The sequence below is a fragment of the Pseudochaenichthys georgianus genome, chromosome 3 (assembly GCF_902827115.2).
Source record: "Pseudochaenichthys georgianus chromosome 3, fPseGeo1.2, whole genome shotgun sequence".
In the NCBI taxonomy this organism is placed as follows: Eukaryota; Metazoa; Chordata; class Actinopteri; order Perciformes; family Channichthyidae; genus Pseudochaenichthys; species Pseudochaenichthys georgianus.
Genome location: NC_047505.1, coordinates 45315587 through 45381416, shown reverse-complemented (window position 1 = coordinate 45381416; position 65830 = coordinate 45315587). Strand labels below are relative to the sequence as shown.

General features: G+C 39.8%; 3 protein-coding genes across 7 annotated transcripts; 1 reads left to right on the top strand and 2 right to left on the bottom strand.

Annotated features, from left to right (window-relative positions):
* The first annotated feature begins 20837 nt into the window (after window positions 1-20837).
* Window positions 20838-28927, top strand: LOC117443422 (putative gonadotropin-releasing hormone II receptor). The gene is given in 5 exon segments (XM_034079408.2): window positions 20838-21125; window positions 22851-23562; window positions 26965-27169; window positions 28160-28588; window positions 28591-28927. Coding segments are annotated over 4 exon segments (1254 nt in total). The 5' UTR covers window positions 20838-21125; window positions 22851-23013; the 3' UTR covers window positions 28662-28927.
* Window positions 28928-29527: 600 nt separating this feature from the next.
* Window positions 29528-38198, bottom strand: wdr93 (WD repeat domain 93). Of its 5 annotated transcripts, XM_034079381.1 has the most exons (18): window positions 38109-38129; window positions 37584-37704; window positions 37182-37275; window positions 36196-36397; window positions 35871-35935; window positions 35636-35714; window positions 35449-35534; window positions 34829-34913; window positions 33970-34096; window positions 33761-33831; window positions 33495-33581; window positions 33264-33395; window positions 32312-32513; window positions 32140-32200; window positions 31858-32014; window positions 31440-31596; window positions 31145-31284; window positions 29528-30544 (listed from the first exon to the last, which is right to left on the bottom strand). In XM_034079381.1, exons 3-17 carry the CDS (start codon window positions 37251-37253, stop codon window positions 31176-31178), a joined length of 1692 nt encoding a protein of 563 aa, XP_033935272.1. In that variant the 5' UTR covers window positions 37254-37275; window positions 37584-37704; window positions 38109-38129; the 3' UTR covers window positions 29528-30544; window positions 31145-31175. The 5 variants fall into 5 exon arrangements, with proteins under 5 accessions (XP_033935272.1, XP_033935288.1, XP_033935280.1 ...); XM_034079397.2 differs by lacking the exon at window positions 37584-37704 and having other exon boundaries at window positions 38109-38198; XM_034079389.2 differs by lacking the exon at window positions 38109-38129 and having other exon boundaries at window positions 37584-37789.
* A 1408-nt stretch (window positions 38199-39606) lies between these two features.
* Window positions 39607-65276, bottom strand: LOC117440274 (RNA polymerase II elongation factor ELL2-like). The gene is made up of 12 exons (XM_034076580.2): window positions 65069-65276; window positions 64524-64571; window positions 53068-53195; window positions 51893-52056; window positions 49095-49333; window positions 47159-47283; window positions 46633-46741; window positions 45906-46386; window positions 43511-43562; window positions 42936-43107; window positions 42787-42831; window positions 39607-42547 (listed from the first exon to the last, which is right to left on the bottom strand). Exons 1-12 carry the CDS (start codon window positions 65204-65206, stop codon window positions 42437-42439), a joined length of 1812 nt encoding a protein of 603 aa, XP_033932471.1. The 5' UTR covers window positions 65207-65276; the 3' UTR covers window positions 39607-42436.
* Between the last annotated feature and the right edge of the window lie 554 nt (window positions 65277-65830).

The following is a 65830-nucleotide window of genomic DNA, read 5'->3' as shown; positions in this document are numbered from 1 at the left end:
CAGATTTCCATAACACTTCCACTGCCCGTTCTGTGTCTCTGGTTTGTTCTCTCCAACCAAACACTGCAAGGTGAAAAGCCATCTAGACATGGAGCCACTTCCACCGTGCAGTTTTCCATGAAGGTAAAGTTAGCTTACATTCTCTTGTGAAATGCAAAAGGAGTTGCAATGTGTCTGCATTAAAAGCAGCCTGAATGTTATGATCAGTTCCATTTGAGCAATACATCAAAACAAGTCCTATGATTTGTTTGTGGTGACCAGTAAGGAACTGGTCACCACAAACAAATCATAGGACTTGTTTTGATGTATTGCTCAAAGAGAGTGCGCAGAACAATGGATAAACAGAGGTTATATAAGAAAAGGAGTGGGAAAGAGAGAAATCTGGATTCACACAGTCATATTGTTATTAGACACCTGGCCTTCAAAGGGAGATAGCATAACGGTTCTCAGAGCAGGGAAGTTCGTGTGTGTCTGTGTGAGTCTCTTAGTAGCCAAAGCATCTCTTTGGCCTTGAAGGAGAGGAAGAAGAGATATATAATAATGGTAAGAATATATCAGGAAATAAGAAGCATTTGGTTTAAACATATGAAAGATATAATAAGGATAATAATAAGGATGATAATAATAAAAATGTCCACTACATTCTCCCCTTTTGATCATACTTGATCAATAGAAAAAACAAATGATAGGATAGACTGATATAACACATCAATGAATACACTCCATCGCTGGTTTAAGTAAACACATCACAATTATATCATAGAAAACTGGCTGTTTTTGTGGAGAACAGACTCCAATATAATGTAAGCATAAAAGAGGAGATACACACATGATTATATTGATAAATCGGAATCAGACTCTTCTGATTCTAGCTGATCTATCTCACTGTGGCGCAAAGGATTGTCTTGTAATGGAATAGTAGTATACTGAACGAAAGCTGAGGACACCATGCTAGAAACGCATTTCTTCAGTATTGGGATAATCAAACAGGTTGTTAAGATGCAGCACGGTGTCAGTGATGTTCTTGGTGGCGTCGGGAATGTAAGTGCAACAGGAGTCACCGATCACATGACACAGGCCACCCTTTGAGGCGAACAAAAGGTCAAGAGCGAATTGGTGCTGCATGAGCATGTTCCTAGAGGCTATTATGAATGGGGTCAATGCCTGGAAGCCTTGCGTCGTCTCGTAAGTCAGATTCTCTAGCCGGACGTGTAAGGTATCCCAGATCCAGATGTTTGGTATTCATAATTTACACTTTTAAATAATATGATCACAAAATAATAGTACTACAATTCTATGTTCTTATGTTTAAGGGTATACCATTCACAGATGTGGATTCAATTGCCGACCGGAATATCATTTCCACTGTTGCTACTGCCAATCCATGCTGGCTCGCAAATCAGACTTTGTAAAGCACCTCGCTTTATGCAAGGCAAAGCACTCTGCCATAACCCCCATCATCCCAGATCCAGCAATGCCCATAATGCCCGTCATCCCAGATCCATCATCCCAGATCCATCGACGCCCGTCATCCCAGATCCAGCAATCCCCATCATCCCAGATCCATCGACGCCCGTCATCCCAGATCCAGCAATCCCCATCATCCCAGATCCATCGACGCCCGTCATCCCAGATCCAGCAATCCCCATCATCCCAGATCCATCGACGCCCGTCATCCCAGATCCAGCAATCCTCATCATCCCAGGGCGAAAGATGCAAAGGGTCCATGTAGAGCCTGTACTCAAGAAAAAATTTCCCATATGCCATGTTCTCATGAATACATTTTTTTTGAAAAGGCACATGGAAAGAAAGCACTCTGCCAAACAAAAGGACATAACCGCAAGTTCACACCTACCGAGTGAATGCATAGATCCTGAACATGGTATGCTGTCCACAAAGCCTTCCATGGAACAAGTACTCTTCTGCATGTTCAGAATAAAGTGTGGGGAGAAAATCAGCATGTGTCTTGCGAAAATAATGAGTGCCAGGTGAACCTGGAGTTGGCATGGAGGAGTGGAATTAAAGCCTATCAATGTACACATTTAAAATCCATAACCTACGGTTCATCCTATGCCTCCCCTATTGAGCTTGATGAAGAAATTCTAACGGAAATGGTGAACAACAAATGGTTTGGTGAAGATAAAAAGAGCCTCTGCCTCGTGCGGCAAAACCTTGCCAAATGTAACCACGTCCCTTTATCTGTGTACTCGAAAATTGGAACCCCGAAGACAACAAAATATGTATCCATATATGAGCCTACGGTTTCATATTACAGTCGATTGGGAAGAGTCATGGTGTCGTACGACACAAAGAAGAATTTGTGGCACTGTCCTTGTGCCAGGACTAAGATATCATGCCCACACAAATACATTGCAAAATGGCACTTATTTCAGACACACCGTGAACTATTCAGGAAAGTCAGAAGCACAGAGGAGGTGGAATGCCTGAGTGCAGCAGCAGCAACAGAGGACGAACACAGTCACGATGAGGCTGATCTGGGCGATGTTCCATATCCACCAAAAGATGTCCAAAAATTGAAAGGCATGACCCAATATATTCTGAGTCACAAAAAGTTACCTGCTGTCCTGCCAGAACATTTGCGGCTTCCATCAGTGGAAGTGCAATATCCTACTTGGAAGAACAGACAAAGCATGGTTGCCAACTTTCCGGTAAGTCTATATGAAATAACAAAATATGTATGCGGTCACAAAATTGTAGATTTACATAATGACAAGATGTTGTTTCATAAATGTTAGGAGGATATCAACATGAAAGACTTCTTAGTCTTTCCGGCATGGACCAATGCAAATGGGCCAGGACACTTTGTACTCTGTGTAAGGACATTTTACTGTAACTACATACAGTACAGTGTCTATAATAATACTGGTAATTAGGTAGTGTTAGTAACAGGTAAACAAAACAAAGACCAACCATAAATGTCAGTCATTTTTCATTGTTGGTCACAACTTTTGCATCATTTTAAATGTAATGTTTTTGAACATGTTCATGAACTTACACATACTACTGAATTATTTCCCTTTTATTATTACAACTATTTCATAATTTGACTCCTTTAAATGTCAATGCTTACCTGTTAATTCATGTGTATTTCAACAGTCAACTACAACTCTACTCCCTGTCCTAATGACTTGTAAACTATTGTGCACCTCTTTACTCATTACCATATTATAGATTATGAAGCCACTCCTGAGAGAGCTGTTCATGTTAGACTCGCAGTACACCATGCACGAGTCTGGGTTTGGTGATGCTGAGTGCAGAGCAATGTTTAGGTCAACAGATAAGACATACTGTTCGCCACGTTCATATGGCACATTACATTTTGGCTACGTTCCTATAGCCTGTACTGGTATGTTTTGGTTCCTATTGTCTAATGTCTCAGTGGTTGTCACATATATCTGTTTGAAATTATTTGTATTGCTTTTCTCTGATGTGTGAGCTTTTCTCTGATTTTAAGGAAATAATTGTTATCTTTTTAAATATCTGTTCATGCCGGTACTGCAAGGCAATTTAGACAAAGACATGTGGCAGCTACTGTAGACTTATTTGCCAAAGAACTTTAACATTATGAATTCCAAAATGTCTTTTTGTTAATTTTTTAATGTTTGTCTTGTAGAAATCTTGCTCAGCAGATTAATCCTGGGAGCTGGACTGAGAAGACTGGGCATGATATTGCGGTGAATAATCAATGCACAAAAAATATTAATAATAAATGCATAGCTACTGCAAAGATACATTACTATTGCCTGTACTCTGCACATCATGTACAAATCATCATGTGACGGAGAAGACTTGGGGTTTATCTATCAGTCATGTATTTAATGTTATCTTTTTTTGATGTTGATTTTAGGGCTTGCCACGCCAGATGTCTGGAAATGACTGCGGGATTTGTATGCTTATGGTAGGGTATCAGTTGGCACGTTTGCAGGCTTCTGTAAACATTGTAAATATAATGCTTTGTTTTCCATCTTCTCTGTTCCAGTACACTCTGTCCATTGTCACAAGCGCCGGGTTTCAATTCCAGGAGGTTAGTTTAGGATTTGTATTTACTAAAGAAGTAAATGCCTACTTAAAGTGTTGCTTATGTTGCATCATACTGTTCATGTTGAAGAAAAATGATTTATGGTGGACATCGTGAATCAAAAATGTCTTTGTCACTTTCTAATTTCATTCAGAGGGACATGCCTTTGATTCGGAAGTGGTGGTGTCTTCTTCTCATGGAGCATTTTGAAATACAAGGGTATGAAAGCCCTTAACAATATGTGTGTTTTGATTTAAGTAACACTTTATTTTGAGGGTCACTTGTAGATGATCTATTATATTAGGTTAACCATGTACAGATCAGTAGACCATCAGTAACAAGAGCCGTAAGACTCTGGATGGCAATATCTGTTGAGATTATTAATGCATATCAATTGTGCACCAATGCCTTAGCCTTTCCCTATGCAATACTTTAGATGACGTCTTGTTCTTATTGTTTCAAAGGTTTGCCTTCTGGACTCTGGAGGCCAGAAGCTTGCTGGAGGGAACCCTTCAGCCAATATTCAGAGTGCCACGACAGGTTATCTCCCTCGAGAGGGAACAGCAGACCCCGCCTCACCCCCAGTGAAGAAACAGCAGACCCCGCAATAAAAATAAATAAAAATGTATTCTGAACTGAAATGCCTCTCGGTCAAACTGCTTGTTTATCTTTTGCAGGCTGGTGCATGAACACACTAACAGTTGTTTTTCAGTAATCTAGCACCTCTTCGAAGACACCTTTGATTTATTAATAATGAAACGAGAATTATGATACTGTAGAAGGAACAGTGTTTAACAGTGTTGTTTTCTTTTGAATAATAATGAAACGAGAATTATAAACATACCCAAAACTAAATGAACAGTGTTGTTTAATATACATATAAAAGACTATATTTTTGAAATTCTCAACTAAATTAACAGAATATATATATATAAACATTCATGTGAACGTGCGTTGACCGTCACGTGCTTCGTCACCGTCACGCAGGACCTGTGTGCGGTCGTGACGCGGGACCTGTGTGTGCGGTTCTGTACTGCTGTCTCCGACGCTGCAGCTTCATACTATTGTTTACGAGGGAGAGGAAGACAGCTGACGATCGTCAGTCATAATTCAATGGGGTATGTAATTTATTTCAGAAAACACTTTTTGTTATATTCCATGGAATGCTCTTAACGTCCCGATAGCAATGAATATATTAAATGCTTTGACAATAAATACATACAAAAATTAATCTCTGGAAGCCGTAGCGCTGTAAAAAGCACGACCAATCATCTGAGCCGGCCCGGCTAAAATAACTGGATGGCCTACCTGCCTGTCAGCCTTCCATCTGGGCACAAACTTATATCGTGCCCTCATTGGTCATGTGTGCGTTCGTGTGTGTTGGAGGAGGGACTCTGTAAGAAAGTTTGAAGGAAGAGGCATATTTTTGGTTGTGTACTTTCAAATTCTAGCGCACTCGAGCTGGTTTCTCCATTCTTACCTTTAACTCTTTTTAGGGTGCAGATATATGTTTTATTTATTTCAAAGTGGGCCCATTTAATAATATTTGTTTCCCCTTCAAATGTGCAGAGGACTCCCCAAGTGCTGTGTTTAATTTATTTTAAAGTAGGCCTGTGTATTATTTTTAATTCTCCTTATAAAAGTTCTTTGTTTCTTATTAGAGGTTAACAGTTTTATATCATGTAATAAATAGCCTAATAAATGCAAAAAAACTGTGTCTATACCTGTGTACTCTCATGTTCCGAATAACCCAGCTTCCCCCAAATTTCTTTTTGGTGACTATCTACGCCGGGATCCTGAGTGGTGGCTGATCATGTTGCTGCGGTCCTGAGTCCTGCATCCTGAGTCCTGGATCCTGAGTCCTAGATCTGAGCCCTAGATCCTGAGTCGTGGCTGTGCCTGTTGCTGTGGTCCTGGATCCTGAGTCCTGGATCCTGAGTCCTGCATTCTGAGTCCTGGATCCTGAGTCCTGGATCCTGAGTCCTGGATTTCGAGTCGGCTGAACCTGTCACTGTGGTCCTGCCTGACTCTCATCATACTACTTCCCTGATGGCTCCCACAGGATTGTTGATATCCTCGTGGATTCATCTTCCTATTATGCATTTCCAAACATTTGGTCTACCTATGTTGTAAATGTATTATCTTTTCGATGTACACACGGCATCTATTGCATGTCTGTCCGTCCTGGGAGAGGGATCCCTCCTCTGTTGCTCTCCCTGAGGTTTCTCCCATGTTCCCCATGTGGGTTTTCTCTGGAAGTTTTTCCTTGTACGATGTGAGGGTCTAAGGACAGAGGGTGTCGTATTGTCATACTGATGTCCTGTACAAACTGTGAAGTCCACTGAGACAAATGTAACATTTGTGATATTGGGCTATATAAATAAACATTGATTGATTTATTGATTGATTGATGTCAGTTTCACGAAAAAAGCTAAAACACTACCAGTTCTTCAACACAGATGGACAATGAGCTTAATAATTTAATCATTGCTGTTAGAGCTATAAGATGATGTATTATTACATCAGTTAATACAGGATATATATTGAAATGTATTCAATGTAGAGTTCCTATATTTACATTTCATTTGACACATATAGGATTATAATTTGTTGTTGTATTCTCCCATATCTTCGCATCTATATAATTAAAGAGCAATGTGTCATCTGCAATGGATTAATGTGATCTGAACAACTGTTACTGCATGACATAGAAGCTCTGAGTAGCCATATGGTGACCCTGAACCAAGTGGCCCACTGCTGCTAGGATTGGGGTTGTTGCCTTTTTCAAATCCGGCGTCTTTAAAGTTGTCAAGGCACACTAACTGCATGGTAACTGTGACTTTAGAGCAGTCCTTCTCAAACTTTTTTCAGTAATGTACCCCCTTTGAAACATTTTCTCAGCCAAGTACCTCCTGACAGCCCCCGAACATTTTTGATCGAAAAACCCTATACAAATAATTCCAATATAGTGATGTTCCCTCAGTGTGTGATTTATTTACTCCTTCATGCATGCATTACAACAAAATAAGAATATTTTCAAAAAAAATAACATAACGAAAAAAAATTTAAACATGAGTTTTTCAATTGAAGTTTAACAAACCAATGAACAAAATGATATATTATGCAAAACTATACAATACACACATTTGACATGTTTATATGAGGTGGTTCTAGGAATATTTTATGTAAAATTGTGTTTTCTATTTAACTTATTGTACTAAGATTATTTTTGTAATCATGCATGGTATTTTGTTACCCCTCCGCGCATTTGAGAATCACTGCTTTAGAGCAGTGATTCTCAAATGGGGGTACGCGGACCCCTGGGGGTACGTTGGGGTACTGCAGGGGGTATGTGAGATTACATTTTTTTTTTTAAAGGTTAATTAAAAAAATAATCTAAGTAAAATAAGTTAAATAGAAAACACAATTGTATATAAAACATTCCTAGAACCACCAAGGGGGTCGTCATATAAACATCTCAAAACCCACCTGTCAAACTGGCATTTTCTTTATAATCTGTACCCTGTGTCCTTTTGTAGTCAATTTCCTGTTGTTTGTCTTGTCTTACCCCGGCTGATACTTCACTAAATCCACTGTTTTAATTTGTAAGGTAAAATTGTAAATGTAAATTGTAAATCTGTAACCCTAACGTGTCCTTGGGTGTTATGAAAGGTGCCCCCCAAAATACATGTATTATTATTATTATGTCAAATGTGTGTAGTATTGTATTTTATAGTTTTTCACAATAACATATTACTTAAATTGAAAAACTCCTTGGAAAAATCTGTTTTATAAAAGTGTTGTTGTTTTTTTTCATGCATAAAATGAAAATAATCTTAGTTTGTTGTAATGCATACCACAGAGGAGTTAATACATTACACACTGAGGGAATATCACTATATTGTAATTATTTATATAGGCTTTTTCGATCAAAAATGTTCGGCATCGGTCAGGGGGTACTTGGCTGAGAAAATGTTCCAAAGGGGGTACATTACTGAAAAAAGTTTGAGAAGCACTGCTTGAGGACACTGATCATGTTGCTTTCAATGCATTTTAAGTTTAAAATATTTCAGACTGAAGTATTCACAACAAGATTATCTATTATTTATGAATATATATTTTGCTGGAATATTTTATAGGAAAAGTCAGATGTAAATAAACCATGCATTTCATGTTGTCTATTTTCATAGAAATCTATTTATATGCAAATCTGTGTTTGTCAAATGATAGGGGCTCACTAGCAAAACAGGAATTTCTATTTTATGGATTGCCAAACCAAGCATAGACATTTGAAAACGTGCATCCTCATCCACCTGCACATAGTGTGTAACATAACCTAAACATCTTAAATGCAATATTGTAAGATTACATTTTCTCCTAAATATATGTAAACTTGATTGATCACATCCGCAATAAACCATATAACATATATCACCCAATTAATGTTAGTGTTTGCAGTGTGGAAAGAAACATTATGTTGAATCTTAGTCTTTGCACACAAAATAATGGCAATCTCTAATCCAGGGGTCTGCAATACATCGATCACGAGCTACAGTTTTTAGCTCGCCGCTCGCCGCGCGCGGTTCACAGACTGTGTAGAAAAAATCCGACAACAATAAATGCACCTGAATCAGTCCGTGTCGCTGCGGCTCAGACACACATGGATTTATGTTTAAATCCATGTCAGGTTTTTGCTGGATGTAATCAAGTCTTGGATTGCAGACTATGAATGTCCTCTTGCTATTTCCAGTTGATAAATACTTGTGTAAAGTTTGTGAAGGCAGGAGGAAAGCTTCCGCGATCACCGTCTCCTCTGTTCCTCCAAACCCCGCCCCTTCCCTAAACATAATGAGTGACAGGCTGATAGTGACCCGATAGAAACTTTATTATTCACTTAAAGGGAAATGGAAACACTTTTCAAACTGCTTTCCATGCGACAATATTACCATTAGGAAATGTATTTATCTAGTCTATTTCCAATGTAAACGATCGAGATACGCGAATTTACTTTTTGAAATACGTGCCTAATGACCATGGGCGCTTCCATTGCTCCGGGACTTTTCCAGTGACGTCACTGATTGGGTGCGGCTTCCTGGGCCAAAGCTCAATAACAAACAACATGGCGTGCAATGCACCAGTAGTTTACATTACAAGAAAACGGTCGTCGTCAGGAGTTTATTGTATTGCCCCAGGCTGCACAAATGGATTTTATACAAAGAAGGAAGAAGTACATTTCCATAGGCTGCCACTAAAGGATGAGAAGCTGCTCAAAGTCCAGTCTGGATGCCTGGTTCAATACAAAACATTGGATTTGAAGCCAGGATCTGTTCCCACAATATTCGATTTCTCAACGTATGCAGTCGGGAACACAGACCGTCCCAGCACGTCGGCCGCGCAAGACAATGACAGTGTCAACAAACGTGAAGTTCGAGCCACCAAACGAGTTGCTTCAGCTGCCGAGAGAGAGGTAAATATTGCAGCACTACCAGATTACTAGCTCACACATGTATTTACTGACACAGTGTGACCTTATTAATTAACGCAATCGCGTCCAAACTAAATGGTAGCTATTATTATGACGCACAATAGAGAATTGGGGGTGTTCTATAGCTCAACTAATTAAACTGGCATACACACGCTCATCTGTCGAAAACAGCCCTAAAAAGGCTAGTATTGCTATTGATGGATGGTATTGCAGGACCCAGAGCGCACGGAGCACAGAGCGGACAGCAGATAACGGAATTGCAGTTGTATTGCTTATAGATTATCAGAACATTTCAAAGGGGACACAGCCCCATTGGATATTAACCTATGGATTAACTACATCATCGTTTTTATCGTTGTAATGCCATTGAAGACCAGACAATGAGGAAGGTAAGCCGTTAGCCTGGCGTATGTTAGTACCTAGCGCCACTTGTTTTGATGTACGTTTTTGTGGATAACCTTGCGAGTTTGTATCTTTCAGTGTTGAGGTGGGCACCGTTAGATTCTGTGTCTCCTTGCGATCATAAACGATGTGTTGGATGTGGGGCTAGGATAAGTAATAAGGGAGCTATCGGTGCAGTAATAGGTTAGCATTTTCGCTCGGGGCTAATTCAGAGGCTCACTGTTAGCATTGTGTTTTTTTAATTTTTTTATTCCGGATCGTATGCCACTCTATTCGACCGAATCGGTTCATAAGCATAGGCCATGGGATGCCTGGTAACTGTAGATGCTTCCACATCAATGTCATCTCCCGACGAATAGTCAAATTCATCGTTCAAAACGTCGATCTCATTGCAAAATTCCTCCATCGCTGCCATATCTGCTACGTTGTGTTGACTTCAGGTGGAGCGAAAACACAGCCAGTGACGTCACCATTTGGGACTCCCCTAATGGCGGCGGCCTGGTCCCGGAATTCCCCACCCGGCCGGCGGATAATTAATTTTCTTTTGGCGAGTAATATCATATACAATAAATATTACGATCAATATCCATTGTAAAATGAATAAACTACCGGAATATTATAACTGTAATTGGTGTTTCCTTTCCCCTTTAATCACTGATTGAGATGATAAAGCTAACTTAATCTCCTACAATCATGGGATTTATGTAGTAGTATACAGAGAATAAGTGTGCACCCACATGCACTATTTTTGTTTTTATATGCTGTTGTAAATACTCCTGTTGTCTGCTGAGTTCAGACTCAAGTCATGTGTGTGATGCCACATTCAGGACATTCAGTGTCCTTTTTTATTAACAGAAGACCATTGCTAGAAGCTGCAGCTAGACGGAAGAAGTATTCGTTTTTTGTTTTTGAGGATGGAACAATTTCACACACAGACATAGGGAAGCTAGACCTATACAATTGATTTATTATGGTTTATAATTTCATGTCAAGACGAAGAAAAAGAAGAAGATGAAAAAGATGGCTGAACTGTTCAGTGTCAATCCTGTGGAGATGGAGGTTATAAATCTCCAAAATCATGTTCAGATTAAGTCTCTGCAAAACTCACAACATTTCTGGAGCCTTGTAGACCCAGAAAACTATAAGACCATCACCAAGCAGCACTGAACATGTCTGCTTTATTTGGCTCTACATCCCTTTGTGAAGCAGCTCTTTCTGACATGAATGTCATGAAATCTAAATACAGAACAAGACCGACTGATGAACATTTAGGTTAGGTTATTAGAGTGAACCTAAGTGGTACACTCCAGCATACACCTCTGGACTCCATGCAGTGCCAGTCCTCTCTCTCACTAACTGTAAAAAAGAGTCAATGCCACTTATTTTACACATGTGCCATAAGATGTTTGTAAGGTGATGTATTTACCACGTGGGCCATAATAATATGTGAGAAATTGTCGTTTTCTTGGACCTTGATGTGAATTTAACATTTTTGATAAGCTTTGGGTATTGCAATTTCACACGTGTACAAAAGTAGCTTAATTCAACTGATGAGGGCTATGTGAATAAATGTAAGCGATGTGATGCAAGTAGCTCTTGGCCACTTTAATTTTTTCAAAGTAGTTCTCAGATGAAGAAAGGTTGGAGACCCCTGTTCTAATCTCCTCTCGAATATCAGTTTTTATTTGAGAAGCTATATTAACTGATATAAATGTATGAATTATACATTGGAGGTCTTTGGTAGCCATGTGGTGCAGATCTATTTAACCTATTTCCCTCAGTTTTAGAGTTTTAAAAAATCAACAACCAAAGAAAAAATGAATTTATGTTGCAATGATTGACACACTCTTGCCTCTAAACTCTAAATTATTAACCAGCATCAACAGGTGGGACAAACAGCCAAAACTTATAGTGAAGACAACCAAAAAACAAGACATTTTCAAGTCTTCTTTGCACATAGACAGCCTGGATTCTTTTGAAATGCTGCCTTTCTATTTCAATGTGCCAAACAAAAAAACAAAAATGACGAGTCTGCCTGTAACATAACTCTTGAATTGTCGGTTTGTCGTGTGGAGAACAAAAATAATAGCACAAGCTGTGTACCCTGTGATGATTGAGTGATGAAGTCCCTAAAACACACAGGATGCATGTATGCCCCTGCTGGCCGAGAATCGATGCTTGTCACAGCTTTCTCCCTTGTGTCAAACTCTCTACTGAGAGAAACATAGAATAAATGTTCCTTTTGGGCTAATGGTCCAATCTTTTTCTTTCATATAATAGGAAAGTGCCTGCATTTCAAGCTGAGGGGTCCCTGATGAAGGCGTTAGCTCCAGTGGAGATGGTGGAAGTAACAGCTTGGGCTGACTGTGCAGCAGGGAGTGACACTGCACTTAAATGCACGTGTTATTTTACTGATTGTGAAATTAGGCCAATCAAGCTGTTTCATGCGGGCAAAAGGGGACACAATCAGTCTTTTATTCTTGATGAGGACATTCTGTTGTTTTCTTGAGGCTTTCCAAATGCTTTTTCAGTGTTAGGGTGGATGATTCAGATGTAATAAACAAGTTTACTGCTCACATATTTAGGATACAGTGTCAAAATCCACTTGGAGGAACTTGCTTTGGGTCTTTTAATCTTACAGTATGTCAGGCGAACACACAATCTATTTTCCAAATGCATAACACAATTCATGATGTATGAGAAGATTTTTTCAGACTGTATGTATTGATGACTGTGGGGGAAACTTCTGAAGCAATTGGAGTCAGGACTCAAAGAGAGACACGATGGAGAGCTGGAGCTTTGATGGCAAACACTGACGGTTTATCCGGAGCTTCGGCCGGAGAATTCACAAGACATGTCACGGGCCACAATCTGACCACACGGTTGAGATGTCACAATCAATTCTGAAGAACTCTACCCCAGACCCATGTATTTAGCTAGTTCAGAGAGAATGATCAACATTGTGCATAACAAGATAGAATCCTAACACCTCTATCAGCTGACGCCAACATGCAGGAACAGGGAGACAAAACACTGAGAGCACAGCAGCCAAGGTTGCAGGTTCCTGTGCTCAGTCAGGACAGTATGAACTGATAAACTGGGTCAAAGTTATGGGCCTTGGGAAATATTTCCCCAACAATGACAATTTTGAGATACTTGTACCATTTCCTGGTACTTCTTAGAAGCAAATATATTATTTTTAATATGACATGTGCATTGCATTTTATTTAACAACTTAAGATTCTTTAAAGATTCAGATTGATATTACAAAATATACTCAACAAATATCACATTGTGTATTATAATACCTTTAAATAAGCTTCATGGATCCCTTGGTAAAAATCACAAGCTACTGTCCTTATTAAAACTTATAAAATGCAATAATATAATATATATGTTTCTGATAAAGGCTTTGTGAAGAATAGTACTTTGTACGTTTGATGCTACTTTCATTTCAAGTTAACTTTCTGCTTCTGTTTGGTGTGAAGCTGAATGTTTCAATTTCTTATCCATCACTTTTAGAAACATGTTTTTAAAGTCTAACTGCACAGTCAGCATTTTTTTGTGAAAATATTGACTATCCATTACTTTTAACTTATCATTTGAACTGCTTATTTGTCCCATTTAGCTCTTTAAATCCTTACCTTTCAGCAACCTGATTCCATTCCTAGACCTACTACTTTATCTGAAATAGTAGTAACAATAGTTTTTAGCAAATATTAATTTCTAGTTTTATTCAAATCATTTCAGCTAGAAATACATTTTCTGTATTTTCACTGACATAAAAAAACAACATCTCTTGAGACTGAAAGCTTTTTCCAATTTAGACTGAACTGCCATTGCGTAAATACAGCAGCCAGATAGACGTGATTATTTTGTTTGTATCACTGTAGAGTGCCTTTCAGCACCTGGAAAAGCACTTTACAAATAATAATATACTATTATTATTAAATGTGTCCAATTCGGTCCAATTCAGTCACACATAAACTGAAAATGTAACATTTCCTTCATACCAAAACAAGTGTGACTTTGCCTCTATGTTTTGTAGAATATCAAGTTAGAAGGAGCTGCTCAATTAGGTTATGTTTGTATAAAGACATATGAGCACAAGCTGCTCCTCTGAAGCATATAACATCGATAGCTATAAAGGAAAAGATGCAAGGAAGTCACGACGAATGAGATAGGTTGGACATGAAGGACATTATACAAACACAATAAGGTTCATTTATATGTATTTTGATTCTATACAAAATGTTAGCTTGCCAGTATATTGTTGTTGTAAGTTATATAATAGTGTTAACATTTACATAAGAAACTAAAATAAATGATTAACATGATCCAATTTTGAAATGCACACATTAAGTTGATCGATAACCATTTAATATCACTTCATTGAATGAATATTTGCCTTTCATTCATTAAACTTTGATTGATAAATAGATAAATTGCTCTTGTAAATCACAAATGAGTATGAATTGAGTGTGTTGAGTTGTATTGTGTTACGCGACTTCCCTTCAAGGGCTTGTAATTGAGCCGGAAGATCAGGGTGACAAATAACAACATGTTTTGCGTCAGCATGTTCCCTTCCTGGGCACAGTAAGATCTGTACTCTTACAATGAAACCTCTGTCCCTTTCAACCAGAGTGATTAAATTACGTAGAGAGCTTCCTTTCAACATACATCTCCAGGCAGAGTCCATATTTCCTCCCGCATGCAGGTATTACTCTAATTCAGGGAATATTACCTCTATATTGATAAAAAGATGGCAAATGAAGCCATCTCAGTCAATCAAATCAAATCCTGCAACAAATACAAGAACATCATGAAAGGGCAATACACCGATACCAATTCCTTATGCTTCAGGAAATGTCAGTGTTTCTTGAATGGTGTTTTCTCTACATTTCAAAGGGCACAGTACTCAAGATCAGTACTCTTACGATCAAACATCTGTCCCTTTCAACCAGAGTGATTACATTATGGAGAGAGCTTCCTTTCAACGTACATCTCCAGGCAGAGTCCATATTTCCTCAGGTATTACTCTAATTCAGGGAATATTGCCTCTATATTGAGAAAAATTTCAACAAAATAAAAAACAAGCCAATATTGAATAGCACATTTCATAAGGAAACTTAAGGGTTCACATAGAAAGATTATTAGATGTCAAAGTGAATATTGCGAGGACATAAAAAGATAATAATTTGTAAAACTATCAAATGAATTAAGCCAACAAGGACTCAAAGAGATCACATCACAATTCGTCCTCCTTAAAGAGGACATATTATGCAAATGTTCAGGCCCATATTTGTATTTTGTTCCTCTACTGTGACGTGATTTCATGCAAAAAAATATGTTTTTTTTTAATTATTTCACGAATAAAATGTTGGGAACTAGCTGACAACCAGGGAAAGCATTCACTGTAAACGACGCATTTTTACCCACAAAGCTTTAAATCTAAGGAGAAACAACCAGGCAGAGAAAATGCGATGGAATTGAGATAATAGCATAATCACAGTGTACATCGCAGTTATTAATCATGTGAAATGTGATTCATACCACAATAAGATCCGGGAGGGTCACTGATTACAATATATATATATATAATATATACAATTGCTATAATGAGGCATGTGCTGTGTTAATGCCAACATCATATATGCATAAACGAGGCCTCAGGGAAAATAAGGAATTACTCATCCAGATACAATTATATTAAAGTGCTTGCCTATTATACTGATACAATTATAAGACATGCACGCACGCACACGCGCACACACACGCACGCATGCACACACACACACACACACACACACACACACACACACACACACACACACACACACACACACACACACACACACACACACACACACACACACACACACACACACACACACTGGTTAATGTTCAAAGGATCTTCCATGGCAAACTTAAGCAAAAGCACTATCTGTAGGTGTAACATACTCTAGCTATTATATTCAATGTATGACAACATTGAATATACACACACACACACACACACACACACACACACACACACACACACACACACACACACACACACACACACACTGAGCCCAGTATACTTTGATTAGATTATATTGTATTGTCATCGAGCGTACAGGTGCTGCAGAGTGCTTAGATGAGCCTTGACGTCTTTGACAGTACATTTCAGCTTTTCTCTTTGGGGTTTTAAATCCCAAGGTGTAGAACAAAGCAGGATAACAACAGCTTTGTTCCAGCAGCCATCACTCATACAAACAGGTCGCAGCAATTTATTTAATTATTTATTCATATTTATTCTATCGGTTTTAGTTTTTATTGGAGCCTGGAGTTTGTACTTGTAAAGTAACCTGACCTAACCTAAAATGTATTCAATCTCTGTGACCATTTGATCATACAAAGTAGATGGCTCTCAGGGGGAAAACCTCTGACATACATTTGTAAAGATATGTCATTTTTTGTGCTTTAAGATTCTAACCTTCTTAAATGTTTATCACTAAATATATTACCTAAAGACAGTGATCTCTAGCTGTGCCATCACGTCTACCCTTCCTCCTGTACTCTACTACTCGGACCAGATTGAGATGTGATTTAAACGTCTTAAAATGAAGAAGCTAAGAAATAATTTTGTGCCAACCATGTCCTGATAGCTTGTTGGAATTGACCAAAAAAACATTAAAAAAGTCTTAGAAAAGGACAGACTGCTTTGACCATATTCAAATGAACTCTCTTACTCAAAAATATTTGAATAATACAAATAAAATCTATGGATACCCAATGAGCCTATACTCTTTACATACATTAACATAAATACATACATTTACAAGCTTTTATTCACTAGGTAATTCAAAAAAAATACGGCATAGGTCGACACATAACATATATGTTGAGCTAACTTTATAGCAGGTATAGTTAGACTTTTGTTGTAAAACGTAAGTTCTAATATTACACTAGATAGTAAATTAGAATGCTTTTCACCCATAAACAATTGAATTAAATTATTCTTTCTTCTAAACCATCAACGTGTATCTTAGACCCGATTCCAACTAAGCTGTTGAAGGAAGATTTCCCATTAATTAACACTTCTTTATTAAATATTATGAATGTCTTTATTATCAGGCTATGTTCCACAATCATTCAAAGTAGCAGTGATAAAACCGCTTCTTAAAAAGCACAACCTCGATCCAGAGGTTTTAGCCAATTATAGACCTATTTTTAATATTCCGGTCCTCTCAAAAAGTCTTGAGAAAGCGGTCGCAAAACAGCTGTGTGATTACTTAAAAAACAATGATTTATTTGAGGATTTTGAGTCTGGCTTTAGAACACATCATAGCACAGAGACAGCTCTGGTTAAAGTCACAAATGACCTTCTAATAGTCTCAGACAAAGGACTTGTCTCTATTCTTGTCTTGCTCGATCTCCGTGACATCCTATTGCAAAGACTAGAGCACTTAGTTAGCATAAAGGGAACTGCTTTAGGCTGGTTTAGGTCCTATATATCTGAACGCTCTCAGCTTGTGTGTGTCAACGATGAATCTTCCAGGCAAAACAAGGTTAGCCATGGAGCAGAGGTTGCGCTAGATTTTTTCGCTGTCCAGGATCGTAACATTTCCGTCAAAATCCAGAATTACCCGTCGGCCTTTAAGGCCCTGACACACCAGGCCGAAATCGGTAGTTTTCGTTAGTCGGACGACGAAGCGTGCCCTGTCGCCCAAACTCAATTTGGTGTGTCCCGCACCGTCGGCCGTGACACACCTTATTTGGCCTTTCATGGCCGTGCGTCGGCCACAGGCAGTCGGACAAAGAAATCCCTCTGATTGGCTGTTCAGCTAGCGAATCAGTGCATGAGAAGCGAAACGGTTGCTTGAGAATGTCTTCCACAAGCAACACTCCAATGGCTGATAGCTCCAGTACCGCACGAAACATGCTTTCGATGGACGAGAGTGAAAATGGAACGCACACGCTATTTGTTGTTTGTTTAGATCACGCAGTCTGCTCTTCTTCTCTGTCTTCCGGTTGTTGCCTCTTTTGAATGACGAATACACACTACCGCCGCCTGCTGGTAAGGAGAGTTATTGCCACTCACGCATGCGCAGTTCGTACATGCTCAGCTGAAGTCTTTGCGGTGTGTTCCAGTGCGACACATGGCCAAGACGCAGGAGAACACGGCACCGCAACAGTCGGCGTCGGCGAGTTCTCTGGTAACTGCTTGGTGTGTCAGGGCCTTTACACAACTCTGACGAGGGGGGGAGGGGGAGAGCATGCTCGTAAACTGTCAACAGGGGGGGGGGGTGCGCAGTGTTATGCATGCCCACTGCACCTCGCGGGAGCGCGCACAGCATAAAGCCAAAACTCACGGACATTTTAATGATTTGTACGGTAAAGTTAGGTTTGGAAACGGTATCATTTCCTTTTTGGAGGGCATGCATAACACGGCATAACACCGGAGCCTCGCTGCGGAGTAGCTTTGACGCTGTTCCGAGTTTGTTCTAATCGATCAAAATAACGGACTGTTTCAGATTTTTCCGTCATTGTTAAAAGAAATCCGTCACGTCATAGACGGAAAATATTCGGCCTCTGCCATGGGGTGCCACAGGGCTCAGTGCTTGGACCTATTTTGTTCACATTATGCTTCCGTTAGGCAATATTATAAGGAATCACTCTGTATATTTTGATTGTTATGCGGATGATACTCAACTACACTGAACAAAAATATAAACGCAACACTTTTGTTTTTGCTCCCATTTTTCATGAGATGAACTCAAAGATCTAAAAAAAAAATTATATACACAAAATAACCATTTCTCTCAAATATTGTTCACAAATCTGAAAAAATCTGTGATAGTGAGCACTTCTCCTTTGCCGAGATAATCCATCCCACCTCACGGGTGTGGCATATCAAGATGCTGATTAGACAGCATGATTATTGCACAGGTGTGCCTTAGGATGGCCACAATAAAAGGCCACTCTGAAACGTGCATTTTTGCTTTATTGGGGGGGTCTAGGAATATTTGAGAGAAATGGTTATTTTGTGTAAATGTTTTAGATCTTTGAGTTCATCTCATAGAAAATGGGAGCAAAAACAAAAGTGTTGCATTTATATTTTTGTTCAGTGTATATTTATCCATCAAGCCTGATGAAACCAATCATCTAAATAAAATTCAAGACTGCCTCAAGGACTTAAAAACGTGGATGACCTTAAACTTTTTTATGGCCAAAATTGAAGTTATTGTACCCGGCCCAAAGAATCTACGAAAAAAATGATCTAAAGATATATTGGATGGCATTAATTTGGCCTCCAGTGAGACTGGAGATAAGGAATCTTGGTGTTATATTTGATCAGGATTCATCCTTTAACACCCACATCAAATTAATCTCAAGGACCGCCTACTTCCATCTACGTAACATTGCAAAAATCAGGCATATCTTGCCTCAAAATGATGCAGAGAAACTAGTCCATGCATTTGTTACTTCAAGGCTGGATTATTGTAAACCTACTGTCCTACTAGGGCATTGCTTTCCAAGAATGCAGGGTTGTTGGTTGTTCCTAGAGTCTCTAAAAGTACAATGGGAGCCAGAGCCTTTTCTTATCAAGCTCCACTTTTGTGCAATCAGCTTCCAGTTTGTGTTCGGGCGGCAGACACCCTATCCGTTTTTAAGAGTATGCTTAAGACCTTCCTTTTTGATAAAGCTTGTAGTTAGGGCTGATTAGATTCAGCCCCTAGTTTTTCTGCTATAGGCTTAGACTTTCGGGGTACACCTTACTTCTTCCTTCTCTCTGTCTGTACCTGTGTAGTCTTATGTTCCGAATAACCCAGCTTGTCCCAAATTTATTTTTGGTGTCTATCTACGCCGGGATCCTGAGTCGTGGCTGATCCTGTTGCTGCGGTCCTGTCCTAGATCCTGAGCACTGGATCCTGCATCCTGGATCCTGAGTCCTGGATCTGAGTCCTGGACTTCGAGTCGTGGCTGAACCTGTCACTGTGGTTCTGCCTGACTCTCATCATATATTTCCCTGATGGCTCCCACAGGATTGTTGACATCCTCGTGGATTCATCTTCCTATTATACACACATGCATTTCCAAACATTTGGTCTACCTATGTTGTAAATGCATTATCTTTTCAATTTACACACGGCATCTATTGCACGTCTGTCTGTCCTGGGAGAGGGATCCCTCCTCTGTTGCTCTCCCTCAAGTTTCTCCCATTTTCCTTGTACGATGTGAGGGTCTAAGGACAGAGGGTGTCGTATTGTCATACTGATATTCTGTACAAACTGTGAAGTCCACTGAGACAAATGTGATATTTGTGATATTGGGCTATAAATAAACATTGATTGATTGATGGATTGATAAGAAAGTTCTAACGCTTGTTTTATAAACTCATAGAAGAACTGAAGGGAGCATTTCCAAAAATGCCAAACTATTGCAGAAAATACACTCAGAGTCATGCCTTCAAACAGGAAGCTTGAAACTCTAATGAGGACAACCATGTAAAAAGTTTGTCACCTTGCTTTCCCCATGACCAACTTCGCAGGTTTCTAAGTGCTGCACTAATCTCCAGCTCAAATGTGATGGCGACATAAAAGGGACCCATACTCTCTATAATCTTCACATTTGTTTTTCACAGACATGTATCTCATGGTCAAAGGGAATATTGTTTTCCAAGCAACAGAGGCAGGCTGGGTCCCATCCCATGAATCATGTATTGTGCAATATACGGCTCTACTGGAGAATTTCACACAACATGCACATTTTAAATTGTGATTTTGTGATTGATATCTTTTGACAGGACATTTCTTATGACTTATGTCTTTCTGGCATTTATTTGAAAAACGTGATCTGTGTTTTTCAGTTTCATCAATCACAGTTTATTGCGCCTATTTGTTATCATTTCTAGGAAGTTTTTACAATGTATGCAGCGGAGGTCAGACCCCTCCCCGCGGTTCCGGTTGCACGGCTCTGATTGGTATGCTCGGAGGATAAAGGTGGAGCAGCTGGAAATGCGCACCGAACGCACGGAGAGCAGAGGAGCTGGGCAGCAGAGGAGGAGTCGGTGGACCACCCGATGCCTTGCTAAACTTACAGCAGCAGCCACAAAAACGGGCTCCAACACCGAAGAGTCTACCGTCCTGCTGTGAGATTTGAGTAGCTGGGGTTCCAGATGTGCTCACAGATTTCTCTCCGCTCCAGATGAACGTAAGTTTGTCTTTTCGCATGTTAATATTCAGATGCTGCTGCAGATGATGTTTTAATGTTTGGTCTGGGCTACACATGCATTCAGTGTCACCAATGAACGAAATAATAATGCATGCCTTTAAAATGCGTAACCTTCTTAGACCTTAATTGATATTTCTTAACTTTTTTTGCGGACACCAACATAATCATTGAACTGAGAACTGTAACTCTTCTCTGTGAAAATAATTAGTGTACATCCACTAAAATGCGATTTATGAAGCAACATATAGGCTATGGATATTCATTTGTATGTGGCTTTGATAATTCATGTTGCTGTTAGAAGTTGTCCACATAATTATGCGTAACATCCGAATATCTGAGTGCATTAATCCTATTTAAATAATAATTTGGGATTGATTATAAACAGTAAATGTTGGTTTTCGACAATGTATTAACGTTTGCTTATCTGTAACTCGATTTTAGGAGAGAGAGAGAGAGAGAGAGAGAGAGAGAGAGAGAGAGAGAGAGAGAGAGAGAGAGAGAGAGAGAGAGAGAGAAAATGGCCCGTGCATTGCTTATCAGATGTTATGTGTACATCGGCAATAGTTACACAATGTGTCATCCAACATGCCATTCCTTGTAAATGATTTCAGCTCATCTTTCATCAAATTTCACATCAGGAGAAAATAGTAAACATGTGAGTCACGTAGTTGTACACAATCAAAGCAAACCTGACATAACTGTGTTTTTTTCTTATGAATGAACAGTCTTCAAAAAGACCTTAGGGTTTTATTCGAAACATCTCCCACCCACTTGCCCATGGTGTGGTTTTAGTATTCACAGCACGTCAGTGGCGCAGCTCTGTTTGGCTGTACAGGTGTTGGCACCGTCATCATAACTGATAACACGGAGGCTGCCACACATTTATTAAATGCACCGGGACACCAAGGCCCGGGGGACTGACTTCATTTGCATTTAAACTCGGAAAACAAACTGAGACAAACACAGATTATTTTCGTGTTGCAGTTTAAGAACGTTTAGTTTGGGCTCAGACAACAAAGAGCTGAGTCCCCCACGGTTTTAGTTTTCTAAACTTGTTGATTTCAACATTAACTAAAGTTAAAACAGCAAGCTTTAAATCTAACACAACACGTTGGAAATTATTTTCACTTTACTTAAAACACCCCCAACCGGACTAGAGTAATTTATGATCTCATTGTAATGCATTGTAAATAGATGGTAATTTGTTACAAATGAGAATTATAATACGCTACGATCCTTGAAAACAATAAAGTCAGTCAGTGACAACCATTATGTTAAATTATACTTTAAATCATTATAACATTTGTTTTGATTGTTGTATAAAGCATTCCTAATATAAATGAGTGCTTATAACTATAAATATAACATTTCTGAGCAGATTTTAACTCATTATACGTTTATTTATAATGCATTATTGACATAAGTGTGTGTTGTCTTCTCTGTTCCTATGTTATTATGATGAGTGAAGTAATTCAGAAAAGCACAAGCCATTTGTAAATTCTATTTGCATATTAGCACGATAATATGCACTATAGGAAGTCAAGGAGTTGTGAAGACGTTTATATTGGATAAATGGACTGTATTCATCATTTAGATTCTACTTCACTGATTTGCAATGTGGCAAACAGATACTTCCATATAAGCTATATTACTTCCTCTTGATGAGTTGTACTATTCATTCATTGCATTTTTCTTTGCCTGCAGGTCGGTTTTCAGCACAGATTTCTTTGGATAACCTTCGCCCACTTCAAGGCCCATGACTCACACATCTTGTTGTTTGCCTCTTTCTTTTCACCTCACTCTCGTTACCAGCACTGATCTTCATGGTTGTTAAGCAGAATGTGGCTTCCTTTGTGTGCCTCAGAAAATGAACGCCCCTCTGTGTGACTCTGTATCGACCATGTTTCATCTGACAACAGACAACCAACTGAACTCTAGCTGCAATGGCTCCCTGCCCTCTTCTAACTGGACAGCGGGGGACAATGCTTTGCAGCTGCCCACCTTCACAACAGCAGCTAAAGTCAGAGTGGTAATCACCTGCATTCTCTGTGGCATATCCGCCTTTTGCAACCTGGCCTTGCTGTGGGCAGTGCACAGCGACGGGAAGCGCAAATCCCACGTCAGGGTGTTGATAATCAATCTGACGGTGGCCGATCTGCTGGTGACCTTCATCGTGATGCCGCTGGACGCAGTGTGGAACATCACAGTCCAGTGGCTGGCTGGAGACTTTGCCTGCAGGCTGCTGATGTTTCTTAAGCTGCAGGCGATGTACTCCTGCGCCTTCGTCACCGTGGTGATCAGTCTGGATAGGCAGTCTGCCATCCTCAACCCTCTGGCTATCAGTAAAGCCGGGAAGAGGAACAGAGTCATGCTGATGGTGGCGTGGGGCATGAGTGTCGTGCTGTCTGTCCCTCAGGTAAGGCCAGCTGAGGCCAGGGGTCTGCACTGTTCTTTAAAAGAGGCTGTAAACATGTTCTCATTAAAGCTTGGGTAGGAAACATTGGATAAGCCAGGAAAAGTAAGATAGATTTGAAAAGATTCAGCCAAAACATCCAATTAAACTCCTTCCCAATTAAAGTAGCTAGCAGCACTTGCTTAATACGTCTCTAAAACTCGCGAGGAGTGGACAACATTGTGTGTTTTTTTCGATTTAATTTAGCAGGCACTTTTATCCAGAGCAATTTACAATAAGTGTAAAAAACCATGTAGGTACAAACAGCAGGAAACAGGCAGGAACCTTTGCTTTCAAATAAGCCAGTGTAAGTGCTGGTGCATTAGCTTCAGAGGAGCAAACCTTTTGAGTGCTACATTTCGATTTTCTCCTTCTTAATGGCCAAGGTGCGTGAGCAACAGGTCGGTTTTCAGTCTACACTGACGTATCAACGTAGACAACTTACACACTATTATCACTATCAACGTAGACAACTTACACACTATTATCACTTTCAACGTAGACAACTTACACACTATTATCACTATCAACGTAGACAACTTACACACTATTATCACTATCAATGTAGATAACTTACACACTATTATCACTATCAACGTAGACAACTTACACACTATTATCACTATCAATGTAGATAACTTACACACTATTATCACTATCAACGTAGACAACTTACACACTATTATCACTATCAACGTAGACAACTTACACACTATTATCACTATCAACGTAGACAATTTACACACTATTATCACTATCAATGTAGATAACTTACACACTATTATCACTATCAACGTAGACAACTTACACACTATTATCACTATCAACGTAGACAACTTACACACTATTATCACTGTCAACGTAGATAACTTACACACTATTATCACTATCAACGTAGACAATTTACACACTATTATCACTATCAACGTAGACAATTTACACACTATTATCACTATCAATGTAGATAACTTACACACTATTATCACTATCAACGTAGACAACTTACACACTATTATCACTATCAACGTAGATAACTTACACACTATTATCACTATCAATGTAGATAACTTACACACTATTATCACTATCAACGTAGACAACTTACACACTATTATCACTATCAACGTAGACAACTTACACACTATTATCACTATCAACGTAGATAACTTACACACTATTATCACTATCAACGTAGATAAAAATGTGTAGATTTTTCAAATTGCAAAACTGGACGGAAAATGAGCCCATTAGCAGGAAGAGTTCGTCGCCAACATTTTTGTCATGAAAATCATAAATAAAGATCTGCAGACTGTAGCTGCCTTAAGTGCATTTATTTAATTAATTAATTTAAAAGCACATCCACACGTGGATTTTCCAGCTAATGCTCTTCTTCAGTTGCGCAAATGAAGTGTAGAATAAATGTAAAATGTAAATGGAGCTGCAGAGTGCAAATTTGTGTTTTAATTTGTTGTCTTCTGCTGGTCCAGCTACTGCAGTCTTTTGTCAACATGGACATGTAATGCAATGTGGGAGGTTGAGCAGGCGAGAGGACCATACGAATCTTAAGAGGTTAAGGAGCTCTTTATTTGCATAAAGAAATGTGAAAACAGTCCTGCCCAGGAAGTCAATACTTGTCTTTTGACCATAAATGCCCATCTGTCCGTTATTTAATCTGTTTACTATTCAGATAGATAGAGTATCATAGAGACCAAAATCCAGTGACGTGCACAGGTACGGGCTAATGTTGCCCGGGCAACAGCCCGTTTGCCATTTTTGTCCGACCTGCCCCTCTGGAGCATATGGAGAGAGCGAGAGTTTTGTTTTGTTTTCTATTGTGACCGAATCAACATGATAAGCCCACAATTAGTATTGTAGCGTCTCACTGCGATAAAAACAAAACTTGTCAGAGCTTTCATCTGCCTCCAGTCACGTGACTTTGTTTACAATCTGACAGCTGGAAGCAAAGGCAAGCCCTCCGAGTCCGGCCTCATATGGCTATGGTGATCACACCAAATGGCGTTAGAGTATAGGGGACAAACGAGGGGACGTTACTTCCTCTTGACACCGTCGGTTATTTAAAAAAAAAAAACAATTAGGCCTAAATATAGCCTATTTGTTGTTATTGTGCTTCGGTCTTTCTGTGTCTTTTCACCTGCTCTGTGAACTCCCTCAACCGGGCCGCTCACTCTCTTTTCTTGATTGCCCTCTCTCAGAGAACACTTCACTGTCCCGCTTCATTGTAGGATTTCTGCCATGTCTCTACTTTAATTTGACCATCTCTGTTATTAGGTTATGGAATTCTAAATACATAAGTAATGAAATACCTTACCGTTACTACGCTCATAAAGAATTATAAGAATAATGCGTATTGAACTGGTTTCATTAATTCGTGATTTTATTTAAGGTAATTAGGCTAGTTAGAAGCCCTATTTGATCTATGTCTGCCGAGCAGTTACAATGGTCAAACTACATTAAAACAGAAGTGTCCCCATTTTTCTTTAATAGTTACTAACATTAGATCTTTTAATGAGATGTGAACCGCAAAAAATGTGCCTGAATAACGAATTTAGCAGTTGGACATGAAAGTCAACTGATTGTCACTTGCAATGACAGTGTTGTGCTTTTATTACATTACATTACATTTGTTAGACACTTTTATCCAACGTGACATTCAGTACTGTGGACAATCCCCACAGGAGCAATTTGGGGTGAAGTGTCACCAGGGAAACAACGACATGCTGACTGCAGTGGGACTTTTGTATTGTAGCCTTTATTTAACCAGGTGAAAATCCCATTGAGATCAACGATCTCTTTTTCAAGGGAGACCTGCAGCAGACTTGAACTTCCTATCCCCAGATTAGAAGTCCAGCACACTACCCACTGAGCCACAGCCACCCCATTTTATATCATGAACCTTTTACATTAAAAACAAGGGGGGAGGCCCTTTTTCCAGTTTAGAGCAATAGCCCATCCAAATGTCTGTGCACGTCCCTGCCAAAATCCAACAACCAATTTATTCCGGTAACAGGTATTGAATAACCAAAAGCATACTTTAATGGTTTGTTATCTAATAGTGATTTTGGTAACTTTTTCCATCATTACAAGAAGCAGTTTATTCCCTTTGAGGTAAAGGGTGTAAAGCCAACAGACACCTGACAATCCTAATGGATCATAGGAACAAATATCTCACATAAAATACAAACTATCTACATGTCTAAATAGCACTATAGCCAGAACACACATCTTGAGACATTTCGTGTCCTGAGACAGCCTTTATGGGGAATGGCAAGTTATTGCTGAATCTTTTGTAGTAGCCATGGATGTTTTCTCCAATCCTTTCTAATCGTGGTTCCTTTCCCTGCTCAGATGTTCCTTTTTCACAACGTGACCATCGTCCATCCAGAGGACTTCACTCAGTGCACTACACGTGGGAGTTTCGGCACTCACTGGCATGAAACGGCCTACAACATGTTCACCTTCTCCTGCCTGTTCCTGCTGCCTCTGGTCATCATGATCACGTGCTACACCAGGATCTTCTGTGAGATCTCCAAAAGACTGAAAAGGGACAACGGTGAGGTCAAATAGAGGCTCTGTGGATCTGTTTACTTCAGGGATTAGCTTTTTAATAACAACATATCTGTAGCTGCAGTTTGTTTGACCCTTTTAGTAAAAGTGCATTGATGGAAGCTGGGTTGTTGGTTGGGTGATTTAGTTATTATCTCTTCTCTGTCCTGGGCCCTGTTCTTCAAATGTATCTTAACTAATCCAGGCTAACAGGATGATACCAGGCTGAGCTAATCCTGTTTACTCTCAACCACTTGGTTGCATCCTTGATGAAGTTACCTTGGATAACAGTGTGCTCTTATTTAGAAATGATGACCAAATGAAGGAAGAGTTAAGGAAAATCTTAAACCTGTTAACAAATGAAACCTTACTTATATGAGTTCTGAAGGTAATCATTACATATTAGTGTACACATGATAAATATCTATCTAAATATAGATATAAATCTATCTATAAATACAACATGTTCTCCAATAGACTTTTTAACAGTTTGACTATTTGAGTTGAGTTGATGCCTTTCTGTTTTGCTTAGGTTAATTTTATTATGAAATTGTAATTGGGATTATTACAGATCGTGTTTAATTAACCTCCATGTCCTCGTCTAAAATCCTCTCCAGACAGCCTTTCTTAATGACTCAAAAAAAGCAAGTAATGTATTTGAAAATAATGATGTGTGGGGTTTATAGACAATTGTCCAGGTACTTTGGATTTAAGAGTTACAGATTAATCTAAAACCAGTTTAAGAAGACCAAAAAAAACAGACCCATCGACAAATAGTCATCAGTCTAATCAGGATAACTCTTTCACACGAAGGACGTGGCACTGGTCCCAGCTTTCATTCAATAAAGTTATTGAGTCAATTCTCACCAATGAGTACAAATTGTGTATTTTTAGGATTCAAGAAGGATGTTCCCTGCTCTTAATGCCAGTCCCTCGGTTCACCACTTTGCTCCTGAGTGACTAATGTGAAATAATGTGTTTCCTGTTCTTCTCTCAGTTCCCTCCAATGAAGTGCGCTTGCGGTGTTCAAAGAATAACATCCCCAGAGCGCGGATGAGGACTCTAAAGTTAAGTATAGTGATCGTCTCGTCTTTCATTATCTGCTGGACTCCATACTACCTGCTGGGCCTGTGGTACTGGTTCTTCCCCAACGACCTGGAGGGGAAGGTCTCCCACTCCCTGACCCACATCCTGTTCATCTTCGGGCTCTTCAACGCCTGCCTGGATCCTCTCATCTACGGCCTGTTCACCATTCACTTCCGAAAGGGGCTGCGGAGGTTTTACTGCAAAGCCAGCGCAGCGTCTAACCAGGAGAACCCCACAGTCCTGTCTTTCACCTGCGCCGCCAACTCTCTGCCGCTGAAGAGAGACGGGAGCCCCGTGAGCCAGGAGAGGTTCATGCTGTGTGATGACGACCACACTAAAGCAGATACAGAGCAGAGCGAGATCCAAACCAGTCCAGCCCCGAGAGCATCAAATTAGGGGAATTTACCGTATGAGGCTCTCTGACAATTTCATAACACTTCTATTTATTTAAATGTATTTTGTGTTTGACCGTCTGATGTGTGGGGTTCCTGTATTTCTTGATGTGACATTTTGATTTACTTTACCAATCGTCAAATACTTCTGTATAAATCACAAAATTCCCAACTGCAATGGTCGGAAAGCACAGTAGTTTGATTTTCTTGCAGAAGGTAAGCTTCAATCACATCAGAATGACATCACAAGCTTCGTTACAAAGTATGTTTATTGCTCTGTTCATTGTAACGTGTGGTTATTTTTTTATTAAAATGTATTCACTAAGATTTGAAGTGTTTGAATCTGTTGCTGTTGAAAGCATTTTTCAGAGGGTAAATGAAGACAAGCTGTGTGGGGAGAGATAAACGAATCTCATCTTAAATTATAAGCACGCAAATCCCTGTTGCACGGCAATGCCATTCAGACACATCCTCATGTCTCCAGTGATGTGTAGCCCGACGAGCCCTGAGGGGATGCTACCGCTAATCAGTGCTTAGTCATAGCGTCCAGATGAAAAGGCCATGTATACCCTCTGAGTGTGACAAATTGACATTGGAAGAGTTAACAGATAATTTCATATCTTCCTCGCTATGCTCTTTGGAATCAAACATACAGTTGTTTATGTTAATAACGAAGAATGGTTGGGAAAGAAGGTTCTGGTGCAGACAGTGACGGATCGGCATATATCATGTCATGATAGTGTACAAAAAAAATATATATATTAAATTTTCTTTAAAATAATATTTATTAAGGAAAATATAATACTCAAAAGTGAACTCTGAATAACTGGGAATTGCATCATCTTTCATGTCTTAGGAAGTATTTAATGATAAACAGTTTGTAATCTGGGACAGGGTTTATTTAAGCCTTCCAGGCTTTATGTGGAAGATTTTCTAGGTCACGTTCTGCTATGTCCGCAAGCAATTAGAATTTTAAATGGTGATAAGAAAACATGCATTCTTTAAATTGATGCCTATATACTTCATATTTGACTCTACCTGAATGTGAAATTGAGCTCATGCATACATACAAATTGTTTGCCACCAGGATCCGAAAAGTAATCCATATTTAAAACATGACCTTAGACATCAAAAATTGTAATTGCAACTACACAGCTGGTTTTAACAAATTCATTTAATTGTTTCAACATTTAATAATCTTTAAGAAATAAAACAAGTTCAACAGTTTGACATTTAGCTTCAGAGGAAGACAATTTTCTAATATCTCTGTTATTGTTATCAATTCTGTTTTGTTTTACTTTTGTACTAATGAGAGCAAATGCCTAAAGAGGCCATCGCTGCAGTTGATTGGACGTTTCTAGGGAAGGCAAAATAGAGGGGATTGGGAGCTGGGAATAACAACAGCAGGTTTGTTTTTTATTTCTTTGCATAACAGTAAATGTTGATAAAGCATCAATGTCACAAGGAAATGACTAAAAGCACCAACAGCAAAAAGACAGCAATGACAGTTCAGTCCCTGTTTCGTTAAGAGGCTATTGCTGCATTGTTATACTGTCTAATTGTTTTTCCCCTGGTACAAATGTGGATATCTTGAATAGAGCTCCTGCACTTTTATTACGCCATCAATGATATTTGGGCCCTTTGCCGTCACCCTCAGCACATTATTCTATTTAATGTATAATGAGGCTTTTGAGCACATATTCAAATCTGTTTTCCGCAGCAGTTCCTTTTCACACAGAGTCCGATCTGATGCTGAAGATGCAGTACCAACGATGCAACAATGGAGAGTGTGTTTGTATGCAAACGATAAGGGGGATGTCGTCCGAAGAATCTCTCTGTCAAATGAACACCACCTGTCCATTGTAGCTCAAGGATTCAAATGATTGATCTGCTGCCAATCTGAACTAATAAAGAGAGAACATCATGAATAATTCAACAGCTGCATATTGCTGATTGGTTTCAGACGAACAATATCTGATTTGTTTTGATCTTCTGATCCCTCTCACATATGTTCATCCAATTAGCTGTTACTCTATGGTACTCAATGCAAATAGACAACATTTAGCTCGTTGTTTGCTAACATATTTCCAGTGACTGTTATGGGACAGACTATAACATTCCAAATGCACTTCAATATTTCTTGCACCCTGTTTTGTTTTTTGTGTACTGTCATTAAATAAAACCTATGAGACATTCAAGGACCCAAAGGGCATAATCACTCCAAATACACTCATCCTATTGCATAAAATGTCAGAGAAGGCCTTCCAGCACCACAGATGTAACAACTAATTCAACATAATAAAACAATGTCAATGTCCTTTTTGTACAGTTAAACTGATTAAGGGTCATTGCCTCAAATATGTTTGGTAGTTCTAGCATAAAACCGGAGATTAGGTTATATTGGAAATATCATTTGGACCTGTGAGATAAAGGTCTCTAATGAACATTCGTGCAGGGTGCATTCAGAAGGAGCTCTCCAATGGAATACAAAGAAACACTAGTACCTCGGAGCAAAACAAGATGTGCTGCTGCCCCTCAGCTGGCTGCCGCTCGGCTGTGTCTCTGTTGCTCCAGCTCGGCTGTGTCCTGCAGCTGCTTCCATGTGTGGGCGATAGCCTTGTTCCTTTCATCCGCAGACAGCACTCTTCACATGAAAACATAGGGGACACATGATAAGACACTACTTTAACAGTACACTTTGGATAGTTAGTGCACTGGTGTTTGGATTTGTGGGAATATATTTTCCAAAAACGATTGGACACCACATAGATTATGGTTGCTAGACACAAAGAAAGCCACCTTTGCCGGAGGTAGATATTGTAGGCTTCCTCCAGTGTGTTTTGTCTCTGGGAGTCTGGATGTGAAATGATATACTGCTCCATGATGCCATGCTCTCCAAAAGTGAAGCTGAACAGCTGGCTCTGTCTCCCTGCGCTGCAGCTGGACTCCTGCTCCCCTGTGGAAGACATGAAGGCCTTTAGTGACAGCAGTTCAGATTTCATTTGGGACAGTAGCTCAGTCTGTGGAAGAATTGGAGGGTTCCTTGGTCCTAATTGAACAAAGTACAGATTGTTGACTTTTAGCAGACCTCACCATGCGGCCCTTCAACCCGTTTGTGCATGTGTGTATTTTGTTCCTTAATGTAAAATAACAACAAAAACAATGAACATGTTTTTTCCTCTGGGGATTCATAAAGAACATTTGACTCTTGGTTTACCTTGTATGACCAGAGTCTGCTGTTTAGTGTTCAGAGCATAAACAGGACTGCAGGGAGTGGAAATCTGAAAGGTCTTAGGAGGATTTAAGAAGCACACTTTGGTTTTGTTGAGGACATCTTGGAGGAACATTTTTCCATTTCTTTGCACCACAAGCATCTGGTCGAAGCAAAAAAACAAGACAGGAGAATCCAGAGAATCAAATATTGTTATACTTTTGGTACTATAGGAATTCCCTCTGCATTTGAGCTTAACTTTTGTATGAGTAACTTTATTGTTTCTACCATACTCTGCAGGAACGGCACTGGTGCAATGACAGTTGGGATGTCTCCGCTGTCTTTGGGCCTGTAGCGACAGAGGACGTTATGAGTGAGGTAATGTTTTGATTGATTGCATTTGATCTGACAGAGAAAATAAATACATGATATGGAAATGTGTAACAAACATATAGGATACCTTTCATTGAGCTGCGCTGTGCAGGATTGAGCCCCTCGTCCTGAAGTGACTGCGTGAACCGTTCCACTTTTACACAACACTGAAAGACAGACTGTTGCAGCAGTTTGGGAATCATCAGCAGACTCATGCTGGAAATCCACAAACTGCATCCTGGAGAAAGCACTGTCTGTCGCGGACACCGGGACAACAGACAAAGGAGACCCTGAGGGGGGGGGGGGGGAAAGAAAATGAGAATGAAACAAGCCATAGCTTTATTGCAAACCTAGGAGGCAAAAAGTGTCTCCGTGTCTGTTGCTGCATCATTCCACAAACTCATTATTGCTTTTCAGTGAAGTTTCTTCTGGGGAAATCCTAAAATAACTAAGATAACTGATACGAGGAGCTGGATAGCATACACTGATTCATGTTAAGGTAGACATATTAAAATAAAACTACATGTGGATACTATAGGAACAAATATGTTTTTTTTACATGACATTTTCATTAAAGGTAGGGTAGGTAAGAATGGAGAAACCAACTCGAGTACGCTAGAATTTGAAAGTACGCAGCCCAATAAAATCTGCCCCTTCCTTCAGACTTCCTTTCAGAGCCCCTCCTCCAACACACACGAACGCGCACATGACCAATGAGGGCACGAGACAAGTTTGTGCACAGATGGAAGGCTGACAGGCAGGCAGGCCATCCAGTTATTTTAGCCGGGCCGGCTCAGATGATTGGTCGTGCTTTTTACAGCACCACGACTTCCACAGATGAAATTTTGTATGTATTTATTGTCAAAGCACTTAAGATATTCATTGCTATCGGGATGTTAAGAGCATTCCATGGAATATAACTAAAAGTGTTTCGGATGTGAATTACCTACCCCACCTTTAAGGAGAAACCAAATAAACACAAATGCTCTAATTGAATGGCTTGGATATTTTTGGAATACTTCTCCATAAGGTTTGCTCACCAGACTGCCTGTCCCACACACACACTAAAGCGTCGTCGAGCCCAAGAGCAATGAAACGTGTGCATCGACTAACAGCCGAGCAGAGGATTTCCTTTGCGTTTGGCCACAACACATCTAGCATGGGTTCCACATCTGCCCCAAAAACAGAAAGGTCAACACCAGAAATCTATGCCTAGTAACAACACCCAACATGTTTTAACAATGTGAGCACCCAGCAGATACATATCCTACCCGTTTTGTTCTTTGGTGACTTTCGTAGCAAATAATGAAAAAGATTATGGCTGCCACTCCACCACACACAGACAGAAACAGGCAATGCTGCGGAGAAAAGGTCAGAGATTAAAGACGACGTTAATAGAAGCACAGTCTGCCACTGCAGATGTGACAAGGCCTTGATTGAATGAAAATAAGGGATACATCAACAACAGGGATTCATTAGCTGGCAACTGCAATTGTCAAATGTGTTTTTAGTGGACGCTCCCACGTCCATTACAAACCTGGCTGATCCTTTGCATGACTGTCACCAGCAAACTGACCACAAGGCAGGAGAAAGTGATGGGTGCAACGTCTGAAAAACGATTTCATGTATGAGACATGAATAATGTATGCGAAGACTTCAATCAAAGAACATGCAAGTACATCTCAAACAGAGCTATGATATTTCTTCGCGGTGACATGCTGGTCGTAACTGTAAGCTTTATCGAACCTTTCGTTTATTTTTCCTGTTTCTTTATCAAAAGGCTGTTCATCCCATTGACTGCTGCCCATGTCTTCGTCCAGAGCCAGACAGTATGTCAAAAAGTCGTTCTCGAGTGGACCATCCAGTTCTGTCCCTGCAAAACATCAGAAACATGCCGGGATATTGATTCTTATCTTCAATGTATGTGCTTATTATTTAACTGCAATTTGTCACCTACAGTCTATGCTTGTAACAGCAAAGAAAACAAATAACTTTCACTTTAGTCATTTAGAAAGTTATATAAATACTAGGGCTGCACGATATTGCAAAAAACTGACATTGCGATTTTTCCTCCCTGCGATATATATTGCGATATGAACACATACAGGAATTGAAGAAAATACCGTTTTTTTGTCCGCAAACCATCTTTTCTTGAACTTTAATGCTATAATTGGTATTTTATTTAACCGGATGAAGGATTTTAGTCACGGACGTCTGTATCTTAAGTTACCAGAGCAACAAGCTGAGCTAGCTCGGTTAGCAGCGCCGAGCTGCCCTGGAGAAACACATGAAACTACTTTATTCAGTGTTTTTACCTTTAATCACCGGGTCCGTTTGTTTTGGAGATTTGGTTGTGATTGGTGGTTTGCTGTTCATGCAGAGCCTGCATGTCACTCACTGAAGTACCCCTGCCCTGACATGAGAGCCGTGCGAGTTTTCCTTTTGTAGCAAGCAGCAAAAGAATTGTAACATGACGTGTTTGAGTTCATTTGCCTACTTAATATCGCGTCCTAAGAAAAACACCATGCATCTATTCTACACCATGACTTCCACTTCCACACACCACACTATAGTTAATACATGGTTGCTCTAGATACAATTATACCTGCAGGAGTCTTGGGTGGCTGGATTTTAATCACCGCTGCAAGTGGAGACCATTTCACTTCCACATCTGCCGATGAGTCAGGGTCCTGAGGAGGATTCAATAACATTCAAACTGCTTGAAATGTCCTCTGTACTTGAAACTCAATGGCATATATGAGTATCAGGCTCCAGATAAACCGGCATACATTCTCATTAAAACTAGAAATCCCTGTGGGAACATCCTTCCCAGCCATATTGCTAATAACAGAGAGCACAGGAGCATGTATTGTTATGTAGTATTGTTTCAGTAGCCACTCTGGAGTGCAACACGCTCCAAGGGTAGCACTGTTTTTAGAAAGCATTGAGTCCAAGTACTTTTCTGTTCTTAATGCCATTATATGCCTTTATCTGTGAACATATTCTACCATTTTCTCATTTTTAAGATACAACTGCATGCCCTCCGTTTTCTTTCTGTATATTTTAAAACTACTTACTGAAAAAAAAAAACTGAATAAATTCGAACTTATGTCAGATTCAACTGGTTGCTAACAATGAAATGTCATTGTATGTCGAATGGCTCATATGATGCCTAATACGCAACCATGTTATATCCACCCTATCATTCAGATTTCAGTACATTACCTGATTTTGAGATGGTTCCACCTCCAACTCTTTGAGCCAAGCGTCTGAGGGGAAGTGATAGACCTCGAGCCAAACTTCACTGTTACCTTATAGAGAAGAGAAAATCATGGAATAAATACTTGAAAGAGAAGCTTTTAATTAAAATCATTAATTAATGAAAGGAGCTCTACAGGAATGGCGTACTTACAGCTGATTGACGCCGCTCCATAATGTCCCCCTTCAGACAGTTCAAATGTCAAGCAAATGCTCCTTTTGTTGATATTTTCCTGATATTGAAAGGAATTAATTATTTAAAACAAAATGTTACACTCCTAACCGTAACACACACAAACAGAAACAGTTTGACATTATGTAAGTGTCCCCATCAACAACACATACAAACCAAAAAAGGTGGAGGACAGTCAAAGTATATCTGTACGTACCATGGTGTTAATGACGCTGAGGAGGTGAATGCTTTCACAGTGATATGCAAAGACTCTAGCAACACCTGCAGTGAACAATGAAAGGAACTTATGGCAGAATGACAAAACATATTTAACACTTTCTGAAAATCTCTTTGGCCTTTCTTGTTGTAACCTTTATTTTCTTTAATTCCATGTGTTTTTGTCTCAGCGCAGTTCAGTAATAATTCATGACTTCAGGATCACGCAGAGTATTTCCAGTGTACAAATAAATGTCAATCTGTCAATCCCAGACTATCTGTTCATGTGTTATGCAGGAGAAGGATGAGAGAGGCACTATACTGACCCATATCGTCAACTGTGGCAAGCAGATGGGCTTTCTCAGCCATTGTGGTGATTTGAATAGAAGTCATTTCCAGCCCGTCCTGCAGCCACTCTGCAGCACAGAGCAGAGAAGAAGCACACCACACAGAGATACCCCGGGAGTGACCCAGGCCGAGGAGCCTGCCGTCTGCAGAGCACGCCACGCAGAGGGTGCTTTCTGGGAGCTGACAGATAAGTCACAACAGAGAAAAGGTCATTCCTTTGAAAAACACTGATCTGATCTTTTCATTCAATAACCTATTTTTTTACGGTCTGTTTAATAGATTTTAGAGTAGAATTGGGAGGGATGAAAACCCTCTTTAATGGTCACACATGCAGAGCACACAGTGACATTTGTTCTCTGCATTTAACCAGGAGTCTAGTACTAGGAGCAGTGGGCAGTTATTGTACGGCAGGGCCCAGGAGGTGAACTTGGACCTCTCCAAGTAGCAGTCCACACTCCATATTTAGGTCTGGTCGGGGACTTGAACCGGCGACCCTACGGCTCACAGTCCAAGCCCCCTACTGACTGAGCCACTGCCGGACACTGTTTTTAAGGACAGGTAGTGTGCTAAAAGTGTGAACATAACGGCACCACTCTGAGCTAACCAAGGAGGCGGGATAAAGCAAGGAAAAGGATAAAGACAATTATGATAGAACAGACATATACGAGGAAGAATAAAATGCTTTACATGTTTCAATAAATAAATGTTCTATATAGGAAGTGAGAGACAGTGATCAGAGAAATAGGTGAACATGAAGAAGACCTCATCACATCCTCTTAAGCACACGAGTCGTTATTAGAATATATGAAAGGTCTTAATGTGCCTGTAGAGCCCTTTGGACGCATTGGAATAATGGTCAAAATAACACACAGTTTAGAAAGAGTTGTGCAGATGGTTTGTCAATTATGTGACAAGAATAATTTCCCAATAATAATCCAATAACTTTAAACCCCCCAATCTTTACCTCTGTTGCACGGGACATTTCCAACGTAGGTGTTTTCTTCATGGATGTTTCCGTGCTGCAAGCTGCTGTCATGTTTGAGTCAACGGTGCTTTTCCTGGAATACGTGGACATCCATCAGAAAATGTTAATGTTAGAATTAACATTTTATTGTTTGTAAACTTCAAGTTACATTACAGTGAGGAGTAAACAAATAGAAACCCGTAAAGTAGGCCTACATCAAAACTGTACATAACTGTATAAAAAGTACTTGACTAAATGTGCTTAGTTACAACCATTGTAAATATCAGTGGTGGAAAAAGTACTCATAATTTTTACTTTTAAGCAGGTTTAATACAGAGTTGAAATTCTCAGTTACACGTGAAACACAAGTATTCAAATATTGTTAAAGTACAAAAGTATTACCATTAAATATAATTAAAGGAAGTGGTGTACTTTAAGAAAGAATAGAAGATGCAGCATCTGCACAAAAAAATGGTACAACTGAAAGAGGGGTTTTGTCCTTCTCCCTCTGCGTGGGCCATACCTACAAAATAAAGTAAGTACCTTAAAATTGTACTTAAGTACAGTACTTGAGTAAATGTACTCAGTTACTTTACACGACTGGTTACAAGTCTCTCAAAAACGTTCCAACTCTGGTAAAAATAGGCCTAAAACAAGTTAACAAGAAGAGGCGTATACTTTGCATTACAATACAAAAACGTTTCCTGGACTGTTTGGGCCTAGTTAAGAAGCAGGCATGTTAGCTTGTTAGACAAACTACAACAACAACGCGTTCGCAAAAGGTAGAGCTAATGCTATACAACTATAACCACAACACACACAAAGTAGCTCGTTGCTTAGCTCAGCTGTGATTTAAACTATCAAATAAAAATATATATAACTCAAAATGTCATTTCATGTCTCATGCTGCTAAGCCTGCGATTTTACCTTCGATTGTCACACCAGAAGCCGTGGAGTGTATCACGGTCGTCATGACAACTGTTGCCATGTCTTCAAATCCTTCTCCAGTAAGGTTACCGCCGGTAGCCTACTTGAAAATCAGTGCCGTAACATATTTATGGTGGCCCAGTGTTAATTGTTTCAGATAATGGTCTTATTTGTTACGGTTAGGATGCCGTCACGGATAAATTGGCTTCCGATATATGTCAAACAGCAGCTGCTTAGGGATCGTCTTTCAAAATCAATAGACACACACACAATTTAAAGCTTTATGTTCTCCTCTTACATCCCTTCAAATTCAATCAATATGGAGGAATTGAATAATCTGGTGTTTTGTCATAACCAAACAGATCTTTAAATAACCAGATGGCTTTTTTATAAAACATTCTTTTATTTCTATCCTGTTTCTTTTTAGACTATTTGTATTGTTTTATATTTATTTATGTTGCATTGTAAATGGAGACTGGGACTTAAAGGTGGGGTAGGTACGTTTGAGAAACCGGCTCGAGATACACTTTTTGTTATATTCCATGGAATGCTCTTAACATCCCGAGAGCAATGAATATCTTAAGTGCTTTAAGATATTAAGTGCTGTGGAAGCCGTAATACTGTAAAAAGCACGACCAGTTATTTTAGCCGGCCCGGCTAAAAATAACTGGATGGTCTACCTGCCTGTCAGCCTTCCATCGGGGCACACACTTTTCTCGTGCCCTCATTGGTCATGTGCGCGTTCGTGTGCTCTGTAAGGAAGTGGCAGATTTTCTCCGGTTGTGTATTTTCAAATTCTAGCGATCTCGAGACGGTTTCTCAAACTTACCTACCCCACCTTTAAGATTTCCATAGCTTCTAGCTTATGACAATATAACCTTTGAATCTTAAATCTATAGGAAGAAAAAAATATTGATATATTTATAAGGTTTTGTATGTAAATGGTTATGTTCAGATGTTGACCACAAGGGTAAATGTTAATAAACTCAAAATCACAGTGGTTTCATTGAAAAACACTGAAAACTCATAAGCTCATTAGTAGGCTATTTAGTGGATAGCAGTATCTGTCAAACAGCAAAGGAGAGGGTATTTTGGGTAGGTACCGTACCACTCTGCATATAGAGTCTTATTGCACTATTTCACCTTTTTAAACTATTTTTGTATTTACTATTTACTTGCACTATATTTCTGTTTATCTGTTTTATTGTGTTGCACTGTTGGAGGAGCCTGTGACCTAAGATTTTCATCGCCATAACTACACTGTGTTCGTATGACAAAAAAAACAAAAACAAATATGAACCTCTCATATGGCACAAATACTCCCTTTCCTTTTATATGACACACTTAACCAATAAACCATTTAATGCAGACATCGTATACTCAGATGACTGCACAGTAAAACAATGTTGTGTCAAGACAACATCAATAATGATGATCAATGAATGATGCAGATACCTGCATTGGAAATTCAAAGAGCAAGGCTCATGAAACAAGGAAATATCTTTGATGTTTTTATTCTTTTGAACATTGCACAACAGAAAAATAGAAAGTGTACATTTGTAAAATGCAGTTCATAATGCATACTCTTCTCTAAATAAGATGAGGCTTTCCCTTCAGCAGGTATGCAGCATGTACACAGTCAAAATACCTGCAGTACGCAATACACACATAAAAGAAAACACCGTCTGAACTTTTTTTGTAGTTTGTGATTAAGACTTCATCAGATAAATAAAATCCATCTGTGATTTTGGAAGAATGGTTCAGTTTTCTTACGACTAGTGATTTTTTTCCATCACCCACTGATAATTATGGTCTATATTCAATATCCCACAGATAATCATGGTCTTTAAATCAACCCCTCATCACAATTATACTTTGAACCCCCTGTAACCTTCTAATAATTACCACCCATTAGCTGGAATTGATGATCACTTTTATTTTTACAATGGATTTCTTTTTGATCTGAAATCTCTGTTGACAGTCTTCAAACCAAATGGCTCCATGTGCTAAGAAGAGATGATAATATCAAAGTGAAAGAGTGTAAAAACCAAAGTGGAATCCCTAATGATAAATACCTGACCAACATATCTGATTATGAAAAACAGCGTACCTTAAAGATGAAAAAAAAAATGCAACTGATGAGAACGCTCTGCCATCATAGAAATTCTGAAATTACATAATCAAAGATTTCCTCCAGAAAGTAAGATTCAAAAGTGTGGGAAAGACACTTTCATTTGAACAGTGAAAGACCGGTTTAAATGTAACAGCTCAGAGGAATATAAGGCAGAAAAACAGGTGTGTGTGTGCGCGTGATGAATCCTTGTTGATATTGGCAGTTTGTTGATAAAAGTGTCATTTTAAGGCTTCTACGTCATTGACTCAGTGATAACTTTCAGTAAAAAGCTGTAACCACAACAAAAATTACAATTCAAATGGAAATGTAACAAGCCCTCTGCCCCCTTTTTTGACACTGATTAAGGGGAATTCAAAAGATTAAAAAGCCCATTCAGTTGTTTAAAATAGTACCTTAACAGGTTATTGTGTAGCAAATATACACTTTTCTTCTTTTAACCAATATGGCTCAGTATTTCCTTAAATACCAAATATCTAGGGACTTGGAAATCCTTCACTGTGCCCTTCAACGTTATCAAGTCAGGCAGCTTTCTCGTGAGCGTTTCTGATTCCCAGCTCAGCATTTTCAAATATGCTGGTAATGAGTCCTTCTGAAAGGTTTATGTTGTTAGTGTTTTCCCATATCAAATGTATGTTCAATGTATTTGTCCCTGGGTCAATATGAGGAAATCACCCACAGCTATACTGTTCAATTCGCTGTCAAACTCGAGGGAAACAAATATAGTTTAGTTGACTTCAAACATTGATATCTCCTCCTGCCAAAACAGATTTTTCCCATTTGAACTGCATTTAAAACATTTAACAGCCCTCAGTCTTTTGTCATTTGAACTGCTGGAGACAAAACGTTACAGCTTTCCCAGCTGCTTGGATTGAGAAACACATTTTTAAGAAGAAAGACCTTAGGCTTCAAGCTGAGCAGAAGAAAGCACAGAACAGAGAAAGGTGGCTTGAAATAAATACATCAGTAGTTAAAAGAAGGAAGAAAATGTCATGACTCTTCTCTACAGTGGGTTAGAATACTTTAAACTAGACTTTGTCGCGGGTTAACAATGTCAGTATTGCATTTGGGGGAAATAATTGTCCTTCCTCACCAAATTATTGCAACAGCCATCAAGGCCAAGTATTTTGGTCCCTTTACTTGTGACTAAAAAAAAATATGGGTGTGGTGAATAAATACTTTAAACAAGTGCATTTGGGAGACAGCATGTACCTCAATCTTAACATTTCAAACCATTTAAATATTTTCCAGTTATTGTTATCATTGGAAACAAAAAAGTTAGCAGGTATTTTAAGAAGTTGTCATAAAACAAGCTAAGCAGATCCTTTCAGGTGAAAAGTATGAGCTACACACTGGCCTTATTTTAAAACATATCTTCAATTTAATACATCAATTGATAAAAAAGGGTCCAAGTTTGGCCAAAGGGTTAGATTTCTGCACTTGTTTCCTGGCAAATATCCTTTTTTAATTCAAATCAAGTTTGAATAAGTTGATGGTAATGCAGTATGGCTTTTAAATAGTCTTACTTTAAGATAATTGCCTGAAACATTAAAGGAATCTGCACTGGGAACGAGTAGAGTTATCTCACCACATTTACATAATCAGATGTGAAGGCCGAGATAAAAACGACTTCAAATATCCGTTTTTTTCACTAGGCTATTCAATCGTTATTCCAATTATGAATGAGGCAACTTTGATATAGTATTGAAAAAGTCAACAGTATATTGAAATATTTAAATTCATAAAATGGGAAATCTGCCTGGAGCAGTGTTTGACTTAATGTCAAAAAACAAAGTGAATAAGTTAAACTCATAATTTCCTACCTTTTAAATAATTCCATCAGAATGGCTTACACTGACACTGGTTTTAGCAAGGAGGTCAAAAACTATTAGGGAAGTTGTCTGTCATGCTTTAACAGAAGTGTTTCACTCTCCCTTGGACTTGTATCTTTTAAGTGATTTCATTAAGAGAAAGCAAATAGACTTTCAAAACAAAGAGAGAACTGCTACTGATTCATATCTTCGTTGCTCACAGCATGGTCCTTGATCCAAGCAGAGGCGGTGGATGTCGACGCTGCAGTTTCATCCAAAATCTTTAGTAAAACTCTCGGGTGAAATGCTTTTTTTAAAAACCTATGTTGTTAATGCAAAGCACGGGGTTCCACATTGAAGATAAATCATAAAAAATAGATCTAATGCTATGAAGAAGCCTGAGAGACTTCATAGTCTGCGATGAGCTGTTTGATGTAGGACAGTTTCTCATGGAGATATTCGCAGCGTTTCTTCTCTTCCCGGTAGCCTGGGAACTTCTATGGAGAGAGAAGAAAGTGTGAAAGAGTTCACATATTGATATTCCCTTGTTCTCAGAAAAAATAAACAGTTTCCCTTAAATCGAGTGATATCTGAGATTGAGGAATATTTTAACTGATGATAAAGAGGTGAAATTAATTGAAGCTAAGAACAGGATATTTAGTAACAATGTTGACAAAATTAGGGAGATGAAACAAAAACAACACCATAGCTTAAACCACTCGAATGTTCAACTTACCTTTCGATACTTGGAGTACTTTTCTAGTATTTGGTCTTCCATTATCTAAAATATACAAAGGAAGAAAATGATTATATAGTTTAATATTATTTAGCGGCATAATAAAATATTTGTGCATTTTTTGCATGCGTCTGGTTAAATGTGTGTACCTTATATTCTCGTGTGCCAGGGGGCAAGCTTTTGATCTTGGATCCTAGCTGAACAAACATGTGAGTAATGGTGGCGATCCGCGAGTGGAGGTCTTTGTATTCATCATACTCTGCACAGAAATCCTCCTGGTACCGCTCACGCTGCTCCAAAGTCATTATGGGGCCGTATGAGCTGCAAAAAGACAATTGCATTTATACATGTTGCAATTCAAAACTTATTTTGTGTAGTACATATTTCTGACACAAGATGGCAGCATTGTGATACTGATAATGATAAACATACAGGTGTATTCTATCCATTCTTTGTTGAATGTGTCAGTTATATATAAGACCAATACATTCACAACAAACAAGTAAAGTCTGTGTTATATGTTGTGTAACAAGACCAATTATTTTAAGTTGTGGGAGCTGTAAATAATTCCTCTTGCGGATGGTGAAAAAATAGCAAGAATACTGTTAAAAATAGAATGGATGTTAACACCCACTGTTTGTTTTGACCACATATTGTAACAGCCAGTGTCCTAAATGTATTAAAAATAAAACTATGCCACATCATAAAAGATGTTTACACTCACAGCACGTAATCTGGTTTCTCCTCAGAGGCCACAGCATTTGTGATGTCAGGATCTGGAATAAATGCAGAGGATAAAGAAAATAAATGAGCTTCATTTGAGTCAATACAGGCATCAATTACATGACACTTTGCCTTTGGCTGAATGTTAGGCAATGTGTTTTTGTTTTGCAAGACACAGCATGAGTGTGTGTGTCTCTGTATGTGCAGAGAGGCTGGTGGGTGTCAGGAGACATATCAGCTTAGAGACGCAAAGCGCAGCTCGGGCTGTTGTTGAGTCAATCAGCCGCACACCGAGGACTCAAGAGAACCAGCTTAGCAGAGCAAACACCGCTTATGCTTATGAGATCATTCTGTATAAATGCACCAGAGGGCTGTCAGACAAACGGTCGCTGAGTGGACCTCAGGAACTGAACCACTGGTCATCAGCTCAAAGTCCCTGTGGTTACCCTGATGTCTTATAGAGAAGGAAACACTGTTTGGAGGTGGGGTCACCCCCTTTCTGAGTTTTGAATGTCTACTCAAACCTGATGTAGCCGACCCGACCTGCCGGATTCCAGCCTGGTCAGACTTTATTATCACAAAGTTCCCTCAGGCTTGAATCAGATCGAGTTTAGTTTATTAGATCTCAGTGCTGCGTTTGACACTGTTGACCACAACATATTACTAGACCGACTGGAAAACTGGGTGGGACTTTCGGAAACAGTTCTAAATTGGTTTGAATCCTACTTAAAGGACAGAAACAACTTTGTTTCTATAGGTAAATACACATCTGAGTTGACAAATATGACATGTGGGGTACCTCAAGGCTCCATCTTGGGGCCTCTTCTCTTTAACGTCTACATGCTACCACTGGCTCAGATAATGAAGAACAACAAAATACCATAGCAATGCGGATGACACACAAATTTACATAACAATTTCACCAGGAGACTATGCTCCAATTCAAACACTGAGTAAGTGCATTGAACAAATCAGATAAAGGGGTAATGGTTTTTGGAGCCAAGGCATGACGTATAAAAGTTAGCGCTGAGCTTCAGTCTGCAATGTTCAAAACAACAGATAAAGCCAGAAATCTAGGTGTAGTCATGGACTCTGACCTGAGTTTCAACAGTCACATTAAAACAGTTACTAAATCAGCCTACTATCACCTAAAGAACATATCTAGGATTAAAAGACTAATGTCACAGCAGGATTTGGAAAAACTTGTCCATGCTTTTATCTTCAGTAGACTCGACTACTGCAATGGTGTCTTCACAGGTCTCACTAAAAAATCTATTAGAAAGCTGCAGCTGATTCAGAACGCCACTGCTCGAGTCCTCACTAACACTAAGAAAGTGGATCACATCACTCCAGTTCTGAAGTCTTTACACTGGCTTCCTGTGTGTCAAAGAATAGATTTCAAAATACTGCTGCTGGTTTATAAAGCTTTGAATGGTTTAGGCCCAAAATACATTTCTGACCTCCTGCTAAATTATGAACCATCCAGATCTCTCAGGTCTTCAGGGACTGGTCAGCTTTCTGTCCCCAGAGTCAGAACTAAACATGGTAAAGCAGCGTTCAGTTATTATGCTCCAAATATCTGGAACAAACTCCCAGAAACCTGCAGGTCCGCTGCAACTCTTGACTACTTTTAAATCCAGGCTGAAGACTTATCTTTTTGTCGCTGCTTTTAATTGAACTATTCATATCTTAGACTGCACTGTAACTTTTATCCATGTATTTTTTCTTTTAATGTTTATTTTATTATCTTTTCTTTTTAATGACTGATTTTAATTGCCATTTCCTTAATGTCGTTCATTTTTTGTAAAGCACTTTGAATTGCCTTGTGTTGAAAAGTGCTATATAAATAAACTTGCCTTGCCTTGCCTTTAGCCAACTTCCCGTTTTTTTATGGTTTATTTTATTAAATTGAATTCAGGCCTTATAGTCTGTGACCTTTTGGGGCTGTTCTGACCATCCTGTCAAAAATGTATATTACTACAATAAAGGTACTCTAGTTTGCCTTAACTTGTGATACATGTGAATACTATATTATTTATATTACATTATTGAATGAATTTTGCATTGGAAATGCAGGTTTTTAAATCAGTCTTGGGTCCACAATTACAGGTACAGGGTATGGTTGGGCTTAGACAGAAACTACGCAGGTGTATGTAGGTTCTACTGTATAGCACTACTGAATAATATAATAAAATGGATGTATTATTCAAATCTAATAAGAGCATTAAGGTGACATCTCCCAAATTCCTAGAGTTCGGACTCCATTATGGAATTCAAAACAGAAGAAATAAGAGTATCATGAAGTATTGAAAACGATGTGTTGGTCTCAGGATGGGATCAAACCGTGTAATAGAAATATCAGTCACAGGAAAGTTCTGCTTAAAAGATGGTCTTACTGTCAAGTTTGTCCGGGTTCTGCTTGAGATCAGGACTCGTCTCGAACCATTCGCTGCCCTTGTTTTCTTTTAACCTCTCCCGCTCCTTGTCTTTGTGCTTTTTAGATTTCTTCTTCTTGTGCTGGCTGTTGGCGGGCGGCTGGTGAGAGCAGTCGGAGTCGCCCTGTGGCGGCTGGCTGCTTACTTTGGGTCCCTGTTCCCTGCTCTCTGAGACCGGTGTGTCAGAGGTGCTAGATAGTTTGTGCATTAGAGGAAAGCCACTGTGGCCTCCTGGTAAGCCATTTTGGTTTCCAGTTTGGTTAGTTGTCCGTTGAAACTCAGTCTTTGTGTGGAAACTGGGGTTGAGGGAAGGAGCTGAAATGACGTGTCCTTGGTTGTTTAAGAGTCCGTTTACTGCAGGCTGCTGTTGTAACCTCTGGTCCACAAGTCTTTGTTTCTTAACAGCGAGGCTTTCCAGAGAGTCAGAAGGCACGGGACGTTTCTGGAGAAAGAGAGAACTCAACCTTAATATTTCCTAACAAAACCACAGAAACAACCTTAACTTAACTTTATGTGAAACAACAAACAAAATACCATTCAGGACATTCCCTTTAACTGACTATTTAATAAATATAAAATAATCAACATACATTTAAAACTTATTTCACACAAGGATGATAAATAAGCACCACGTTAAAAAGCAGATTAGTGACTCTCAACCATGTTTAAAGATGTTTTGGCCATTTACCACTGCAGGACTCTTTGCTGGGCTCTGATGTAGCGTTGTATCCTCGGAGGTCTTTGACACATTTGCTGGAAGATTCCTCGATGATTGGCTGATGTGTGGCTGCAACTTCCTGTTAAACGAAAGAAAGAGAGGGTTACCAATGTGGCATTTAAAAAGATGAACTCAAACTGGAAACTTAAAAGGTGCAGCGTGACAATGTAAGTTTGGTGTGCGATTGTTAATTATCACTTGTATAGCAATGTGCGAGACTGAGAGAAATGGAGGAAAGAGGAAAAGAGGACAGAATAGTGGTGGTGCTGCCTGCCTAGAGCGGAGAAGAAGATGGTTTGTATTTCCAATTACTATTTCTTTGACAGATATAACCCCCTTGACATACTGAAAAAGTGAAGAGCTACTTGAAGGCATCCCCAAATTATAAGAGTATAAGAGTAATAGGCTCTGCAATGTGAAGTCTATTTAATTATTGGTTTATTGTATTGATAATGAATAGTAATGCAATGTCCGTTTGGTTCAGCCTGTGACCCACCTGGCCAGCAGCCTGCTGATCAGCGGCCTCTCCTCCTCGCTGTATCCCGGCCAGGCCCTCTGCACATGTTTGTAGAAGTCCTCCCTCAGCAGGTAGCTGCTGTCCTTGGGGTTCACTCTGGCCACCTGAAAATACAATATACCCCATGATGCTTCTTTAAAATCATATTAATGCATTTCTCTGTCTTGTATATTTTAAACCTGTTTTATTCGGAGACATTTGATTGTTGTTCAAGACCTTGCCAGGTTCACACAATAAGATTTAGCCAGTGGCTGCTAGAGGAGATCTATGTAGTGTCAGTGGCAAATGTTCCCAGCTGGACCATGTATGCATCTCCCCCTCCTCCAGAAGCACTCTCTTAAAGTCTTCCCTTACTTTTTTTCTTACTTTTTTTTCCCTTTTCAATTATATGTATGGAAATATCTTTTGTATCTTGAGATACAGTAGCTTCGTCTCCATCGATATCATCTCTCTCATATGGTTATTACCGTCACCGCCAGAGGGGGGAGACAAAAGATTTGCCCTCAGATTTATGATAACAAATCTAAAATATAGTGATTCACATCAAAATACACTATACATTTTAAAAGGAAATATTGTAAATGTTATCAAACCATTCATCAAACTAAAATGCAATTATCACACTTAACTTAAATACTACATTGTTCCTATGCACTTAGGAACATAGCACATTAATTTATCCAAACCTTACAAATATACATCTCTTTAAAGATTTGTAATTCTTTGCTGCACGTCAAATTGCCCCTAATGCAACAACATGATTAACTGAAATAAAAGAGAGTTGACAACCAAAGCTTTCTTATATTAAATATAGTAATGTCTATTTTAAAATCTACACAATGTTATTTCTTTGTGAGATATAGCAGCATGATCTGGATGTGCTGAAAGTGGCACATCCCCATTCCTGAAGAGCAGAAACGCTTTATATGAGATTCTGCTCCCACCTGAGCGTCTCCGGCTTTAACCTCCCCTCTAATCTCCTCAGACTGACTTTCTCAGAGGACATCTATCTTTCTGGGGACTCCTGACAGAGCGGCCCGCCCCTCTGCAAACACAATCTCAGCAGAGAGACAATTACAGCATCGACCTAATTACACACATCCACGCACACAAAAACCACATGCATGCACAAACCTCAACAAGCGCAAGGGCAGTAAATACACAGACATGCACACTCAAACACACACAAGTGCTAGCAGTACAAACACACAAACTTAATTTAGGAATTGCTCAAAAATGTATACAGGAAAGTCACATAACGTAAACGTTTCTAAATTAGATCACACGTTCAATTAAAGCACAGCTGGCCACCGTTTTTTTCGGTATAGATTATATGTTTGCTAGCTGGAAAAAAACATCTACATTTTTTTATTTTCTTGGGTTGCATAAACATCTAAATCAGCATATGAAATTCAGCTTAAATGCAGCATTTTTGTGGTTTGTTTCGATTTAAAAGGGCGAGTTGAAATGCATTTTACAAGTATTTTCTTCTGCAATACTGTAGTGATTTTATAAGTCATACTCAAAGGCAGTGTGTGTATATATAGGGAGGCTGTGGCTCAGTGGATAGTGTGCTGGACTTCGAATCAGGGGATAGCAAGTTTGAGTCCCACTGTAGTCAGCAGGTCATTGTGTCCCTGGGCAAGACACTTCATCCCAAATTGCTCCTGTGGGGATTGTCCACAGTACTGAATGTGTGTAAGTCGCTTTGGATAAAAGCGTCTAACAAGTAACATGTAATGTAATATAGGTTTAATTTGCCCGGGTGCAAACACAAGCCAAAAGTGTCCTCAATGTTTTTTTAGATGTGTATGAGCCACTGTGTGCAAACCAATTAAGCATGCAATTAAGTGTTTGTACATGTATGTTCATACGCAGACATCGACGCATACATACACATTATTTGTCTGTTTACCTCGTCCAGTATGGCCCCCAGCTCGGCCTTGTCCTTGGGGTCGGCTTTTTCTCTCTCCAGCCACAGCAGCAGCTCCGGTTTTCTGTACGGTTTCAGAGCCAGGAGGTGGATGATGCGCTCCCTCAAGGGCTTCTGGGTCGGCGTGGCCGTACCGCCTATCCTCCGGTTGTTGGTGGAGTTCTTGAATAAACTGCTTTCTGATGTAGACAGAGGCCGCTTCTGGAACTTCACACATTTACCTAAACACACAAAAAGTAGACCAAGAGAGAATATGATTTAGGGATGAGTGATACTCAGTTAAACAGTGTATTTCTGTGTCTGTATTTGTGTCGCACTGCCAACAAACTCTACACAATGTAAGAACAAAAAACTTGTTGCTATGCATTTTACACCCAAAACAATTATTTGCATTTTAAGTCATAGGAAATATAATCCTAAGAATTTCCAAACATTTAGGGAGACTTTAACCAAAGCTCATTGGAACTGATTTGTAAGCTGAGAGCAGGGAGAATCTACAAAAGGTCCTTATTGAACTGTGTCATGCACGCTTTAAAAAATAAAGCCTTTCACATGTCATCAATGTAGTAGGTCAAACAAAAGCTGACCGAGAGTTAAAAGGCACCCACATTTAAAGACTCCAACCACAGCGTAAACTAGGACTGTACTCGTTTTGAGAAGTCATTTGTGTTGATTAAAAGTTTATATGAGCTTATAAACATTTAAATATTGCGTTCCTTCAGCATGGAAAAAGCATACATTGACTAAATAGATCATAATCGACCAAGACTCAAACAAATAACACGACTAATCGAATAAGGAGGGGAAGATATCTTACACCAGCTCAATGTGTACTTCTGTTGACTAATGGGCTAACATTCATTCAAATACTATCTTCTAACCTTTATCTCTAGCTCACATGTGCATGTTGGCCTGCAGCTATCTGTCTCCAGTTGTAAGCACCCTATCGATCATTGCTTACATCTCTGCTGCAGACAGACGGCAGTGAAAGCTATCTCTCTGTGCTAATCCCATTACAGGTTAATCTGCGCTTTGAAGGTCAGAGTGGGGCAGAGGTACAGGAAAAGAAGGCTTTCCTTTCAACCACAAAATGATGTCCTGCCATGTGATTATAACTCTATGCATGATCATTACTCTGCTACCAGCCATTCATCTTGATAGAAATACATAGAATTGTGTAATAATTATAGAGTGGGTTGTATGGCGTGTAGAGCTCCATAGGTTTTGGCATTCCTGATAATGTGCACTCTTTGAGCTCCGCCTGAGGCTAAAAGGAGATTTAGAGTGCATTACTTCCATGTTTCCCTTCCGGCATATATGTTGCCAAGTCATCCTCTTCTTAAAATTTGATGTTACAAAACCCTCACAGTTTAAATTAGGTCTGAACCTCCCTGAGTGTCCTCTTCCCAGGAGCTCCAGGACTGACACAAGGAGCAATATTGCATAACGACGGCAAAGGTTGGAGAAGACAAAAAAGAGAAAAGAGAAAAGAAAGTGGCTTGCTGGTTCATGCCTGTTCTAATAATAACATTTTAGGTACATATGATTAAGATCTAAGAAATCCCTTAAACACAAATGTACTAATCAAAGCTTGTAATATGTTTGCCAATAGCAATTAAACATGTCAAGCTTTTGGCACCACAATGTGTTTTTTAAGAAAATAAGGTAGTTACAGAACTAATATTTCATCTTTGTAAGCCAACTTTTAGAAACAACCCCATCACGTCTACAAATAACTACATGTTGCAATAGTTTAAACTGGAAGAACCTGGCTTTGAATCTTTGAATTGGCCATCTACTTCTGAAGTGATGGTTAAAAGACAGATGCTGCTTTTATTCGGCCAACAATGCTTTGAAAGACAGATGTAAGACACAATACTAAATAGAACCAAAGGTGCAATGTGTAGCCTACAATTGTGGCCTTATAAAAAATTAGCAATAGAATTTGAAGAAGTGGTTTGCAGTTCTGTCTAAGACGTTTATGTATCGTGTTACAGAGCTACTGAAATAAGCATGCTAACCAGCTAGCCCCGTCAAGTCAACCCCATTATGAGAGTGAGAAGGAATTAGGAGAGCTACCCTGAAGTACAGGATCTGTATACGTTTTGACAATTTGTTTATTAGAACAAATTCAAAATGGCAGACACAAAAAAATCAATGTGTTTCTTTTTCCTTCTGACCTTTACTTAGCTCTTAGCAGCTGTAGTAGCTCAAATTAAGCTAGCACAAAATCCCAGTTTTGGGAGTCGCTGCTAGTTCAAACAGTGTTATGTTCACAGGTTCTCAGAGTTACAGCACTTTGTTAAAATGTTGTGTTTTCTTGTTGTTAGTAGGTAGTTGGCATCTTTTTTTTCTATATACCTGAAAAGTAATAGAGGTGAAGTGCTTCTTGTAGCATGTGACCAAGCTTTTCACAAACTGACAACCAACAAAGTGGTAAAAAATACATAAGAGATGACTAGGCTTTCAGTCTAATTTGTATAACCTAAAACACAGCCTGCATGTCTGATTTGATTTCACATCAAAATAGGAATATATCTGGTTTTGAGTTTAAAGCAATGAATACAGCGATGTTTTTCTCATGTGAGGCAATTACTCCTATTACTTTTATTGGTGCTGTTATATTTATATTTTGTTTTTATATGCCATCACTGGTTCCACATTCAATTTGCTGGGTCCCTCTCCAAGCTGAAAGCTGCCTTTTCCACACGAAGCTCTGCAGATGTGTCATCCTGTGATCCTCCGTTTATGCTCCACAGTGACCTCTGCTCTATTCTCACTTGGATGTGTGGCTCCGGGTTTGATCTCGATGGCGGCGCGGCTCCAGCTGTCCTTCTCCACCTGAGACATCCTCTCACGGGTCATCTGGTAGGAGTCGTCCGTGGCGCACACTGTGATCTTGTCCTGGATGATGCCTTGACCTTCCAGCTGCTCTCGGCCGTCACTGCAAAACAAAAACACGGAGCCATTGAACCGCAGGGCTTTTTTTCCACTGGCTGTACGGTAAACAGGGTGAAAACATAGGCCTATAAGCCATCTTAGAGCAGCATACAAACAAGGAGTTCATGCACAATCAAGTGGCTTTGTGGTATAGGGTGGCTGAGACAGGGCTATGGTTACTGTATGTTATGTCATATGCTAGATATAGCTCTGCAGAGCGCTACATGTGAGAAAACCAGATATTCTGGTTCAAAGCAGGACCGAGGCCGAGGAAAGGCGCCAGGATGAGCTTGAATACTGCCAGTACACTTGGACAAAAGTAAAACAAGTTTAACACATGAAGCTGGGCTGCATTATTGCTGTAAATAAATCAAGGATTTACTGGGATGTCAAATTCTTTTTTTTCTTATTTAAAAGCTTTTTCTCCTATTTTCATTTTCTCAACCCAATTATATGAAAGAGTACTGATCATTTCTCCAGCTTCTCTGCTAAATACCCAAACACATGTGAGGGCAGAGAGGAGGATCCTGCCCTCACGCTGTTACGCTGTTTGTCTTGGCTCCAGCAGCTGACTGGAGTCAGAACGAGTTTGGAGTTCAGACCACAGTTAGCCCTTGGTTTCCCAGCATATCCACTCCATAAACAAGGCATCACAGGTCTCAGTAATGAGAGGGTCAGCCCAGAAATATACAGGAAATTACAGTTGCCCCATCCTGTGTACAGTCTCTCACGATATCCGCAGAGACGTGGGCACACACAGAGCTGAAAGACTGACGACTTAAGAAGAAGATCACCAGTATCGTCTGGGGTCACATATGGGTCACAACCAGTAGATCGGATATAACAAACAACACAGATAAATAATCTTCAGTTGGTTCTTTTTGAAAGAGAGTATTTTGCTTTGCTTATGTGGTAGAAACATTTCTCCCCGGAGTGTATATGGGGGAAAAAGGTTCAGGTGACATTTTCAGAAGAAATAAATGAAATAGGACTCAATTTGTGTTGGACTCTGTACCTTGTGACATATTGATGGATGCAGTCAAAGCTGGCTTGAGGTTGGTCTTTGCTGTCGCTGGATAAGTAGAAGGAGAAGACGCGAAGAGCAGAAGGCGACTCTGAAGTGGGAGCTGGGATCTTGATGTTCTACAGAGAAATAACAGCAGACAGTCAGATTTAACCGAAACATACAGGGAAATCAATAAAAGGGCAGATGATAGGCAAACTACTGTATAAACAACACACTCATTACCAGCACTTCCTGTTTTAAAAAGCTGTTATCTGTATATGTTTCCATGACTGAACAGAAGGAATATTTCATATCACAGTTATTTTAACTTGACAGTGTTTTCTTAGGAACTCTTGAGTGTGCTTCCATGATATCTTTCAACGGTTCTACTTATTGTTGGGAAAAGCAGAATTTCTGAGGCAAACTCCGCAGCCAAATGCAATGTCACCAACAACACATGGTTGCAATCAACATAAATCATCAATAACTTTTATTTGTGCAACTTAATAACCTTCTGCAAACGCCAGATTCTGGATGACGTATTTAAAAAAACACCCTAAAAAAAATAGTTGACCCTAAAATGACTGCTAGTATCTAGAACAGGCTGAATGCAACAAATAGGATACTCATTTTGAAATGTCTAAAGCCATGTCAGTAGTCATTGCATTGAAATGTAACTGTGCTCTTAGGAGGAGAAACACATGTAATGACCGTTTGCCCAAATTGATATATCTTGTGTTGTTAATCTTATATTCTGGACTGATGGTGGCACAAGAAGAAGGATCCTCTGGGGAGCATGGATGTGCTCCGTTCCTTTTATCTGACTCAGATTAAGGGATTTCCTGAGTGGAAATGTTGGTCTGATGGTAAAACAAAAAGGTCAGAGGTTCACCAAAAACATTAATATCCTTCAACCGAAAAATCTAAATACCGACAGAAAAATGTGCATCAAGACAGTTGTGTTGAGGAATTTGGACCTCGTGTATTTTAAAGAACGAGTCATCCCTCTTTTCTTTTTTTTGAAGATGAGTACTGTCTGCTAAATGCTCCTCAGAGTTTTGGGAGCGTATTGAATCCAGATGACATGTGAGTCAGAGTGCAATAAAAAACATGCACACAACCTTTTCTTTGTCATTTGGGAAAACTTTGGAGATAATGAGAACTTGCGAACACGTAGCGCAGCAGTTTAGTGGTGTGTGTGTGTGTGTGTGTGTGTGTGCGTGCGTGCATGCGTGCGTGCGTGCGTGTGTGTGTGTGTGACTAAAACACAAAGGATGAAGTGTTCAGAAATAGTCCAATTAAATTAAATATCATATATGCCTTGGGGTAACGCTATCGGCAATCCAACACTTGCACATCTTGTTTTTATCGCATCTGAAGCAGACTTGCATGTGTAAATTCCATGAGTAACACACACGCACACACAGATAGGCACAGACTTTGTGCCGCTCTGTAACTTTAAATAAATCTCCTTGGGTAAACAGTGTTTTTAAGAGTCCGCTCCACTGAGGCGTCCATGAGATCTCCTGGCAGACTCAGTGGAGCGCAGCAGAGCCAAGGCTGCAACCTCCAGGGCAGACAAATGCACACACGAACACACAGACATATAATAACAGATCGGGAAAAGAAAGGATACGAAGAAAAGAAAAAGTACAAATCCACACTGATTTGACCACTGAAAAAATATGTAATTGCACGTCTGAATTCGAAAAACTACACTCATTCACTGGGATATTCATTTAGCTTCATGGGAACTGTGAGAGTTATTCCACAGATGCTCTGCAGGAGTTGTATTATTTATGAAATGACTCTAGCTAGTCAGGAACTACAGTATATATAGTAAGTTAAATCTCAAAGTGAAACATCCCCGTCCCGAGATGATCCACACACTGTCATTATAAGTATCTTTTCAATGGCAACTGGATGTGGTGGTGAAGTCAGCAGTCTGTCAGCAATCCCATTCTTCATGCTGCAGGCAGCTGTGCCATCTTTTTGGGGGTCAGGGAAGCAGCTTTAAGTGTTAAATTATCACGGGGGATTTCCTCCACTTTCTCCTGTTTCCCTCTGCTCCCATATGATGCCAACATGCCCACATGTGTGTGTGTGCACGCGACACCAGCATCCATTATTTGAAATGTACTGTATAGTTTGCAGAGTGCAGATTTTCTAAGTTACATTAACCAAGGCTCAAGTGTTTTTCAAATCGGTGACTGACAAAAAAAGTGTTCTCAATCAACACATGCATTGTATAACATGCAGTAAGTTCCAGTGAAGCTGGCGTTACATTTTATTTGGGTATATATATTCCTATAATGGCGTATACTCTACTTTATCCCAACCAGTGCTTCAGTAACAGTTAAGTAACAATGACTTTTAAAGCAGAAAATCTTAATTTCATGAGTCGTCGTCCATTGATTAGTTGCGTAATCAATCGACTCAAAAAGAATCTCAAATAATATTTGGACATTTTAAACCGGATAATCGAATAAGCAATCATCGGTTGCAACCCCAATATGAAAAAACGGTTAAATGAAAGTTGGCTAATGTGAGAAAACACAACTTTAATCACCACAAAACTGGCTGTTTGTCATTACCGCACATGCATTTTTGAAAGTACAGAATGTTTGTTTTTACAGTATGCAGGTGAACATCCCACAAGCAATTACATTTGTTTTAAAGAGACTTTGGTTTGCCAAATGATGGAAATCATCACTCGAATGTATTTTCTATAAATTCCATTTCTGCTGTTTTTAGAAGCTGGTTAACTAAATCATAACTAATACATTAGTGCTGATGATTTAACGCCACTCCACAGAGTGGTGCTTTGCTTCTGTGCCATCTTTAAAAGTCACATCAGATGTGTGCTCTATTCTCTTATCAGCCCGCTGCACATGTCTCCACACGCAGGCTTTCATCACAGGAATGCATACTACCAACGGCAGAGCTGTTAGCACTGAGAGATTTAAAGCGGCTTGTTTGTAGCGTGTTTGACATTACTTATGTTTCAGTGAGTTTATTTTGGGATTATCGAACGTTTGCCTGCCTATAAATAAAGCCTGTAATACTGGATCACTTGTTTGTGAGAGACGAAAGGGAGAACACTTTGTGATCACATTGAAAGCTCACCAGAGGGATAATTTCTTCTCATCATGAGACAGTTTTATCTCAAGATTATAAAAGTACTTAATGACCACTTAGCCATTGCTACAGTAATAAAGTTCAAATCCTTTTCATGTCAACAACCAATGTGGGGATACAAATAAAGATGGCCGATATATATACAAATGTCACAGTGTAATTTCTTGCTTATCTTTGTCAGTCCAAGCCATTCTACACCTAGAATCGGTTTTAGTGTCTTCCTCCTCTGATTGTGAAACTGTTCATAAGTTGTGAAAGCAGAGAAACAGCTGCCAGCGCCTTATAAACCAAAAGGTCAGTTCTGTAGAAACTGAGGTTTGAGATAATGCTTAAATGATTCTATAAATAAATAATAGTTTCGGCTGATCCATCAACAACCACATTCATAATGGGTCTTAGTAAAGATAATTATCTCCACAATGTTACCAGGTACAGCATGAGGCCGCGATCACAAACATGCTTTGGCAACACGTGTCGGGCAGAGCCGTGCCCAACTGGGCGATCGAATGCGTGGGGAAAAAATAGACGCAAGCAGAACTCGAGCTCCCGTCTTTGCAAAACATCTTAAATAGGCCAAACAAAGTATGCATGTTTTAATTCCTTCATAAAGAAAAATGCCGAACTGCACACATTCTTATTTCATTTTAAATGACATTTTCATGGTTTTAAACTTTGAAAAACAGTCAAACTGACATAAAAGTTGGCATGATAATCTTATTGCAGCCCGGTCTCACATCCATAACCAAAGGTGATCGAATCTCAGGAGGCACAGGGTGAAGGCGGAGGTCGGTTTCAATTTGGTTGATGTACTCTATCAGGAACGTGCAAATGAAATAAAAGGTTCACTGTCCACTTTGCTGCTCATGAGGATTACTCGAAGCGGACCAGACAGACGTTTAAAGGCTGGTTTGAATTCCACTTCCAGTAAAATGCAACTTTCACATCCTGGGAGGTGTTGGGACAGAGTAATATGGGACATGCGCCATTTTACAGAAAGGTACTATGAGACCCAATCTATAAAACACAAGAACGCAACGACGTTCTGTTGAATCTGGAGCCAACTATTTAAGGGTCAAAGAGCTGCAGATGGAAAGCACTTCTAGGTGAGAATGAAATGTTTGAACTGAGATCTTATGCATCATGTATGTATGTGTGTTATCTGTTCACTCCATTGTGCCGTGCGCTGTCACAGGACTCCAGATGTTGCAAAAGCGCAGTCATGCGTCACGCCCAGGAGCTCTGGCTGCCATTTATCCAGTGGTGACTGCTCAACTCGTATGACCTTGGTGGGCAGACTTGAAGACCGCCCCCCCCCCCCCCACCCCCACCCCTCGCAGAGCATACTACAACAAGCTTTCTGATTCCCAGGCGCTGGGGCCCGCACTGAAGTCTGGTGCATTCTCTGGAGAGGCACACATGGCAATTCAAACACAGAGAGGCGCTCTTCACAAAGGACGTGGCACTTAAAAGAATTCAACTGACCATGAATAATGAAATATGTATTGTCTTCCTTTCAAGTGAACATATTCAGGGAACTTGCTTCTGATCTTTGTGATTCTTGAATAAACAATACGAACACTGTGAGCGACAGGAATACAAAGTGTAAAATCAACTTTCTAATGATAAGGAATTTGAAGTCAATACTACACTGCACTTGGGAGTGACCTCTGACCTCAGTAATGCTCAGTGACCCCAAGAGACCAAAAGGTGGAAAAAGAGAAGCGATTTTCAAGATAATGCATTATATTAACCAAACTATGACCCTGTTGCAGATTAATTTGACAAATTCACTAGAAACGCTCGTCTTATCCATTCACCTGCCTGTCAGTCTCCACATGGGACCATGCGTGCAGGACAGGGATGTCAATCAATCAAACACACTCCTGTTCCGAGGCCTAATCAGCCTCTTTAAGGTAAAGCTGAAGTGTGTGTACACCATCCTCAGGAAAAAGAAGCAAATCAAAACCAAACAAAATCATACTTCCTTGACGAATCGGCTTCAATTTCCGTGTGCAGGGTTCACTGGGATGTCACTTTTTAAGCTTGTATCTCTCGCTCTATACTGACTGAACTGAACAAGACGCTGCCCCAATTTCACACATGCATGAATCAGCGCACATTCATTACCTCAGGCCAGCAACATTTACGGTCATGATCTGTCCATATTAATCCTGTTGGAAAACGGGAATATGAAATGTAAACTTTTCACCCCTCCAGCGTACGCAAGAGAAAGTAGCAGCAGCAGCATTTGAAGGTAACACCTGCCGTTCTGAAAGTGCATAAACCTGAAATACGTTGATATTTGTAATTGTGCGTTTACATGTAATTATTCAACTGCGTGCCAGCATGGAAGAGTGTATCTGTGGATTTCCAAAAATCACAGAAATGGAGAAATATTTGAAGGCACTGAAGAGACAACATAGATGGTGGTTTCATTTTCCTCATGAAGGCTGTGGGGTAAACAATAGCTCAGTCAGTCTTTGGCGTTAATCCAATGTTTGCATCTGCCTTGGTGCTAAACATGCCACAATCATTTGAAAAACTGACAATGATTTCATTGGTTAACTGTTAACTGGGTAATGGTTGGCTTTCATTTAGAAAAACCTGCTTAATCTGTTTACTTTAATCAAAGTACTGCCTTAATTTGGTTTAAATCTAATTATAGGTCTGATGTTAACACACTAAGTGAAAGCAGGCAAATTACACTCAACAGTAAGTCCGTAGAATAAGCCTGAAAACAATCAGCCTTAGCCTGCTGGGACTACATATGACTTTCTGCCGTCTTTATTCACAAGTCTCCTCCATTGACCTGCATCAGGTTTAAAATGTCCAACTACTTACAAAGTAACACAGGAAACCCCAGTGTCTTTTCTGAGAAGTAAATCTGCAGCTTAAGTTTTGACGCAGTTAAAGTAATGACTGTCAGTGTGAGCGGCGACAGTATCTCAATGAGTCATAGATGTCTCCACGTGTCGGAGCCGCAGGACGGATCATTTTCCTGGCTTTATCTAACTATAATGTCGATTGAACAAAAACTGTGAGAGACTGCTTGTCGGCGCACAGGGCTTATGTTTCCTGCTAGCTTTTGGTTGAATGTGGGGTCTGGGTGTAGATCTCATTCAGCCTATTGTTTCCACATCCTCTGCAGTCTGAGTAATGGCCTTCTGAAAACAGGCCGTCTTTTGTTCTGGCCTCCTCGGCTCCAGAGTGGGATGCCATGGCACTGCTTCCCCTTTCTGGTTGATAGGAGGAGAGGGAGGAGGTGCAGGAGGGAGTGAAACCTGTCGCCACCGCCGCCGCTATCTGTTATCAGCAGGAGGCAAGTCACTCTGATGCATGTGTGTGTGTGTGTGTGTGTGTGTGTGTTAATCCAGCGTGAGCAAAGAGAGGCTCAACTCCAGCTCTTCTCACCAGGGTGTAATCAGCATTACTGCCACTCAGAAGGCTGAGGAGGGAAGAGGGCCAAAGTCCACACACACACACACACACACACACACACACACACACACACACACACACACACACACACACACACACACACACACACACACACACACACACACACACACACACACACACACACACACACACACACACACACACACACACACACACACACCACACACACACACACACACACACACACACACACACACACACACACACACACACACACACACACACACCACTACTTCTCATCATCTCATCACAAACAAAAGAGACGAATCGTTCCCAGGGCCACAAGTTGACACATGCCATTTAAGAAGAGCCCCCTCCACAATGGAGCACAGCGATACGAAACACAATGTGCGTCTGTGTCTCCGGCACCAGCGGAGAAACAAGGGAGGGCAGCGGAGCAGGAGAAGGACATACAAAGAGAGAAACTAGAGGTTTTTATGCATGTATTTATGATCCCGCAGTCAGTGCTTGGAGCTACGCAGTGTCTCCTCTTTAACTGAGCCACATGCTGGCACTGTGTGATTAATGCGGCTGCCTTTAGTGAGAGACAGTGCATGTAATCAAGCCCCAGCCTGTAATCGCCTTCCATTGCTTTTCATTTGCAGCTTTTCAAAAAGGGACAGAGCTGCTGCCAGAGCTGCATGCTTCAGTATTTGGAAGGAGGAGGGAGGATATGAAGGGTGCTGTGCCATAAGCATCCCCCTGAGGTTTCCCCCTCCAATGCCAGGAACGGTACGTCTCTGGCAGGTGCCTCGGGGCCGAACTGTCAGCTTCAACAAATTGTGGGTCACCGTGTCTGACAAAAGCCCCTTCTATCCTCCTCCCCAGCTAGGTGGGTTCCTCTATAGGCAGCTATGTTTTCACACATGCAGGGCCATACCAAGACATACGTGTGATAGGGGGGGACAAGTGCCCTTTTATGCCTCATTAGCTCACGGTGTGGACTTTCACATGAGGGATTTAGACGGGACACGAGCCAAGATGTGCTCCATATCTCCAAGCTGCTTAATCGGACAGAGTGCACATTTTTCTAGAGCTGCTGCTGGATCTCACAGGGCCGCTTGTCTTCCACTTTCACACACACACGTTTGCTAAATAAATATGTAATCTGACCGGTGCACAAGGTTTATATTCTCTGGATTTTTATGAAAGTAGAAAGCTTTAACCACAGTTTAAAACATCCTAATCCCTCAGCAATTTGCCTTTTTGTTGGCAAAGTCTGCTTAACAGGATATGAGAGAAAACAACACACATTTATAACAAGAGACTTACAACAGCATACTGAAGAGATTGCCTAAATGAATTGAAAGCATGCTTACATTCTTAATTGTCCTACATTTAATAATTGTTTAAGTATTATGTCAAAAGAGATTTTATGAGTATCTAAAGACAGATTTAACAGAGCTTTATATGGTAGTCATGTACGTTTCTATACTAATAACTTTGATTATTCAGCTTCTACAAGTTGTAACATTAGTGTTTCCCATGTGTAACAAATTATAATAAAGTCTAGATTTCAAACATGTCATGGGTAAAGATGACTAAACGTTTATGCTGGAACAAATGCCCTGCGCTCTGTTATAGTCTCCACTCCATTAGTTCCACAGCAGGGACGTTTCTATCATGTTGGGCACAAACAACCCCTGAGGGCAGGCCATAACACATCTGGGCTGACTGTACTCCATTCAAAATAGGATCCAAATAGGGTGACAACACACAGCCTGCATTCCCCTGCTCTTTGTTATTTAAATCAGAGGAGAAAACACACAATCACAGGGGGACTCTGGGGATCTCAGCAACAGGCAGCATAAACACAGACGGAAAAACCGACACTCAAATACACGGATATACTCGTAGAAAAGAAAGCGCCAGAAATGCTCTCTCTCTCTCTCTCTCTCTCTCTCTCTCTCTCTCTCTCTCTCTCTCTCTCTCTCTCTCTCTCTCTCTCTCTCTCTCTCTCTCTCTCTCTCTCTCTCTCTCTCTCTCTCTCTCTCTCTCGTCTCTCTCTCTCTCTCTCTCTCTCTCTCTCTCTCTCTCTCTCTCTCTCTCTCTCTCTCTCTCTCTCTCTCTCTCTCTCTCCTCTCTCTCTCTCTCTCTCTCTCTCTCTCTCTCACACACCACACACACACGGATACTCAGAGGGTCCTCAAGGGATCCACCCTGGTCCGGTCAGGCTAAAGACACAATGAGCAGAGGGGGCAGGACAGGAAAAAGGGAGGTGGGTGGGACATGAATAAATCATGCCTTTAGGCCACACAGGGCACAGCATAAACACACACACACACACACACACAAAACAACCAGCCACACCCACCTGATGGCAGAAAATGCATGCATGTGTCACACACACCACTCAGCATCTAAGTTGTGCTCTTTCCCTTTCTTTTCACACACAGAGAAAAAGTGGGACTCCAGCCTGGGAATTAGACAGGAAAATGAGCGGGGCAGAAAGTTACACAGCTATTACTGCGGCGCTACACTTACACAAACACACATTCATGAATGTCTGAGTCAGGCAGACGGGGAAAGCTAATGCTAACTGAAGTCATGCTGTAATCAGGCGCATCATGGCTCCTGTAATTAACTCTAAACATTCATGTGGCTAATAACTCTAGCTCTCAGTGATACAGACAGGCAGCAGTGTGAACATCTGAGCAATCCCTCAGCCATTAGGATGACAGCCGAGGTGCCAGTTGGCTACGACATGATAGATTATCCCCATACTCATCCAAATATGCTTAAAATTACACTAAAACATATGTTAATAATATGTGGGTTTGCATATATTATAATATAACGATAACTCACATTTTGTTTAGGAAAAGTTATTTTTGGTAACATGGTAATAGTAAAATAGTAAAAGAATAGTAAACAAATAGTAAAAGTCCCCTGTATAAATTGAAGACAACTAAAATAAAACAATAAAACATCAATATTGTGCCGTCTGTTCACAGACAGCACGATATATCTTATAGGTCAAGTGCTCTATTGTTTCACTTCTGAGCTAAGCTACTCTTGTGAGGATAAGTATCTCAATGGTGGAAATCAACTTGTTGGGGTTGTCTTTATCCATATAGTCCTCTCCAGTATCCATCCATGTTTTGATAAAGTATTTAATAAAGTAATGTGCTACATTTGATCTCAAAAGACTGCATTCTTGTTAAAAACTACCATACAATGTAATCTGTTTAATGTCTTAATCTATTATCCAATCCAGGTGGCATTTCACTTTTGTAGGGAGCCAATAAACCATCAAGTAGACTTTATTAATGTGTGATTTAAAAACACTTTCTTTGACAGGTACATTAGTTTCCCTGATCAAATGGGACTGACTCCACTAACAAAGCTTATAAAGTGTTATGGTTCACCACAGACTCCGCCCCTCAGTTTAGTGTGTGCGCTGTGAAGCTGTGGATTGGATTTCCAGCTTTTCTTCAATTTAATGCAACACATATTCCTGTTTAGGCTTTGCACTTTGGATCAACGGAGCCAGATAAACAAAGCAGCAGCTGACCATCTGACCTCCAACCTCCAACAATTGACCTGGAGTAGAGCACTGCTACTAAGTGTGTGCAGGAGCCAGTTTGGAGACTTAACAGAAACGACCTACATACATTGCATATTGTATACACACTACTATATGCATATAATCGGAGTACAATCTGAACAATGGGACCTGCATTGCCTTTAACACAGTGTCTGCAATATCCAATACCATCAATACTTGTTCTGCAATCTGAGTATTTGCATGTAAACTATTAATTAATAATGGTGTTTTTGAGAATCAATACAGTATCAGAAAACACAATATAACTATTCTCAAGTCTATCCATTTTTTCTCACGATCCTAAAAAGATTTCCGATTTCGTGCAACACAAAAGTTTCAAATGTAGCAGCTCCTGTACCACACCTTCACCTACAGGTTTAATCCACTCTGTTAACCACACAACCCCCATGCAAAGCTCACCAGCTCTCAGTTGCATGACAGGAAGGGGGTTGCAACTCTTTTCAACTAGCCCATGCAATTAAAATTGACTGAGAGAGTCAAGTATTCCCCAAGGACACAGCTGCCTCTGACTATAGTCAAAACACCCATAGTGCAGGCTACACACTGTAGATTATGATTTAGCTTCAAGGACAGAAGTGATTTATGAGTGCTCAACATCGTTTACAGGGAAAACACACTCCCACATGTAAAGTGTGTTTTACTAAATGAGAAAAAGGTACATAAAGGTAATCCCTGTCATGGTTTTATGGTAAACGTCTCCACTGACCGCAGAGATTAGACTCTTAGTGTGCACACTTCTCCCTCCCTCCAATCATTTTCCCAGCGACGCTCACTGACCTAACAAAGCCTCTCACAGTCAGCAGGCTGACCCAGTAACCTGCATGCCTCCTATCTGCTGGAGACGAGCGGCTATAAGCTCCCACTGCTGCAGTATGCTGGGACGTGTGAGTCAACAGCACTCTTGTGACGAACAAAGCTTCTTTGAGTTTGTAGAACTTTTAGGAATTATGAGTTTAAAAATAAGATTTACTACATTGCACATACAAGAGCCCAACAAGGGACAAGAGTTTATAATTAGAAGCAGCTATAAAACTCTCAGTGTCAGGCTCTGAATTGGAACTGTGTTAAGTCGTACAGCCCTGTAATAACAAATCATTTCAAATTTGATGTCACGGTGACATGTTGCCTTCCTAACAAAACCATACTTGAACAACTGGGCCTTTGTGTATGCAGATGAATATCACTTGTAATAAAAAGTACACTTTTATCTGCATGTCTTTATGGCTAAATTAGATTTTACAACATGACACTTACTCTGCACAATGAGCTAAACTTGTAAAAAAAACAGTCACAAACTTACCCCTTGGTTTCCTTTGAAGCAAATTGATGGTTCGCTTGGTAAAGATCCCTGTTGTGAGAGAAAACAGACGCATTTATGGAGACATTGTTGCACACATTCAGCTCAGTGATCTAAATGAGGCCAGTAAACACAATTATGCTGTTATTTGTTTACATAAAAAGTCAAAGTTACACATTCAACGATGCCTGTGTGCTGTTAACGGTCTCCACTGGAGCTAATTATGAGCCTAGCATTCGCTACTTGTCAATTAATAAGTTGGCAGACTGCAGGAAGGTTTCCCAGCAAACAGCTGACGGGCTCCTCGTTCCCGACAACGTTACTCACCGATGTAGCCAATTAATTCAGAGGTAAACTAGTTTGAGTGACACTCATTATCTTAATTACTAAAAAAAAACACATATAAAAAAACGATATAAAAGTAATTTAACTATATGCGCAAGTGAACACATTTTAAAGGCACACAAACTGAGGCGACAACTTTATCGAGAGTGCATCTCCAAACACACACAGACACACATACACAGACAGACACAATGAAAAGCTACCTTGAGGTTTTGGAAAGCCTCCAGCGCCCTGAGAGCCGTGTCCGTGAGCTTGACATGGTAAAGCGACCTGTTTGGGCTGTTTTTGTTATTTTTTCCACAGGAGAGCCCGTAGTGGTGCTCCTGCCTGAGCGAAGCCATCGCTGGCTTTTCTCTCCGCAATTAAAGCTGCTTTCCTCTCGGCTCAACTCTCCCCTGACGTCACGCGGGGGGCGGGACCTCCACATGAGACGTATTCCTGCTCAGAGTACGTATTCAGATACTTGAGTTTAAAGTAACAATACATGATTTTCAACATACGTCATTGCAAGTAAACGTCCTGAATTCAAAATCAAAAAAGTAATCATTGTGCAGAAAAAGAATGACTTTATGTGTGTAATTATATTCATAGATGTGAAATGTCTAGATAATATTGTTGCATAAGGTAGCATTTTACTTTTGTAGTCAAAGTTCTGATTTACTTTTTATTAGAATATTTGAATAATTTGACTCCTTTGTGATTTAAAGAGTTAGTCCAATTGTTACATTTTTGGGGATGCATCTTGTTATAAGTAGCTAATGCTTTTTAGTCAATGTAGTGTAGTAAAATGACATCATTTCCCTTTTAAATGTAGTGGAGTAAAAGTGTATTGTAGCATTAAATGGAGATACTCAAGTTAAGTACAAGTACCTACTTGAGTAAATCTACCTAGTTAATTTCCACCTCTGTTCCTATAGTACAAAGCCTCATCTAGAGAATTAATTCATTCAAAGAAGACAAATATT

Bases quoted from the DNA above. Each gene is read 5' to 3' on its own strand.
- wdr93 (XM_034079374.1), bottom strand. From the start codon at position 37,292: ATGTCCACGTATTCCAGGAAAAGCACCGTTGACTCAAACATGACAGCA. The intron at 35,936-36,195 runs GTCAGTATAGTG...TGTTCACTGCAG, and splicing joins TGCCACAGTTGACGATATGG to GTGTTGCTAGAGTCTTTGCA. The intron at 34,914-35,448 runs GTAATGTACTGA...AATCCTCCTCAG, and splicing joins TGGAACCATCTCAAAATCAG to GACCCTGACTCATCGGCAGA.
- LOC117440274 (XM_034076580.2), bottom strand. From the start codon at position 65,206: ATGGCTTCGCTCAGGCAGGAGCACCACTACGGGCTCTCCTGTGGAAAA. The intron at 46,387-46,632 runs GTAAATGGCCAA...CTCTTTCTCCAG, and splicing joins CAGCAAAGAGTCCTGCAGTG to AAACGTCCCGTGCCTTCTGA. The intron at 42,548-42,786 runs GTAAGTTGAACA...CTCTCTCCATAG, and splicing joins AGTACTCCAAGTATCGAAAG to AAGTTCCCAGGCTACCGGGA.